Source organism: Desmodus rotundus, chromosome 3 (genome assembly GCF_022682495.2).
Source record: "Desmodus rotundus isolate HL8 chromosome 3, HLdesRot8A.1, whole genome shotgun sequence".
Classification (NCBI taxonomy): Eukaryota; Metazoa; Chordata; class Mammalia; order Chiroptera; family Phyllostomidae; genus Desmodus; species Desmodus rotundus.
In genome coordinates, this window is record NC_071389.1 from 166,523,531 (window position 1) to 166,595,619 (window position 72,089).

At 41.6% G+C, this 72,089-nt stretch overlaps 2 protein-coding genes and 1 non-coding gene across 10 annotated transcripts in view; 1 reads left to right on the forward strand and 2 right to left on the reverse strand.

Annotated features, from left to right (window-relative positions):
* PPFIBP1 (PPFIA binding protein 1) overlaps window positions 1-18,610 on the reverse strand; it is a 153,423-nt gene extending 134,813 nt beyond the window's left edge. For all 8 annotated transcript variants that reach the window (XM_053921700.1, XM_053921698.1, XM_053921697.1 and 5 more), the window contains exon 1: window positions 18,388-18,610. The gene's annotated coding sequence lies outside the window, so the exon portion shown is untranslated. The remainder of the gene's footprint in view (window positions 1-18,387) is intronic.
* A 24,591-nt stretch (window positions 18,611-43,201) lies between these two features.
* On the reverse strand, window positions 43,202-59,254 carry SMCO2 (single-pass membrane protein with coiled-coil domains 2). Its single transcript, XM_053919918.1, has 6 exons — window positions 59,121-59,254; window positions 58,368-58,517; window positions 52,770-52,860; window positions 48,287-48,343; window positions 47,027-47,202; window positions 43,202-43,400 (listed from the first exon to the last, which is right to left on the reverse strand). Exons 1-6 carry the CDS (start codon window positions 59,252-59,254, stop codon window positions 43,202-43,204), a joined length of 807 nt encoding a protein of 268 aa, XP_053775893.1.
* LOC112318714 (U6 spliceosomal RNA) lies at window positions 51,981-52,090 on the forward strand. Its single transcript, XR_002976242.2, has one exon. It is a non-coding gene; the product is annotated as a U6 spliceosomal RNA (small nuclear RNA).
* Window positions 59,255-72,089: the final 12,835 nt, after the last annotated feature.

The following is a 72,089-nucleotide window of genomic DNA, read 5'->3' on the forward strand; positions in this document are numbered from 1 at the left end:
GAGGGACTTACGCATCACAATAGCATGTGGCTTGAAAAACTGACACCAACGCACAGGGCACCGTATCCGGAGTTTTCAGCCTTAACCATTAGAGCAGCGATTTTCAACCCGTGCTCCACAGTAATTTTTAAAACATGCAACACCTGACTATTCAGTCAGGGACACTGACCTTTTTCCCTTAGACTGTCAAAAATATATATATATATATAAAATATACATATATGGATTATATATAATATGTAATCTATATATACATCTATATATATAACAGCAACACAACCATAGCCGTCTGATGTGAAGGAATCAAATTATCCCCATGTTTTGGCCAGACTGGCAGAAATCTGTATTTTTTGGTGTGCTATAGCACTTGAGCCATTAGTTTATGAGCGCCATGAGACAAAAAGGACTGAAAATCACTTTATTGGAGTATGCCCCTCCCTACCCAAGACACACATGCTTTATAACCTCAAATCCTAGCAAATCTCCACTCTAACACTCATGGAAAAGAACAGCACAATATACAAGTATGAAAGTGAGTCCAGGACATTTATTCCCAGCATTTCAAACTTTTAATAAGAGGGAACCATTCCTGGAGCTGATAGATTATTGATGACTTTGTGGTATTCACTGCGCCCCCGAGAAAGCAGATGGCAGACAGGCCTGAGTGGGAATCAAGAGCGTCTGCCACCGCGTTGCCCGGGAGGCAGCAGCACCTTCCAGAAAATTTCAAGTAACTGCCCAGCAGTCATCCCGGCTCTAGTCCAATTTAGGGTCCAGGAACCAAGTCGGGGATATCACAGGAGTACAAGTGAAAGGAAAAGCAGGTCCTTGTATAGTGTCTGTAGTGTCTTACCAGAGGTGTTGGTTCAGGATGTTACAAGTGTAGATAATGTCTTCCACATGAAAAACTCAACTGAAAATCATACTACTGCTTAACATCTTACAGTGTTTTACACACGCTCTCCTTTGAGCATCTCAGCTGTCCCTGTGAGGACCGGGCTGGTGTCACTACCCCATCTGCATGGCTGATGAAGAGCCCCACCCAGGCTCACACTCCTGATCAGTGCTGGGGTCAGAATGCCAGAGTCTTGGTTCAGGGTTCTTTCCTACAAAATTCTGCCAATTTGCCATTGTTCTATTTACCTCTCCAGGCTTGTGTGCAAAGCCCCAAAACTTTGTCTCCCTCCTTCTCCTTTTCTGGCCCCCACTTTCATGCTGCAGATTGCTATTTCATAAGTACAAGGGCCATCAATAGCAGGCGGTCCTGAAAGGGCCACAGACCCCCATCAATGATCTCCACCTCTCTCTCTCTCTCTCTCTCTCTCTCTCTCTGTTTCCCTCTCTCTCACTCACTCAAAACAATCCACCCTCTGTGGATACAGACCACGACTTCTGAAGTACAGCTGACAAGAAGCTAAGGGGATCAGGTTATAGGACCGCCCATATTCGATGTCTGCGACTAACCTAGTTCATGTCAGTCACATACACAAGAGGGGGAGAAAAAAGAAAAAAGCTTTAAACAGCTCACCGACTGTTTAGACACAGCCATTGTTCTAAGGAAAAAACCTTTCCACCCTGGTCAGTAGGTTCTGCTCCTGTTATTTGAAGCACTTGTTGGATTTCACTCCAGCCGAGCTGGCGTTCTATTTCTGCGATGCGAATGTGCTTGGACTGAAGAAATCAGAGGTGGGTTTTCGTGGTTTAAGAAACAGAAGTAAGCAGCTCTCTGCCTCAGGTGGATGCATTACAGCTTGTGGGAGTGCTAATGAGAGCTAATTACTCAATTTACTCCATTAGCCAACCACCCAGCAACAAGGAATGCCCAGTAAAACTTGCTGGGTTCTCAGACTGTTTCAAAGGGCTGTTGCCAAAATGATCTGGCCCAAGTGATTAGCACAGGGCTGCTCAGCTGGGTTGTTATCTCAGGATCACAAAGCATAGTCTCTAGTCCTTTGTACCTGGTAAGTCAAGAGTCAAGTCAGCACCAAGTTCATTCTTCCAGACTCTCTTTATCATTATCACTACTGCCACCTCTGCCACCAAATGTCCACTCTGGCTGCAAATTAAAAAAATTAAATGGTAGGACTGAAATTTCAGGAAAATAGGTGTCCACTGACCATTAAAACTGGGTGTGGCGTTTTACAGTGCCCTGCACTCAGTGTGCAGCAGTCACAAGATTTGGCCAACAGTTGACTCACTTTGATCCTTGAACTTGAGACATAAGAGGGAACTCAGAACCATGTAAATTTCATTTAATCACTGAAACTTAACTGTATCCATGTTTTATGCAAAGCATACAAACATATGGCATGCATTATTTTAAAATGCAGCTAATTCATGAATTTATATAAATTATATTTTAAAAGGTGTTGTCATCCTTATCTCCCTATTGCTACCAAGGGGAGTGGAGGGGTGGAAAAACCGTAGGGCAACAGATCTTAATTTCCCAGAATAGGAACTAGAAAGTTAGTTATTAACCCAGTGGGGACCCATCCATGTTAACCTTCCCCATATTCCAATATACTAGGGTGATGTATTGTTGAAAATGCAACCCTGGCTTCAGGGACCAAAAAATAAGAAGGTCCAAGATATATTTTAAAGAAGATTCCCAAAGGGTGTTATCTTTAACTCCATAGAAACAAGACTGCAGTGGATTATAATTCTAAGAAAAGAATATTTATAATTACTTGGCTCAATTTATTAAAATGGAAAAGTCTGAGTAAACATACAGTTCTTTTTATGTGGTTAACAAGATTTAGCATAAAACCGATTGAATCTGACCCAACTTATATGCAGTATAAAATATGAAGATTTAACCCTGGCTGGGTGGCTCAATCGGTTGGAGCATCATCCTATACACCAAAAGGTTGCAGGACCTCTGGTGAGGACTTTAAAAAAAAAATATATATATATATATACACACACACACACACACACACATACACACACACACACATGCCCATACATATATATGAAGATTTAGTCAACAACTTCTCTGTTGAGTTATTCAACAATGCTGTCTTTTCTCATAGTTTTCTACAACCTTGTTTTTTTGTTTAAAGACTGATCAGTTCCCTGAATTTTTATTATACATGGCCAAGTAACAACTCCATGAATGATGTCAAAAATCTCAAGTACATGTAAAAGAATGGCTGGGTTGCTGCCCTTCCAAAGAGCTGTCTCTGATTTTTACATGAACACACAGACAATATATGTTTTATTTTGGCCGTGAGAACAGTCCTAAGCTGGGGATTCATCATGAAATTCTCCAAGCAGAAGGATTTTCAGAGAATCAGCTGATATCCTTAACAGGAAAGAAAAACTACTTAACAGGAAAATAAGTAGGTCAGATTTTAAAAAAATGTTTCTTGCACTAAATATCCGTATTTACTAAAAGTTCACAGGGCTGAGCAGGTTTACCAGTTATCCTAAAATTTTTTAAACAGAAAAGAACAGCAGCATTTTCAACTTTGAGGCTAGGAAACAATCGTTGCTGAGCTCCCACAGTGAAGGAGCCAGGTACTGCGCTAGGCAGCTTGAATGTATTATCTTAATTTAATCTTTCTAGTATCCCTACAACAGGGTGTCAAACTCATTTTCACTGGGGGCTACATCAGCCTCATGGTTGCCTTCAAAGGGCCGAATGTTAATTTTAGGACTGTATAAATGTAACTACTCCTTAACAGTTAAGCAAGAGTTGGGCGCTGCTGCCGGGTTAGAAACAAGGTGGAGGGCCGGATTCAGCTGGAAGGCCAGATTCGGCCCTCTGGCCTTGTGTTTGCCACCTGTGCCCTACAAGGTACACACTGTTACCATCTCACTAGTGGGAAAAGTGAGGCTCAGGCTGGATGAGTATTATAATAATGTCACAATGTTATGACATGGCTATGCTGCAACTCTAATCTGACTCCAAAACTTAAAATAGTTGCTGCTACCCTCTAGCCCCAGAGCACCACCAAAAAATCACAATGATAGAATTGTTTCATAAGTAGAGAGGATCCGTGCTGGAGTCAGAAGCTCTAGATTTTAATTATGCCTCTACTGAGTAGTAGTTTCCTCCAAATTAATGGGGATTAAAATGGTACTTAACCTCATAAGGTTGAGGGGAGAAGCACATAAAAAGGCCCCCGTGACCAGGCTGTGCAAAACAGATAAACATCAGTTGTTATTGTTACTTCGCTATTCTTGGCTAATGCAGCTGGGGAGCTGCAGCAAGGCTGCGGGTTCCTGTGAATCCGCCCACAGGGCAGGGGTTTGCCTGTAGGAGGCTGAGGCGCACAGAGCCCGGAGCCTGAAAGAACAAACCTTAGGAAGTGAGGAGTAGAGGGGACTTTGCCAGTGTCTGCTTAGTTTACCTTCTCGTACACTAAACAAAAAATTGTTGTGGGGTCAACTACGTGCCAGACACAGCCTCAGTCCGCCCCATCTGCTGGTCCCCGCACTCTGCCCCTTTGGGAATCTATGGAAGCCCCCTGCCTACAAGAAGCTGACTTCCACCCTGAGTGAAGGTAAATTCAAAGCACAGTCAAAGGAGCCATGACCCACATCAATTTTCCTTCCTCTCTCTCTCTCTCTCTGGCTCACACACACACACATATGCACGCACACAGGTGCACGCGTGTGACGGTTCCCATGGTATACAGTGGGTGGCCATATTACAGTAGAATAAGCACTTGAGGCCCATTTACCCCTTTTAGGAAACTCTGCCGTGGGCATTTCGGGGTAGAGCTTTAGACACTGAAGACACAGTATAGTAACTTCCAGCAGAAAGGGTTCACTTCCATGTGGACAATGGTCAAAAACCCCAGGTGGGAAAGATAACCAACAGACTTGACTACATAAAAATTTTAAACTTCTATATGATTAAGAACAAAATTAAAAGACAAAACAAATAATTAGAAAAAACTAAGTGAAAACATTTGCAGTAACTATGAGCGAGGGTTAATAAGTGAAATACATAAACTAGAGTTTATGACAAAAAAACTCCTAATACCCAAGAGATAAAATGGGCAAGGTACATGAATAGTTTGTTAAAAACAGGAAACAGAGCCAATAGTCACGTTTGATCTCATTAACAGCAAATAAAAAAGAAAAACAAAATACTCCTAGAAATTATCAAATATTATTAAAATGAAAGTATCACTCTGCTAATGGCAACAACAGTTAGTAGAAACTTTTGGCAACTAACAGAAAAATCCACTGAGATATCCACGCACGGCCACACCCTTTGGCTCCACTGTGGATCATCCACTGTAAAGTCGAGAACAATCTGAAATACTGAGAATGCGCCCTGCAGAAAGGTGCCCACCGAGCACTGAAAACAGGCGGCACGCTCTGCCACGAGACCAGATAAACCAGGACACAAATACAGACGGACTATTCCGCAGTTCTTAGAAATAGCATGTAAGTTATCATAATAGTGTGGGGAAAGGCAAGTACAATGTGTTAAGTAAAAAAAAAAAAGTGGAACACAAAAATCATATACTCAGAATATTTCAAATACAGAAAAATATCTGAGTGAAAAAGAATGAAAGGAAACACACCAACAGTAGTTGTACCTTTGTGTGGTCGGCTTACTGATGACTTTTTGTTGTTGTTTTTATAGTCTTTCCTCTACTACTCAAATCTTCTAGGTGGTACACATATTACTTTTATAATTACAAAAATGTAAATACCAATCTCAACTGCAAAGCTACAGTAAACAATTGAGGGAAATCCAACAGCTCTCCACGCCACGCCCACCAGCGCCGCCGCACTGTGCAATAGGCAAGTGCGGCAGCAAAGGGAAGGCGCCTTTGTCTCAAATCTAGGGCCAGAGAAACATTAGGTGTCTTGATGTGAAAACAAAACCTTTTCATGCCCCACTTATCCAAACATATTTTGGGAATTCACAAACCAAAACATTCTCCATCGGAAGAAGATTTAAACAAGCACATACCAAAATTATCTCCACAGTACAAACTAGTTAAGCAAGCAGGAAGTTTACCAGAAACACCCTAAAAATTAATAATTGTTTTTACAGCTCTGATAAATCCATGCCAGCTCATGTTAGTACACAGTGTAACACACACAAACAATCTCCAGTGAGTCTGTCACCACTGAACAGGAGAGCATGAAGTCCTCAGTATAAGGCTTTTCCTTGGCAGGTATCACAAGTGCCGCTGAAATTAAGCCTTTTGGAGTCCACTCTCTCAACAGCTCATTTTGTAATCTTCGAGATGGTTTTCTGAGAGTGACAGTTAACTAGGCCAAACTCATTGCATTCATTATCTCGTCCCATCTTCACAACCCTATAAGGCAGGGCTTCTCAACTTGGGCACAGCCAACATTTGAGGCTGGGTAATTCTTTGCTATGGGGGGGGGCTGGCCAGGCATTACAACATGTTCAGCAGCACCCCTGGACCCAACTGGCTGAATGTCAGTCCCCCTCCACCCCTAGTTGTGACACACACAAACATATTTCCTGACATTGCCAAATGACTCCTCCAGGGCAAAATCCACCCTGTTGAAAACCGCGCTACAAAGTATGTACTCTTATTGGCCCCATTTCACAAATGAGGAAACTTGGACACAGCTACAGGCCCATCTAACTCCGAAGCCCAAGATTGAAAACTCTATATTGCAAAAAAAATGTGTAGAGTAGGAGGCATACCTTAGGGTATGATACACCCCCACCATTTCTGCTTGAGTGTCCTTTGCACCCCCATGAGCCTCATCCAGGCCTCAACACGTACTGGTCAAGTGACCCTTACTCCATGGCATGAACAGTACCGAATCCCTCTGCTGGATGACAGGGCCTAGCAGCAAAGGCAGTCATGGCTTTCGTCACGTATATACGGAGTCTATTTGAAGAAATAAGACATAAGCAGAGATAATCCATTTGGAGCGTCAGTTTTGGAAAAAACTCTTAACTGAGACAGTGCAAGCGAAGTTCTTTTCACAAAGTACAATGTCAAAAGGCAACTAAATACCAAATGTGTGGCAATGAAGAGGCACAGGCATTAGAAGAATCACAGCATCTGAGAATCACTGGGCTGGAAGGAACCTTAGAAAACAACCTGAACTCAGCGTCTACTTGGTCCTTGAGTATATAAAAATCTAAAAATTCAATCACCTGCTCCCAGCAGAATTCATGGGCTGAGCTCTGACTGAGGCTCTTAACAAAGGTTTCCTGAACAGCTATAAGTGGGCCTAGAGAAAACAGAAGGGTTTAAGCAAAGAGAAGAGCAATAGGAAAAGCAGAAAGATTGAGAGGATTTACAGAACTTGGGGGGAGGGCTGAACTCACATCACAGAACTTCAGGGTGCAGAGCCTGGTGTGAGCCCACAGGATAGGGGAAGACAAACTTAGAGAAAGAGGTCAAGATCAAAAGAGGTCACAAAGTGACCTTACAGTGACCAGTAGTGATGCTGGCCAGGTGAGACCTAGGAAATGTTTCTCCTATAAAAAAGCAACCCAGGGCTGCTCAAAGCATGCATCAATTTACGTTATGAAGGTGGAGACCTTAATTTCTCAGCTAAAAGATCAGCGTTCCTAACTGCTTCGCAGCATTCCCTCAGATACTTGCTTTGAATTTACATAAGTGAAAGTGATGATTTTGCCAGAACAAAGAATCTGTCCTAAAAGCAAACCCACATGACCTTTCTTCCCAAGTCCACAGGTATTCCTGTTCTATAGGGCACCAGTCCAGCAAAGAAAGAGCCCAGAGCAGCCAGATCTTCTCTTTGTAAAATCTGAGTTTCAATTGGTAAAATCTCCCAAATGTTAAGCATTGGCTTAAATTTCTTAAAATACATACTGTGTAGGTCAAACCAAATCAGTCTCCATGCAGCCTCCACCGGAGCCATCAGTATGAGGCCTCCACTACTACAAGCCACGGCCCAGAGGAGATCAAAAAGAGCAGGCACGGTAGCCTCATACCACAGCTTTATTTGAAAGACTTGTCTGGCCATGACGTGTAGAATAAGAGGAAAAAATTAAGTGCAAGGGTGAATATCAGAGATGACAGGGATCTGAACCAAGACAATGGGAGAGGCAACAGGGAGTTATTAGAAATATACTTGAAAGCCCAAAATGACAGTGCTGATGGTCAGGAGAGGGTCCCTAAGATAACAGGCACAAAGCTGCAAACTTTGATAAAGCAGGTCAGTCTTTAAGACCCCAGGAAAACTCAGGCTTAAAAGTGACCTCTTGGACTTCCTAGAACAGGGCCGCCTTCCTGGGTTTGTGACCTCTGTAGTCACACAGAACCCTATGCTCAGAAAGGCTCCACAGGTGGTTTAATGCTCTGCTGTCATCATCCTGAGATTCTTGATACCTGTAGCTTTGAACTTATGTTTGTGAGTGAGGTCTGATGGGACAATGGAGCGTGGGTGTGAGCAGAGGAGACCCCATTCAAAATGCATGTGGCCACACCGTTCCTTGCCACCCCGTTCCTACATGGTGTTTGCAGGGCCCCGTGAGCACAGAATTTCTGTGGATTCATGATGCATGGGAGTTCAGCAAGACTAGTTGAAAGTGTGTTACAAAAATTGAGTAAGCAGCTCCAAGAAGCCATGCTTCCCATTCGAACCAATGTCTTTCTAAGAAACACAAATGACCAAGGATTCCTATCCCATCCTCTCTTACTCCGGTTACCTCCGTGTGTTAGCCGCCCACTTACGCTGAAAATGACGGCACGGAAGGAAGCGGAAAGATAGAGAAACCCATAGTTCTTTTTCCTGTTGGTCCTTGCTTACGCCAGTCCTTCCTTCTGTAAATCAAAGACTGATAAAATGCACAGGTCAAGAAGCGAAATAAAAGTAGCGAGCGAGTTTTGTGCAGCATTTCTACTGTTTTGGTAAGAACAATATACACATACACAGGCAAATTACAAAATAAGAATTGTGTGATTTCGCTAATTCTGCATACACATTTAAAGCTCTTATATTTGCATTTAAAACTGGCATTGCACAATACAAGGATGAACAGTAAAATTCATGCTAATAATTTTAATTTTTTCTTCACTTACAATGGCATTCAATAGCAAATAAAGTCACGCTGAGTCAAGAAGAAGACTGTGACAGAGAGGAAAAGCTTTTTACATGTTAGTACCTTTAACAGCACTTATTTTCCTGCTTTTTAAACAAGGAGCCACACATTTTCATTTTACACCGGGCTCCGCAATTACGTAGCTGTTCCCACAGAGAATCATTTACCTCAAGAATATGATGCCTATCTAAATACGCTCCACACACTTAGTTAAGTTTTTACTGATGTCTTTCAAAGCAACCCCCAAGAGACCCATCTGTGGACGGATGGGAATGGCGCTGATTTTTAGTACCACGCTGGTAATTACTGAATTGCTTCAGTCCTTTTCTCCCACCCGCCTCATGTCATTACAACAGCAAATCTGCTGAAACATCGGAACCCAGAGTCTTTCCAACTACAGATCTCTCCTGAAATAATTAGTGAAACTGAAGACCAAAGAAAGCATTACCAGGAACAGCATCTAATGCAGAGGCCTCCCTGCTGACAACTCTGTTCCTTGAAGTGTTCTGGGTGCTTTGACGGGTTCGGTTTTCACCAGACCCAGGGTGTGGTTCCAGAACCAGGCTGCTTCTCAGAAGTGCTCAGGTTTTTGCTGGCCAGTTGTTCTGCAAGCCATTATGTCTGGTTGTCTAAAAATTCCTCCTTTAAATACAGTCAAGTTTTCCTTTGTCTCATTTCATTCTCCTTTTTTTGTGCCACGACTTTCCACTTCAGTTCACTGATTTCCCGCCTGGAGACACATCCTGGCAAACGTGTCAGTTTGTGTTGTTTAGATGAGACGCTTCTGTCATTCTTTCACATTTTTCCTCTTCACCAACAACCCAGAGAGCCAGCCTCTCAGGAGCCTGAGTTACTTGTCTATAAATTTTGTTTCACTGCCTCCCGTTAGACTGAAAAAATGCAGACTGCCCGAGGTGAAATTACTCAACGTATGTCTCCCGATGGCATTTTTTTCTATTTCCCCCATCCTTTCTTCCCTGCCGTGTAAAGAAGGTGCTTGTGGATTTCAAGGCTAATCTGCCCCGCTCCACTTGGTTTTGAATCTATCCCTGTCCTTCTCACCCAGACTCTACCCATTCCCAGACTCTACCCATACTTGTCCTCTGCTTCTTTCGCATCACCCTCTCCACCTGTACCTTCCTGGAAACTAGGCTATCCCAGCACGTCTCTCCTTGTTCAGTTCCTTGACAAGCTGGGCTAACAGGGCCACCTGCAATTCATCACCTCCCATGAATTTCTCACATTTTTGCACTCTGGGTTTGACGTCTACTGTGCTAGTGAAACTGCTCTCCAAGCTCCCGAAGGAGCTGGCAGCCGGACTGGGGCCGTTTCTCAGAGTCCATCCTGTGATGGGTTGGCAACACTGGATGGCAGGGACCATCCGCTTCAGTTGGGCGCACTTCTTCCCCTTGCCACCATGGTCTTCTGTTTCTCTGGTGCTCCTGTCCTAACTCCCCTAGTAACTTCTCTTCAGGCTGACCGTGTCTAAATGTCCAGGGTTCCCTGAAGGGTACAGTAAGCCCTCACTTATCGTCATCAACAGGTTCTTGGAAACTGCGACTTTAGGCATATGATGTACAAGGAAACCAGTTTTACCATAGGCTAATTGATGCAAGTAAGAATTAAGTTCCTCTGGCTTCTTTCTGGTCACAAAAACATCACTCAACTGAATAAAAGCACAGAACACTTCTAAAATAAATGCTGAAATAAGTGTGAGCTATACATACATTTTTAAAAGATTAATAAAAATTAAGATGATGATTTTCCAATCCACTTATTCTAGTTCAGGGCCACTGGTGGCTGGAGCCTCTTGAAGCAGCTTGGGGCACCAGGCAGGCACCCACCCTGGACAGGACGGCCTTCCATCGCAGGGTGCGCTCACACCCACACCCACACCCACCAAGACTAGGACATCCTCGGGATGAGGGAGGAAACCAGAAAACTGGAGAAAACCCATGCAGACATGGGGAAAATGTGCAAACTCCACACAGACAGTGGCCCCAGATGGGAATGAAATTTTTTCCTTCATCAAAGTGAGTACGAAATTACGTTATTCGAGGACCTGCTATACAATGCTATAGCTATACCCACACGTCAATGCTTCTCTCCCTCTCTCTCCCTCCCTTCCTCTCTCTCTAAAAATAAATAAACTTTTTTTAAAAGCCCCCTTCATCCTCCCTACCACCCTAATCCCATCCCCCCACAAATCACTCCATTTAGCAATTTTTCATACATTGACAAATATGTTACATATGTTATGTATATGACAAATGTTATATATATGTGCTTGGTTGCTTTTTTCTTAAAATATTTATCACAAACATCTGTATAAGTCAGTATATTTTTTTCAACTTTTTAACAGCTAAATAGTATTTTAAATGTTTTTTATTACAATTATGTATAAGAAGGGTCATCTCCTTCACCCCATCTCCTGCACATGAATATTCTTAAGGGTAAAAAGCATCTTTTATTTGTCCTTACATATCCAAGAGGACCTCATACCAAGGCCAAGAATTGCCTAACAAGTGTTTAATGAAATAGTAACAATATCTGTCATCAATCCAGTGCTCATTCTGTGCCAGGAAAACAGCTGTTAGTGCTTCACATATAAGCATATTTATTCCTCATAACCACCCAATTATTCCCATCTCACAGAAGATAAAATCGCACAGCTAGTAAGGCCAAGGGATTCTAATCTACATGTGTCTGACTCTGGAGCCCACTTCATTCTGGAGCTCCCTTCATTCCTGTGCTATAGTTCACAAATTTTTCATAAGGACATCCTTTGCTTTTTCAACCAAAGTTGGAGAACAGAAGAGCTCCAGGTATTCTGGTTTAGGCAAGTAAGGCTGAGGATAAGAGATGGGTGTTAAAACAAACAGCAAGTAGATGGAGGCAAGAGGTTGCAACTATAAATCTAATTCACCAGTCAGCCATTCCATCTACGCTTACTGAGAACCTACTTGAAGTTGAGTTACTTGCCTCCCCCTCTACGATTACTTGGCTCCCCACTACACTCTCCTTCAGTAACAACTGCCACCATTTGCTGAGAATCCATGTGCCAAATGTGCCATTATTACTTTTATCAATAATTTCTAATTATTTCTGATAGCAACAAAAATTCTATGAGACAAACATCAGTACCACCATTTTACAGATGGGAGAACTGAGACCCAAAGAAGTTGAATTACTTGCCAATATCTGACTGTAATAAATAGCAAAGCCAGGGTTCAAGCAGAGAGTCCATAGGGCAAAGTCCAACCCCTTTTTTTGTCATACAGAATGATAACATTTAATTCTTAGAGAAAAGATTAACTATGAGTTTTTCAAAATTTAAACTCAGTTAAGATCACATTAGGCTGCAAGTAGCAAAATCTAACTTCTGTGGTTTAACCAAAGTTTCTTTCTGTCACAGAAAGTCAAGAGATGGGCAGGAGAGGGCTGGTAGAACAGTTCCAGAATGTCATCAGCTTCCCAGCCTGCTTACCCCTCCAGTTTTCTGTCTGTGGTCTCGAGATGGCTTCTCCACTTAGAAAACAGCATCCATGTTGCAGGGAGAAAGAAGGACAAAGAGCAAAAGGCCTAACAAGGGGGCGCATAAGAGTCCATCCTCTTATATGAGCTTTATAAGGGAGCTCAACCCACCTACTTACATCTCATTGGCCAGGGCTATATCCCTTAGACACCCCCAACTGCAAGGGGTTCTGGGAAAGCAAGCTTTTTTTTTTAACTGGCCATGGTGGGCAATTAAAAAAGAGGGGTTCAGCTATGGGGAAGAAGTGGGTGGAATAGCTACTGGTTGGGCATCTAGCTGTGTCTGCCCCACAGGGCGATGTAGAGCACAAGTCATCCTAGAGAATCAAGATACCCTGAGAATAGAAGAGCAATAAAAGAACCTTGAATCTGTGTTTAAAAGCCCTCTTGGTTGTGCAACGTCACACACCCATGGGAGCGGAGGCCGGAAGAATGTGAAAGTTTTACAAAAGCCTCCAAGCAGCTGATCCTGGGGAAAAACACTAAGTCCCAGGTGACTTCACACAAATCATCCCGGCAGACTCACAGGTTCAGAGTGTTTCCTCTGAGTTGTCGCTGTTTCCCTTCCTCCCCCTGCTCACTTCCAATGGTGAATTTCGATGAGAACCTACGAGCTCATTCAACTCTTCTAGCATTCATAAGAAAAAGTAGAACGTGTTCAAATTCCGATTCAAACAAAACAAAATTCTCCACTACATGTTGTTATGAGAAGCAACGTCTTTAGAAAAAGATAACGAATGCGAGGACATTATTTATGCAACTGTAGTCACACTATCGCGTTATATTAAGAAAGTAGGCCATAAAGTTTTAGCCTTGTGTTCATTTTCTTCCAAATAAAGTAAATTCAGTAAACTTTCCTCATAAAAACCTCATACAACTCTGGTGGCAAGATGACATTTGTATGAAATATTACAGATGAAGAGAAGGACGACAAAAGACCATTCAGTGTTTCATAAAATAAAAGACACATTTTTCATTTTCACCAATAACTTTATTGATTTGGACATTGATTTCGGCTAACTCCCAGTATTGGCTTCTATTGGGTAGAAGCCAGGGGTGCTGCTAAACATCTTCCAATGCATAAGACAGCCCCACAGCAAAGAATCATTTGGCCAAAATGTCAATAGTACTAAGAAATTTCGCAAACCACTTTTGACACATTTGGTCAGTCACAGCACCTTCTCCACACACTGCATAAATCTTTTTTTTCATTTCAGTTGCATTTTTACCTTTCTTGACATCATAAAGCATAATATGCCAAAAATGTTGCATATTTTCTTCCATCTTCGATATTAAAATGGCTACACAAAAATTCACCAGTTTTACTAAGTATTTTTAAATGCATGCTGATATGACAGCTGTCACAATACAATCTAACAAAATTGTTTCCAATGAAATTAAAGACAACTACTAGAGCCATCGTACGGAAAAAATTAATAAAAGAACTTTTTTGGCCAACCCAATATTACATTCACATCAAGGGACAAGTTAATACACTTCCCAACAAGCCTACCTACTTCTTGCTTGCCTAAAGAATTTGCTCACTTATTTATAATGGACTGGCCACTCAAAACAGCATCTTTAGTGTCTCCTTCACCAGGTAAAATTAAGTTTTCCCTTGTTAACAAAGACACACACACCCCATGAATCAGCACACCTGCTCCCCTGAACATGCATCTGTTTTTATGTCAAATGTTTGCATTCCCCAAACTAGAGGTGAAAATACCTAGCTTTACTGTGGGGTTCACAGGGAGTCCATAAAACCTACTGCAGGCCCAAACATTACAGTGCTAGATCTTCTTCCTCCACAATACATATTTGAGACACGAGCCTTTGCCAGAATGACTATTATTCGGTGCAGTTAGAGTTTGGACAATTCCTTCAAGTCATGAATATTTTTAGGTGCACCACCATACAGAAACCACTAAATGATCTTTCTATTCTGAACTCATTCCACTTGCCAACAAAAACAGGGATGTGCGTGTTGGCCAGTCAAAATGTGAGTCACACCGAGTTCCTGGGACACATATGACCGAAGTTCAGTCACAAACGGTAACAACCCACCCACCTGGACCACTGACTCCAAACCCACATTTCAGAAATAGAAGCTCTTCAACGGGTCCAGGCTGTTACACGTCCCCCCAAAACTGCCTGGCAAGTGTGCGTGTGAACTTAAAACTCCTGGAAAGGCTCATTTTTTAAATCTAAAATCCAGTTGTTTGTTGTTCTAGATCCTTCAACTTGGAAAAAAATATTGAAGTAAAAGAAACTCTCACTACTTGGCTTTTTGAAACATAATCAACTAGTGCTAAACTGGCATCAATAATGACTATTTAAAATGAAGAGTGTAAAAGAAATAGAGGAGTCTGTCTTTGGTAGAGTGAGTTAATTCAGTTTAGTTTTTTTAATCCATTAGCTCCACTTCATGAAGCATCAGTCTTTGTGGTGGTGGCATCTGTGACAAAAGTTGGCGGCTTTTCGACAAGGGAAAAGGTTCTGACATGCCCTGCAATGAATTTGAGAACAAATGACATAATATACCACAGATGCAAGGGACTGCACAAGCCCAGAGCAGTTTTTGGATAGTGTCAACTTTCTGACAGTTTGATGCCTGATTTAATCATGACATTATCAACATTTCAGCTAAAGAGCAGACACTCTGTTCCCTTTATCCCCAAACACCACCCAGTGTCCTTAACAGCTTCGACTCTCTTACTTAAACTCAGCTGTTTGGCCATGGGTAAATCAATAATCATAACCATGGCTCCCTGAAAGATTTCACAATTGGCTGCCCCACTGTGACATTTTTTCTCTCAATTTCAGAACTAATACGGCTTTCTAGGGAAGTCTCTGGGATAAAAAAGCCATCATTATGCAATATCTCTTGCCTACATTTTCACCGTGAAGCAACATTTCTTTAATAAAGAATCAAGACACAGACCCAAAGGTGAAGGCATAGTCATTCATTCATTCACTCATTCACTCATTGTTTTTAAAAGGTAATTAACATCAGGTCAGAAACACGTAATGTCTTTGAAAGGGTGCAGTGATGAATGGGGTCTTTGGTTAACACTTTGAAAAATATGCTATTTGGATTTGGTACTTATGAAAATGGGAGCTAAAAAAATCAAAAAGTTAATTTTAACGTAACAAATTGCCAACATAATTAACTTTAATCAACTATAAAATGCAAACATTTCATGAATATGAAAGGGAGGGTTTTTTAAAAAAAACACTTTATTTATTCATTTTTAGAGAGAGGGGAAGGGAGGAAGAGAGGGAGAGAAACATCATTGTGTTGGTACCTCTCACGCAACCCCTACTGGGGACCTGGCCCACAACCCAGGTAATGTGCCCTGACTGGGAATCGAACTGGCAACCTTTTAGTTCACAGGCCAGTACTCAATCCACTGAGCCACACCAGTCAGGGCTGAAAGGTAGGTTTTAAAAAGAAGTCAACTAGTCAGTAACTGAGGGGAAAAAAATGACCTTGTTCTGATTTATCTCATGCCGGTACTGAGTCACAAAGAGACTACAGAAACAGCACTCTCCCTCACTGAACTTGTTTCCAAAACTGGTCCATGATGCCCTTGAAATTAGGCACTATTGATCTGGAACTACAGTGTGCCCTAGATTTCAAGTCAACCTTTGTCCACAAAGGCCATTATCCAATTTTTTTTTTAAGGAGATACCAGAACTAGTGACAATTGCTGGTCACATAATTTGATCAGAATCTGAACCTACCTTTCTCAGTAACGAACATCTTTGAAGTTTTGTCCTTTCAAAGTACCACGTTTTGCTACACCACATCTTCATAAACAAGGACCAAGAAAGAGGAATACTGGGTAAAAGTAAGTATGTAAAATGACTTACTCAAAAAACTGTTAATAAACTTAAAGCTTTGGCATATTCAAGTCTTTAAGCCAGGACGGAGTTTCTTGGGGGGAAAGCATAAATCTGAATTTGGCACATCGAACACCCTTCACTTGACTGTTTTTTACAGCTCCAGCTGTGGGCATTACAAACTCCAGTTTGAGCACTGTATCAGCCAGGGCTCCAGTGAGCTCACATCAGCCCACAGGAATTCCACATCACCTCCTTTCCTCCTGGGAAATACAGTGTGTTTTACTTGCTTCCTATAGAACATAAATAGAAAAGACTTGTCCACCACTATTTCAGAGCCATTAGGAAATTTCTGTTCTGAGTCTAACACACAAACTAAAATTAAAATGCTCTGGACTTTCCAGTAAAGCACCCTTTCCCTTTGCAAAATTGTGCTCTTTCTCTACCCTGTGCTAATTAATTTTTTCAGAATCTGAGAACAATATAAACCCAGGTTGTTTTATAAACAATGGCAAACAAAATACTTATATCTAGCTCTGAAATTTAATTGTTACCTGGCTAGAAAGATAGAGAACCCCATCTATACAGTCCTGTATCTCCACACTTCCTGACTGAGTTTATTGGATGTAACGTGGTGGCTTCTTTCCTCATCCCCTGGAAATGCCCTTTTCGTCCAGGCACTGGGGATGCAGCTTTTGACTCACAATGAAGCCCACGCCTGTTTCCTCCCAGACCTGGCAACAAGAGGGATCCTCACTGTGAGGAACAGTGGTGAATGAAAAGGGAAACTTGACTCAGGAGCCATAGCCCGTATTTTTTTTTTTCTCAAAAAAAAGCCTTTAAGCACTGATAATTGAGAGTTCTGAATCAGTTTGTAGACTTAAGTTTTTTCCCCAGAAAAATCAATCACACCCAGTTAGTGACCTGGGCACACAAATCTCCAGAAAAAAGAAAATGTTTGAAACAGGAAATAACAAAAATCAGAATTCTATACTTCCATTTCCAAATGTCTCTTCTTCCCGGCAGGCAACTGCTTTCCTTAACTACCAAACTTGAACACTAAATCAAATCCTCATTCTATTGCTCCCTGCACTTCTTATTGAAAGGAAGGATTTGTTTTGGTCCCACATGTTGAAAAATGCATGTTCCTATAATTAAGAGTTTGTATGCCACGCCTTCTGCCACATTTCCCTGTTAAAACTCCCTTCTCTAAAAATGATCCCTGAGAAGACAACTGCCAGCCCTCATCCTTTTCTCAGCCACAGAACACAAATCTGAAGATTCTCAGCAACCTTCCTAACCAAGCCCTCCAGATCACAAAGTTGGGAACGAAAGGGATTCTCGGTTAAAATGTGAGAGTGAAAAAGAGTTAGAGTTTTAGAAGTGTGGCCTCAAGAGACTATTTTTCCCCGCAAGCTCATAATGAATACATCCCAAGTGAATTTCTCACATCCTGACTGGACTACATAAAAAGATTTTTTATGTTGCTATACAAGAATAACAATTATATTCTTTCATTTAAATCACTATGTAATAGGCCACACGGGAACTAAAAATATATATACAAAATTTCTGTTCTCTCTCAAAGAGAACCATTTTTGAGTCAATATTTCATAAACTTTTTGTGACATTTTTTAGTAACACTCTCCACACACTCACCTCCACCCCCTCATTTCTCTGATTGGGGTTCTCAAGTATTAGTGGGAGACCAGAGTGTATGTGTGGGGGGGGGGGTCTTAGGATACAGACAAGACATTACAAGTCCAATCCTGGAGGTATTTTCACACAGGGTACTTGGGTGCCCCAGGAGTTAAACCCTACCACCACCACCCCGCAAAAGCGCTCGTTCCCATTGGAAAACAGGAGTGAGTGGGAAAAGGAAATCCACCCGGGGAGGAGGAGGCGCAGCTGCTACTCCCAGCTGCAACCACACAACGGTGCCACTCCTCTCGGGTCCGAGAGGAGTCAAACGCCCTTACCTGGGGGTGGAAGCGGCCGGCACTAGTTCCAAAAGTTCTGGTTCGCCTTCCCTTGGAGTTCAAAGTTCCAGTTCTCGGGTCCCGCCGCAGGCTAGTAAACCCGAATCCCCTCCCGTCCCGCTCCCGGCGTCCCCACCCTCCGGGCCCTACACCATATCAGGAATCCAGGCAGACACGGAGCTGGGAGCTGGGAGCTGACATCACTCCCCGTTCCAGGTACCTCCCCCTCCCACTGCCGCGCTCTCTCCTCCCCGCCTGCGGGAATTAGCCAAAGAGAGATCGCAAGGGGGCGGGGCCGGCGGCGCCCCCGCGCCCACTGATTGGGCCCGGGGACCGTCACTCAAAGGAGTCAACTAATTTTATACATTCCTTGCTGAGCCAGACTAGGGCTGGAAGTGGGTGTTGATGGAAAAAAGAATGCTGCTTTTCCTGCTATCTCTAAGGAAAGGAGATGTATGGGGAAGAACCCTGTGGGTCGTGGTTTAAACTTTTCTTGGCGTATTTCCTACATCCCAGAACAGAAATGAAAGTAACCCACCCAAGCCCCCTTTTTAAGGAAAAACAATTGCTTCTATGTCACGGGCAAGTACGAGTCCGGCTGTGCGTGGAGCAGAAAATGGCTAGCTTGAAGTCAGGCGAATAAAGGAAAACGCCAGCTCACTTTGCTACCCTTTCATCTTGGGACTCCTGGGTGTTCCCGTAAAAGGGAAATTTAGAACTTCAAAGACACTTCGGAAAAATTTGGAAAGCGAATGCTAGAAAAGGCGACCCAGCTCTGAATTGCTAACTTGCAGCGTTGTCCGACCATGTGGCTGCTTTTGCTGTTAGCGATGAAAATGAATCACACCACACGAGCTTCCAGGCAAATGAAATTGAACCTTTGAAATAAGAAAAATTGCTATTAACCTTTTTCAGAACCTTTAACGCTGCTGTTTTCGCGCACAATTGAAAAGGAGGCGCGGGGGTGGGGGGGGCTCACAATTGGGTTGAACAAGCCACAGGAGAATAATTACTGTTGAATGGAACCAATTGCAGAGACTGAGCTATCAATTAAGAATTAACTAACATTTACTCTCAACAGATATCATGCTGTATAATCCCCTTGGCTAACAGAAGAGAAAGATTCTCCGGAGATGGTTTATTCAGTGTGCCCATCTGCTCCAAGGCAGAACTGAATGGCGCAAAGTGGCTCTATTTATACGAGACATAGGTAGCATACTATGCATCATCTTCTGGAAGTACAATGAGTTAATTACTGACTTTCTGTGGGTTTTTATTATTTGTTTTTGACAGATGACAACATCATACATTTCACCACCATGCCCAGAATTTAGAGAGATGCAGAGCCCAACATTGTGCCTCACTTAATCCTCAACCATCTGGTAAAGTGTCATTAGTCCCATTTTAACATAAAAATCAAAGGCTGGGCAAGGTTACCTGCTAAGTAAATTTCCCCAGAACATCCAGAACTGGAGTTGAAACCAAGGTCCATTTGTCCCCAAAGCCACTTTTTTTCTTTACTTTAAAGTAGTGATGGCCCACAATCTACACTCATCTGAACACTATGATGCTTAAAAAAAAAATCCACAGACCCCGGCCAGTGCTGTCACAGACCCCTGTTACGTCATTACCATTGTCGGGCCCACACTGTTCCAAGCTCCTATGGTATACTTCTGCCTCCATTTTCCCCCAGCTCTGTGCCCGCCTACTAGATGAGATTTTGAAAACGCTGCTTTTGCCCTCAACACCTTCCCCTCTAAATCAGGGCCCCTTTTCTCTGCAATTCTTGGCTAGCCAGTTAAAAGTCTCCCAAATCTGGCATCTGTTTACCTCTCCCACCTTATCTCCCACTTCATTTCTGGGAATCACTTTGCTTGATTCTCATCTCCTGGCCAAACTAGAACCCCCATTCTTCTGTGTGTAGGAGTTAGTGGTGGTTGTTGTTTGAAAAGAATTTTAACTCTCAGCAACTTTCAAATATATAATACAGTATTATTAATTATAGTCACCATGCTGTACTTTATACCCACATGACTACTTTATAACTGGAAGTTTATACCTTCTGAACCCCTTCTGCGTGTTAAGTCCTACCCTTCTCTCAAAGCCTAGTTAGAGTCCTTGTCCTCACCATGCACCACAGTGAACAGAAAAAGGGCTTGGCGTCCATTGCCCAGTTCTGCTACTTACTTGCTGTGTAACTTGGCCAACTCACTAAAACCTCCATCAGTTACCTATTTTTTTTTTAGAGAGAGAAAGAGAGAGGGGAAGGGAAGGAAAATGAGAGGGAAACATCAATGTGTGGTTGCCTCTTGCGCACCCCTTACTGGGGACCTGGCCCACAACCCAGGCATGTGCCCTGACTGGGAATTGAACTCGTGAACCCTTGATTCACAGGCCAGCACTCAACCACTGAGCCACACCTTATGAAATGGAGCTGATAGATAATACATCAAAGGTTATTGTAAGCTTTATTGAGATTGTACAAATGTGTGAACATATATTATATATGTCTAGCTATATACAATTTCTAACTTCCCAAACTCTGAAAAGCAAGATCCATGCTTAATACCTCTTCGTATTCCTTATACCCAATTCAAAGAAAAAACTCAAAGATACTCAATTCAAAGATAAAAATACAGGACAGAAAATGGATCATTATGTCACTTCTAATGCCCCTCCATTCCTTAAATAAACCAAACCCCAGATACCCCACATAATCTTAGGGGCAGAAAACATAATTATCTCTCTCTCTCTCTCCACTTTGGCCAGAGTCCTTCCCTTTTCCCACTCTCCCAGCATTTATGCAACAACCCTTCACCCCGTCAGATATTTCACGCACCAACCACTTAACCTGCCTCTTAGCCACTCATCCTTCCCTCCCCTCAGCCAGGGACACACTTGTCTGTCATGCCTGTTGACTGCCTTGCCCTCCCCAGTGTCTTCTAACAGAGGCTGGGTGGCTGGCTACCAGTCATTCTTCCAGCCCCAGTCATAGGATGCCTACCCACAGGCTCACACTGTACAGTCAGCAGCAGAAGATGGGGGAGGGAATGTCCCACCCCCATAGGGATGGCAGGATAGAATAACAGGAAGTTGCCTCCCATCCCCTCCACAGCTGGAGTGATAACAGCTGCCATCGGGAGTCCGGACAAACAAAAGACTCAAGAGGAAAGCTGAAAACTGGCCAGGGCTGGAGCAGTGGTGTTCAAACCAGGGGTTCGAAAGTGGGTAAGAGAGGAATCAGTGGGCCAGATTTCAGCTCCTTCTCCCCCGCTTCTCCCTTAATCTTTGACTGCAAGCCATTTTCCTTTATATATATCTATACTTTAAATCTCTCTCCATGTATATATATATAAACATACACATAGTGTTGATTATTCACAATCTACTTCTCTTTCAGTTCTGCCCTGTGGAGTAACAGATTGCAGATTGACTCTTTTATCTACCCCCACCCCCAAGCCGGTACTTGGGTGAGGATACTTTCCATACTTTGTTTAGATGCAGATACCAGGAAAGGCTCACCCAGCTCATCAAGGTCCAGTCATTTGCCTGCTTCCAGATGCAGTTCTCCAAAGCACACTCCCGATTACTCTAGACTCCTTTCAAAACACTTGAATGTCTCCCTTTTTCCAAGGAACAAAGTCCCACACAGGCTCTCACATCCGGGCCCAACTGACCTTTCTGAACTCATCATCACTCTGCTTCATACGTTTGCACTGGGCAAACTGAGCGAGTCTGCAACTACATTCCCACTTTTGCCCATTTCTACTAAAATCCATCTCCCAGGGTTGTTGCAAAGAGCTGACTAGGTGTCATGCAAGATGACAGGGCATGTTGCTTGACACATAGCGAGTCACTGGTAAACACATTTCCCTTGTTCTAATGACATAAAACAATTATAGTATTATTTTTACATATGGCTTATGTCCCACACTGACTGTAAGTTTCATACGGTCCTTGAGGGCAGGGTGCCAATTTGTGTCATCCCCTTTATGGGATTTAGAACCATGTGGTGTCCTACAGACAGCCAATAACAATTTACTGAATTAATGAATATCATCTTTTGCTTAAAACTTCTAACCTGCTATGGGCCAGGTCTTTAGAAATTCAGAAAGAACTTGACCAGGTAGTCTTAAAGTGAGGCACGCCAGTAAGGTGCTAGGAACATTCTTTGGCAAGAGGAATGGGGAAACAGCCTGATAGCTGAAGAAATGGGCCACAGAGTGTATAGCCAGATACAGAAGGTCACCAAAGGCTGAAAGCCCCAGATGTCCAGCAATGGGCAAAACCGGTGCTAGGCTTTGCCCCCAGGGGGGCCTTCCTCCCCTGGCATAGGGCTGGTTATGCAGTTTACACCCCTGCTCTTCCCTTCCTAAAAATAACATCTAGGCCTCAGTTGTATTGTAGCTCCAGGCCCAGAACAGCAGCGAAACCAGGTGGGCAACACCAGGACCAGCTGCAGTGACTAATGACCCCCTGCCCTGGAGCTGACTAATCATTAGAGACCACAGCCCTGAAAAGGCATACCTGAAAAGCTGATGAATATTCTATGAGATTCTTCCCTAAGACCTCCCCTAAACTCCCAGCCTGTAAAACCCTCTAGACCAAGGACCCAGCCTGCTCTCTCCCTCCCCCTCCCAGTAGCATGCCTGTGCCTTTCCCTTCCCCCTCTTTTTCCCCTACAGGCATGCATCTCCTAAACTCTAAGGGTCCCCACAAGACTTGCAGCTGAGGAGTAATGAGCAACAGTGGCTTTTAACCCCCTGAACCTGTCCCCAAGGACCCCCTTTCTCTGAATCTCCAGTGAGCCGACAGCAGCCCAACCTTGGCTCACTTCTTTCCTACATCATTTTTAGAAAACCGAAACAGCCCAGACTAGTCTCTCTACTGTTGCTTCTCCTATCCTAGGCCCTTCCTTGTTTCACTGCCCCCAAGTTTAATAAACATACTCTCAAAATCACCTGGACTCCTGTCGTGAAATCTTTCCTGTGCAGTCAAGAACCCACACACCACAGGCGGGCCCAATGCAGAGCTGCTCCGGGCCCAGCCACTTACCCGTAATAGGGAGATCTGGGTGCCTCAGATTTTTCTCATCCCAGTCACATCGCCCAACACAGGGGAGGATGAACACATGGTATAAATCATGAACCCAAATTCAAATGAAACAAGCCTAGCTTTAGAATTCCTTCTAAAAGGAAATTGCTGCTTATTCTGTCTGATTCTAAGTATGGCATTGCTGATAACTGAGAAACTCTTTTAATATCCTTTTGCTGGATACTAAGTCACTACTCAGCTATCAGCCCTGATATCATATATGAATCCATCCCTCCTCCTTTGGCCCATGGAGACAGGTTAGAAATCTCCCCAATATCTCACTCCAAGCAAAGTTTTATTTTAATCACTTTTTCCTTGTAACCAAGATTGTGCTGGTTATTCTCTGAGTACCTGTCAGATAAATCCAAAAATTTAGTTACAGCCAGTCAACTCCCCCAATTTATTATTCTATTTAAAATGGAAAAATTAATTAAAAATAGAAACTATGTCTTTTTCATGGTCTTTGATTAATGTTCAGTTAGTGACTAAACTAAACAAATTAAATTCCCTTAAACAATTAACCTCATTCACAAACATAGTTCATTGAATTTCCTAAAGAGTATGTCTGATTCTCATACTCTGAAAGAGGCCAAGAAGGAGGGGAGTCGGCCTTTTCAATACATAGCAGCAATTCCTATTTTCCATTCCATGCAGATGATCTGCAGAGCATTCTTCCCGAGCAGGCCAAACCCTTCCCCATGCTGTCAGGCCTTTTCAGAACTGACAAGTCACTGCCATTCCTTCCTACCAACGTGCACCGTGTACCGACAGACCTCTTTAAAGGTCCTGGGAACATGCTCAGTCAACAAGAAAAAATTACTCATGACCAGTAACTCCCACCTTGTCTTTCACCTGCCACAATACTAAGAAAAACTCATTTTTCAAATATTGGGTTGGCCAAAAGTCCATATGGGTTTTCCATAAAATAAAAGACACATTTTTCATTTTCACCAATAACGTTATTGACCTGGATAGTTTGAGGATGTCACCTATCTGCCACATGGTATAACATTGATTGTTCTACCCGACCATGAAGCATCATCCAGCAAGAAATCTCCAGCGCAAAACTTCGCAAACCACTTTTGACACGTTTCATCAGTCACAGCACCTTCTCCATCCGCTGCACAAATCTTTTTTTTTGCATGTGAGTTGCATTTTTACCTTTCTTGAAATAATAAAGCATATTATACCGGAAATGGTGCATATTTTCTTCTAGCTTCAATATTAAAATGGCTACCCAAAAATTCACCAATATTGATAAATTTTTAAAAATGCATGCTGATACGACAGCTGTCACAATACAATCTCACAAAACTGTTTTGAATAACGTTGAAGACAATACGTATTATTAGAGTCATCTTACAGAAAAACCCAAACGAACTTTTTGGCCAACCCTATGACATATCATGGCTCATTATTAATGAGAATTTACCCAGTTTCACACGTGGTGCATGCCATTCTCTGGACCAGCTCCATGTATGATTCCCAGGCCTTTAACCGATCCATTAATTCCTAGTCCACTCACCTTTTCAGCTAGACAATCATTAATTTACTGTGGCTTTATTTAGTTTCTCCGAATCCTTAACCAGAATTCTTTTGCTTAACTAGAATTTACATTTAAAAATGACACATTAAACGTCAATGCAGAAACTTCTAAGAGGACTAAAATGAATGAGTGTTAGCTGTAAACAGATGTAAGATAAGCATGGGACAACTGGTTTAAATAAATACTTTCATTAAAGGAACTTTCCTGACAAGTTGAAACAAGTTGCTGATTAACAAATATTCAAGCTAGAGCATCTTACCTCCCAAAGCCTACAAAAAAAGTTCTCTGCTGCTTTCCCTTGCTCCTCCCAATCCTATCTCCAGAAAAGCCTTTCCTCTGAAAGACGCTGACTGTGTAGCATTTGAATTGCCAGATAATTAGTACTGTGATCTGTTAAACTGGCCAGGGAATTAAGGAAGCAAAGAGAAAGCTATAACCATCCCTTTAGCATGTCCTTTAAATGTTCTAAACCTCTTTCCTCTTATGCCACCTTAGGTAATTTCCTTTTGATTCTGTATTGCTGGAATTCTGAAGTAGGCATAATGTAGACAAGATGCCATTTCTGTAGAAGATCATCACCCATTCCTTAATAAAGGGAAGTACAAGAAATAGCACCTCTTGTCCGAGCCAGGTGGCTTACTTGGTTGGGGCCTCATCCCGTGCACCAAAAAGATTTAGGGTTTGATCACTGGTCAGGGCACATGCATAGGTTGCCGGTGTGATCCCCAGTCAGGCATGTACAGGAGGCAACTGATTGATGTTTCTCTCACATCGATGTCTCGCTCTCTCTTCCTCTCTCTAAAATAAATAAATAAGCATAATAAAAAAATAAAAAAGCACCTCTTCTTTGGTAAAATTAAATAAGGCACTGCATGTACTCTGAGTTATAAGACTTAGGATCACTTGATATTTTTGAGCTCCAGTATCTCCATGCAGCAAAGGGATGGAAAGGATGCTAAAGAAAGAGTGAAGTGCAGTGGAGTCATGAAGCCCTAGACACTGTACCCCCAGAGGCTCCTTCTGACAGAGTCCAAGACTGTTCTCTACACACAGGATTCTCAGTTAATATTCTGAGACCCTTGCTATTTTGAACAGTACTTGGTTGGACCACGGATTCCCCCTGAATCAATGTATAGTACAGTTGAGTACAAATTTGCCAACAGCCTGAAACAAATAAACATAGGAACTTCAGCAGAGCTGTATACTGAGGAGTCACGAAGTGGTCCTATCACATCCTCTCTGAAGACAGTGAATGTGAGATACATAGAAAACCAGAAAACATAGTAGCAAAGAGGCATATATAAATAAAAGCAATAAACAGAAGAATGGGTAAATAGAAACATGAACTATAGAAAAAGAGATAAGGAGGAAGTCAGTAACTCCGGTAAAATATAAAGCAGAGAAGGAGGGATGCTGAGAGTCACAAATAGAAAAGGTGGTAATTGGAACCACGAGGCAGTAGGCACCATGAGGGTACTGGAGGGTAGTGGAAAATGTAACAACAGTAATAAAAAATGGTGATGATAATAATAATAGGAAACACCAATTTCTGTGTGTGTAGTACTATTTTAAATGTTGTAAATATATTCAACCCTGTGAGTCTGTTTTCATTTCACAGATGAGGAAACTAAGCCACAGAGAGCTTAAATAACTTGCCCAAGGTCACCTGCTAGGAAGTAGCATGACTGAACCCAGTTTGGCACTAGGGTCTGTGTGGACAGAGAAGCTGAGTCACCATACTAGTAGAGCTAATGTTGAATTCTTAACCTTATTCCAGTTCTCGTGAGGCTTAATGGTTCAGTGGTTTCCTGCATTTCCTTCATTCCCCAGGTCGCCTCACACTAACTCTCTGTCACCTGAAGTAACCTAAACACTCACAGGGGCGTCCAACCTGCGGCCCGCAGCATGGCTGTGAACACGACCCAACACAAAATCGGAAATCTATTTAAAACATTATGAGATATGTTTGTGATTACATGTCACAATATATTTAATGTGTGGCCCAAGACAACTCTTCTTCCAGTGTGGCCCAGAGATGCCAAAAGGTTGGACACCCCTGCATGCCTCTTGAAAGAGCCTAACATTATGACTTCAAGTGAAATAACAAATGGGACAAAGTGTTGTTTTTATTCTGAAGTGAGGTGAAAGTTCTGAAAATATGTCCTAGTGATCAAGCTTCAGTTTGGTCCTTGCCGGTGGGGCCCAGTTGGTTGGAGCATCATCCCATAGACCGAAAGGTTGCAGGTTCAATTTCCAGCCGGGACACATACCCAGGTTGTGGATTTGATCCTCAGTTGGGGTGCACACAAGATGGCAACCAATCGATGTTTTTCTCTCTCAGCAATGAAAAAATATCCTTGGGAGTGGATAAAAATAAAGATTGAGTTTGTCTCTAAGTCATGTTCCTCTGTGACATTGCCTTGACCCAGCCTCCGTCTGTCTTGATGGTAGTATATTGTGTCACACACTGTGGGAATTTTAGAATGTATTAGTTTGCAACATGTAATTATCATTCCTTATTAATTAAATATAATTATATTAATTACATGACCCTGTGCTACCTCATTTTTTCCCCTAAGCAACTAGAAGGAAGAGGCTATGATTATAGGGGCACTGAACAGAGACCAAAAGAAAAGGAGCCTGAATATTATTTTATCTTTCTACCACCTCTCACAATAGCAGCCAGACCACTAGGCTCTCCAAGGAGTTTAGATTTGTTCTAATTGTAATGAGAACAAAGGGAATATTTTACTACCATTTTCTTGTTTCACTAAAAAAAAACCCCTTCCCTCAATCAGCCTCACCTTGCTTTAATTGAGTACATTTGTGAGAGAGACCACTGGTATGCGGACAGGTGCCACTCCCTTGTAGGACTTGTTGGAAAGGTCTGAGCTTTGCTACCAAAAGGGCAATCCATGGAAATTGCAAATCGGCGATTCCATAGTCATGTGATGAAGGAAAAGAGCTGGACCCTAGACGCAACCCTGCCTTAGAAGAGGCTGAATGACAAAAAATTGAAATCTGCTGAAAAACTAGTAGAAGATTTAGAACTATGTCTTGTAATAAAAATTATTTCCATATATTATTGCGTGGAGAGTATTGGGCATTTTATTCTAATCCTTTTAACCCACTGGCTTCTAAATTCTTTTTGAAGATAATAAATATGGCAAAGAAAATAACCACCCTCTTCCAAAACACCATGCAAAATCCCTGTACTTTATCTTCTAATGAGGATGACTCTTATAAGGCTCAGCCTTATTTGTCCTGTTCTATTTTAGACATCAGGGTTGTATTCAGTTGCCTTCTAGAGCTTTTTATTTATAGAATAAAAGAGTCATATGTGTGGAAATAATAACACTTTTGTCGGAAAGTCAAGCAGCATTGTGGAAGCTCTGGGGTTCAAACGCCAATTTCAGGGGTCCACACTTCCTTGGGAACAAGCAAGGAGGCAGAGAAGGGGGGAGAAAGTACATGCACTGCAGCCGAGACCCTGAAACTGTAAATACCAAATGATCGGTTTGCAGTGTTCTTCCCAGTGGAGTGTCTCACCTCTGAGATGTTTCCGTCCAACCACCCACCCTGTCTACACACTCCCCGCCCACTGACTAATGGAATCATTGACTATAAATTGAGGAAAAGAAAAACTATTTTTTCTTGCAATTGTGAGACTTAACCTGGGCAAGACATTTAATGTTAAAAAATGTTGAACACCTTTCTCGGTCACCTTTTCATGTTCTTTGAGAACCTAGTCCTAGAATCTGACTTAATTTTCCCACCAAACATAAAGGTAAGTGCAATTATTGTCACCACTTTCCAAGGAAAAAAACCTGAAATCTGGAAGCAAAACTGGCTTCATGGGTGGGAGAGGCAAGCAATTGCACAGGGCCCATGTTTAGAGGGCTCACACCTGTTTTAATCCTCTGCTGCCACTACCTTGAAATTATTAACAACTTTTTAATTTATTGATTTTTTAGAGAGAGGGAAAGAGAGAGGAGAGAGAAACATTGATTTGTTGTTTCACTTATTTATGCATTCATTGACTGCTTCTTGTACGTGTCCTGACAGGGGATCGAACTTGCCACCTTGGTGTGTTGGGATGACACTCTAACCAACTGAGCTACCTGGCCGGGCTCAATAATTTTTTTTAAACAAGGGGTCCCACATTTTCATTTTGCACTGGGTCCCAGAAATTATGCAGTTTATCCTTCCTAGAAGAGCTCTACCTAACTAACTTTCCCAAGGTCTCATGTTCGTTTGCTTGGGCTGCCATAACAAAGTACCACAGACTGGGTGCCTTAAGTACCACTGTGAGAAAATGTATTTTCTCACAATTCTGGAGGCTAGATTTCCAAAATCAATGTGTCGGCAGGACTGGTTTCTTCTGAAGCCCCTCTCCTTGGCTTGTAAGTGGCTGCCTTCTGTCTTCACATGGTCTTCCGGATTAGGGCCCACCCTAATGAGCTCATTTCAATTTACCTCCTTAGAGACCCTATCTCCAAACACAGTCACATTCTGAGACCAGGGATTAGGACTCCAACATACAAATTCAGTGGGCAGAGACATAATTCAGCCCATAGGACTCCCATTAACAGCCAGGAAGTGGAAGAGCCACTAGATTCGTCTCATTTCACTTTTGTCTTCAGAGATCCCCCTGGTGAGCTTGTGACAGCAGCTCCCGTTACCACCAGCAGGAGAAGCGAAGGCATTCAAAGTTCAGGACTTGCTATCGAGAAACAAAATGGCAATCAGGAAATATATTAGTACAATGAGAGCACTGGGCCCAAACCTCAGCTCTCCCGGCACTGAAGCTCCTGCTGGACTTGTACGGCCTTTGACAGCCTAACACACGGACACTGCTGCCAGAAAAGACTCTCCCTCTCCACAATTATAGGTTCTTGGATTGTCTGTCTTTGGTCATTTTCAAAATAGCACAGTTGACTCTGTTTCTATCTGTGGGGGGAGAAATCCTTACTCTTCTACTCACAAGTTTTACAAAGGCACCTCTGTGGAATGCATCCAACCTACCTGTGGTGGAGCCTCTTATCTCACTCTCTGGCTGGCTCCACGCTGTGAGAGGGGAGCAGTGAGGAGTTTGCAGGAGATAACTGGGGAGTAAGGTAACTCATTTAAATGATAAAACAGGAACCCCCTGTCCAGTCTGGACAGGGATCGTGTTTTAATGTGAACAGCTCTGGAATCTGGACTGAGGAACTGGGGTATTATAATACGAAGCGGCAAGGAGGGGGTGAGGGCACCAGATTTCTTCTTTCGAAGAAAAGAGCTCTTTGGTGACAGCTGGGCAGGGAAAGCCTGAGTTGTGCTTTGGCTCAAAGGCACAGTGGCGAAGGCAGGCAGGTCAGGGAGAGAGTACTCTGGCCTTACTCCTGGCTCTGATACTAGCACTGGGCGGGTTACTTTGCCCCTCCAGACCTCAGTTTATCCTCTGCAACTTGATGCTTCCAAGCCCCACTCCACCCGTTAAAGTGGGTATCATTGCAGGGGTGTCTTAGTGCCGTTTGCGCAGACAAGAAAGCCTGCCGTACAATTTTTCAGTAAATTCACTTTCCAGTTATTGCAATGTGATCTTTGACGATTTGTTATTTTGTAAAATACATTTCCTTTATGATTAAAAAAAATCACACATCAGCGGGGAAATTAGACAACACCCTGACCGGGTGATTAATATTAACGTCCCTGACGAGGGGCAGATAAACTTGGTCTGCTCCAGGTACAATACTCTGAGAAGGGCACAGCACCACTTAGGTAGCCTTCTGTCCCAAACGCATAATCTGAATCTCATCACGAGGACGCAGCAAACAAGCCCAAACTGAGGAAAGTCTGTAAAAGGTATGGCCTACTCTTAAAAAAATGTCAGCGGCATGAAAAACACAGTTTGAGGGAGTTTTCCAGATGAAAGGATATTAAAGAGCCAAATATGACAAGTAAGACATGATCTTGGACTAGATCTTTTATGGAGAAAGTATTCCTGCAAAGATAGTATTGGTACAATTGACAAAATTAGATATGGGCTGTAAATTAATGTATTGATGTTAAATGTCCTAAATTTTACAACCATACTGCTGTGCTATAAGTAAATTATTATTGTTCTTAGGATATATACATTCCGGTACCATGGAGTAAAGGGAATGATATATGCAGACTTTCAAATCATCAGGAAAAAGGGAAATTAATAAGACAAATGGTGGCAAAATGTAAGATATTGGTAAATTGGGGTAAAGGATATATGGGAGTGCCTCATTACACTCTGGTAAATTTTCTGTGTTGGAAACTATTTTAAAATACAGTGTTTCTTTTTTTTTAAAAAAAAGGAACACTTATTTATTGCATAAAATTTTCTGAGGAAGAAAAATCACTTGTAATCCCTCCACCCAGAGACAACGGTTGACCTTCTGTGCACACGACCACACCACGGAGACACAGCGAGTTCAGTCCAGGCCCCACAGCAGAGCCAGCCTCTCAACCAAGTGAGCCGTAACCTTGCTGGCGGAGAGTCTTCCCTCCAGCCTGTGAAACACACACCTGTGAAGCGTTATAAAGTGAAGCAACATGAAACAAGGTGTGCCTGGTACCCAGTTTCTTTTGAAAAAGACAGCTCATTGGTGACAGCTGGGTGCTTGTTGTGCTTTCACTCGAAAGCACAGGGGCGCGGGAAAGGTGGCAGGTCACAGCTGGTAACTGGTTTGTTGGGGTCTATGATCTAGGCTGATCAGTGGTTCCCAAGAGGAAATCTGCTGCGACCTTGAGGAGAAGATCACCCCCAACCGCCATTCCTTTCTGTCGCATGTCAGGTCATGTGAAGGCGTTTGGAGGAAAAGACAGCCATCTTGGCATCATGAAGGGAAAGCCAAGAGCATGTAAGTGAAGGTTAAGGTGATTCAGGGCAATGATGTCATTGAGCTGTTTAATTAACCTACACTAGCACCACCCTAGCTGCAGAACATTCAGCACATGGGGCAATAAATGTCCTTTTCTCCAAGCCAATATTATTTTGATATACTCTTATGGACAAAAGTATCCCAACTGTTAAACCTCTACTTCTAAACATGATAATGCAACCATTTGCTTTGCTTGTTTATCAATCACATGTAGCAAAAGCTCTTCCAAATTGGAAAAAAAAAATCATGAGACCAAATCTGGTTTGGAACATGTAGTTAGTTAGTTCACCAGCCAGAAGCTAAAGAGAACACACATTTCCAGATAGGGATAGGCAATGTGGGCTGCATGCCCAGGAAGCGAGACAGGGAAAGCTAACCGCACACGCTGGTGCAGAAAAGCCCTCAGTACTAGAAAAGTCACAATGTTAGAATTGCTTGGGCTTCCAGCGGGGATTCAATCTGGTGAGTAGACAAAGTGGAGAAAGCAGAAAAGATTGTAGCCCCAGTAGTAGCTTGGTACCTGTGCCTCACATACAGGCTGGGTGAAGAATGGGCCATTGGCCGTTCCAATCCTATGTCAACGACCTGTGCATCAGCATGGCTCCTGGGAGTAGTGATCAATGCCAGAGAAGGACATGTGGCAGGTGGTATCTGAAGGCTTTAGCACCACTGGAAGCTGCACTTGACATTTAATAAATATTAGTTCGTTGATTCATTAATAAATACTTATCGAGTGTTTGCTATCTTCTAAGTAATGTACAAGATGCTAAATACAAGGGGGAGGTCCCCCCAAAGCAGAATTATCTTCTGGAGGATGGGCCCCTTGTAGTACAGGCTTCCCCTGCTAGGTGAGTGTTCTAGGAACCCATCTGTATCAGTGTACCAGCTGGTGGTGTTGTGAGAAGTTGCATTTGGCTTCAGTGAATTTTTTTTTAAGACTCTTTCAGTGGGGTTTGCCCATTTCGTGATGGGTAATTTACAAGCACACCTGCCCACACCGTGCTGCGTCCAGCAATTTTGGACCAAAAACGGCATGACCCCTGTGCCCCACCCTCCGTATTCACCTGATCTCACCCAGAGAGACTTTTTTTTGTTTCCCTGGATGAAAAAATGTCCTCAGAGGGAACCATTTTGCCAATGTGGGAGAGGTAAAACAAAAAATGGAAGAAGCACTAAAAGGCATCAAAATCAACAAGTTCAAAAACTGTTTTGAGCAGTGGAAAAAATGTCTTGATAGGTGTATTGCATCAAATGGAGAGTGATTTGACAGTGACTAAAGTTTAAATATGTAAGAACAAATACATCATTTTTATAAGTAAATTCTGGATTTTGGGTCCCCCCCTCATATAAAGGGCTTAATATGGCGTCTTTCTTGCTCTCACAGATAGTTCAATCCAATTTTGGGAGGCCGTGTGTCACACAGGTATTGCAGCCAGACAGACCTGGCCTCCAGACCTGACTTTACCATTTACAGTGGGGCCATGAACAAACTACTTATCCTCACTGTGCCTCAGTGACTCAGGTATGAAAATGGAGATAACAACAACACCTGGCTTATAAAGTAATCATGAGGATTAAGTAATAAAATATATATGAAGTGCTTAACATAGTGCATGGAACATAGGTTGCTCTGGCCAGGTGGCTCAGGTGATTGGACTGTTGTCCCATACACCAAAGGGTTGCAGGTTTGATCCCTGGTCAGGGCACATACCCAGGTTGCAGGTTCCAAACCCGGTCAGGGTGCATACAGGAGGCAACTGATGGATGTTTCTCTCTCTCCCTCTCTTCTCTCTCTAAAATCAATGGACATGTCCTCAAGTGAGGATTAAAAGAAAGAAAAAGAAAAAAATAAACATGACAGTTGTCACGGATTGGTATTTTTATATTGTGTATATCGTTATATTATTAGTGAATAACAATAATCATGACTGTTGTTAATGTTATTATTTATATTTGTGCTCTTTTGCGCTAAAGAGGATGGAGTTTTTCTGAACATGATCTGCACTAAAGCTAAGTGTAACCTTATCTGCAGAGCCACTGAAGGAGGCTGGGTGGGGTCGGTGTGTTCATAGTCTTAGAGTCAAAAAGCTTCATCACTCTCTTTTCCTCAACACCTTTCACATAAGCAGATGAAAGCTTGAGTGCCAGAGGGTGTGGAGGTCTCAGAAAGCCCAGGATGACTCTCCCCTCAAAGCAGCCGTACTCTCACCTGGAGAGATTACTTCAGTCTGAGAGGTAAGAATGCACCTTTCCAAATGCAAAGAAAACATCACCCACTTTTCAAAGGGGTTAGTGTCATTAAACAATCCCCCAAATCCAGGGGCATTTCAGTCACTTGATCTACTACAAAAGATTCTTTCCCCTCCCCGCCCCCCACTTCGTGCCTCTCTGATCAAATCTTGAGTGAAAAATGTGAAAATAAGAAACAAATTAAGCCTGTATCCACACAAAAGGGCATTACTGTGCCGTGTGGGCAAAATATCACATTTGGTATTGTTTTGAAAAGGCCTGGACCTCATCAAGTACCAGCAGTAGGACATCTGGCCACGTATGAGACTGATTATTAGCCGAGTGCTCTTCATTAGGTCAACGCAGATGTCGCAATAGTTACTACTGCTTGGTATTATTTTGGAAAGCAAAATGACCACGCAAACATCAGCATTTGGTAAAGCAGTAGTTTCACCACCAAAAGAACTCCCTTAATTCAAATATACATAGCTCCATCCTGGTCCTGGGCCCAATCTCACTCAAATACATTTAAGTATGGATTTGATGACAAACCCGTGAAAGCCTTTATTGGCTGCCATTTAAATTCAAGATGTCAGTTACCCATAAATAAAACTTAAGATTGCTCTGGATCCACTTAAAGAAAACAAAAAATCAATCAATTAAAAAAAAATCAAATGTACATATGACTTTCAAAAAGCAAACTAAATTTTGAAAAGTAATTGTCTCATTCACCCCTTCCTCAGCTACTCAGTTCCCCTTCTCAGATCTGCATCTGAGTCTTGCACAGTAAGAAGGTATGTGCAATAGAACTATGATTGGGTTAATTCAGTGGCTCATTGATGCCACGGAGCACCCCGCTGTTTCTGTCTCTCTGTGGTACCTGTCAGCCATGTCCTAATGGTTGCAAGCCCAAACTGGACTGCATGTTCCCTCCGGGATTGCAAGATGATCTAAGGAATTTCAAGCATCAAATCTGTGCACAGCAACACCCAAAAGTAAAAAAGGGATCCTTTGTCCCTACTGTCTCTTTTTAATAGAAAGAAAACTCTTGCCCAGAACAACATCCCTTCCCCCAGTAGATATACGTCCAAGTCTCATTGGTCAGAATTGAATGACATATTTACATCCAAACCAATCACTGGCAAGGGGATCAGGGCTACTATGGCCACTATGATTGGGGGTGTCAAACTCATTTTCACCAGGGGCCACATCAGCCTCGAGGTTGCCTTCAAAGGGCCGCATGTAATTTTAGGACTGTATAGATGTAACTACTCCTTAACAGTGAAGTGAGAGCTTGGTGCTGCTGCCGGGTTAGAAACAAGGTGTCAGGCCGGATGAAACAAGGAGAGTCCAGAATCGGCCCAAGAACCTTGTGTTTGCCACCTGTGGTAGACCAATGAGATCTGATCCAGAGTCATACGGGCCGAGTGCAGACACCTGGGCAGTGATGAGGGGAAGTGAGGAATGGCGGCCTGATAAGCACTGCTACATTACCTTGCACTTTGCCTTATTTGCTAAGCAAAATCACTTGGAGATTGGTCTATATTAGTAAAAATCAGTTTCAAATCAAGGAGAAATAGAGAAAAAGCAATTTTCCCAAGCTGTGAAGTTCAAACAAAAACCAGGTGTCACTTGGTTAGTATATAACTATTCTGTGACATTGGATATTAATGTCTCCTAAAATGCATGAAGAAAAAGAGATGCAAAAATTGAAATTATAATAAAGACTGAAATGGTTTCACATTTCATGAAGCATGCCAACATTCGAAACTGATAGGTTACTAACAAGCTCTCTGATGACGTAGGGGCTATCCTCCCTCAACACAGGCCCACCCTTACACACACCACCGCCACTGCAAGCTAAATGTCCCGTGGATGGTTTCTATTGTACTTCTGCTTGGCCAAGGCCTGGGGCTCTTAAAGATACTGTCTCATCCAGTCCCAGTCTGACGTGTGCAGCCTTAGGCTCCATTCCACCAGCTAGTGATTCAACTTCGCTTCCTTGGGACCCGGTAAGTCCTGCAATTGTTCCCACCAACCTGCTATCACTTCTGTAGCCTTGGGTGGTTACACCGTCCATATAAATGAATTTAGTCATAAGTGGAAACACACTTGCCATACATGGAACATGTTTTTCTCTTCTTCCTGTAATCCTTTTTTAGGTGCAAATGTCTCACAGATCCAGTCCTTTCTCTCCTTGGTGACTACCTACCTGTAGGGGAAGTGGAGGCAGTCTGGCTTCCTCGCCCAGGGGTCTGGGTAACTAAGAGCAGCAGCGTTCCATAGCCTTGGAGGGGCCTGATAACCAGTGTTCTCATAGCCTTGAGTCTGGGTCCGATAAACTGTTCCCATAACATGAAGCGGGCTCCCAGGCACAGAATTATGTTATGTTATGTAATGTCCTGGCAGTTTTCCAGCTTTGTTCCCCTCTAGTATTTTAACAGGTAGGGACTCCCTGCTGGGGGTGATGATGATGAGGGATGCAAGGGGACAGGTGCCACGATGGATTCCACACTGGGGAGCAAGGGCCATGACATGAGACGTGCAGATAGACACGCAGCTTGCAGTGTGGGTGGCTCGCCCACCCGTGAATGAAGGCGTGCCAGCCATCCCAACGGCTCCGTGAATATTCTTCCATCTGCATGAATCCCATGAACCTGCCTGGCCTTGAAGGGTGGCAACACACTACCCCTTTTAAATTTGACTCCCTCAACCTGGTTATTTCCCCTTCAGCCATTAGCACTCAGAGCAAAATAATCACTTTCAGGAAATGTTTCCTACTTTCAAATGGAAGTATTTTCTGATTTTACATATGTATATATAAAATAATGTTGTCTATAGAGTCCTAGGTTAGTATTTTTTCTTCTGGAGCTTACATTTCAGAGACAGATAAACAATAAATGTAATAAATAAGTAAATTATATGTTACATTAGAAGTTATGGCAAAATACAGAATGAAGAGAGTGATTAGGAAGATGGGGATGGGGATGGGAGGGTTGCAATTTTAACCATGATGTTCAGACGGGTCTCATTAAAACAGCGACATTTTTAAAAATTGAGATATAATTCACATACCATAAAATGTATCTTTTTAAAGTGTACAATTCAGTGATTTTTAGCATATTCACAAAGTTGCACAACTATCACCACTATCAAATTGCAGAACACTGTATTTTATCTTGCCTCTGTGGATTTGGCCATTCTGGACATTTCTTATAAATGGACTCATATAATATGTGGTCATTTGTGTCTGGCTTCTTTCACTTAGCATAATATTTTCAAGGGTCATTTCCATGGTAGATGCCTCAGTCCTTCATTTGTTTGTGGTTGAGTAACGCTCCATTGTATGGATGTTACCTGAAAGGGACCAGGCCAGAGCAGGTCAGCCTCTGGCACGCCTGTGGTGTGTGGGTTCTTGACCGCGCAGGAAAGATTTCACAACAGGAGTCCAGGTCATTTTGAGAGTATGTTTATTAAACCTGGGGGCAGTGAAACAAGGAAGGGCTTAGGATAGGAGAAGCGACGGTAGAGAGACTAGGCTGGGCTACTTTGGTTTTCTAAAAATGTTGTAGGAAAGAAGTGAGCCAAGGTGGGGCTGCTGTCTGATCACTGAAGAGTCAGACAAAAGGGGGTCCTTGGATATAGGACTGGGGGTTAGCCCAGGGCAAGCTGCCACTGCTCGTTGCCCTCCTAGCTGCAAGTTTTGGAGGTCTCGTGGGGACCCTTAGAGTCTACGAGATGCATGCCTGTGGGGGAAAAAGAGGGGGAAGGGAAAGGCACAGGCATGCTCCTGGGAGGGGGAGGGACAGAGCAGGCTGGGTCCTTGGTCTGGAGGGTTTTACAGGCTGGGGGTTCAGAGGAGGTCTTAGGGAAGGGTCTCAACAGAATATTCATCAGCTTTTCCAGGTGCACTCTTTTAGGGTCGTGGTATCACTGATTGGTCAGCTCCAGGGCAGGGGGTCATTAGTCACTGCAGCTGGTCCTGGTGATGCCCTCCTAGTTTTGCTGCTTTTCTGGGCCTGGAGCTAAAATACAACGGAGGCCTAGATGTTATTTCTAGGGAGGAAAAGTCAAGGGGTTTAAACCACATGGCCAGCGATGTGCCAGGGGAGGAAAGGCCACCCTGGGCGCAAGGTCCTGCACCAGGTTTGCCTGATGCTCTCCGCCCTGGTAACCTGAAACTGGCTATAAATTGTTCAGCCAGTTTGTTTTGCTATCTGTCTCAGTTTCCTCATTCTACTTGCCAAGGAATTTTCCTAGCTTCTCACGTCCTGTCTAGTGGATATACCATATTTTGTGTATCCATTCATCGGTTGATAGATACTTGAATTATTTCTGCTTTTACCTATTAGGACATGCCCCTACGAACATTCACGTTCAGGTGTTTGTGTGGACATAGGTTTGCAGTTCTCTGGGGCATATACCTAGGAGTGGAATTGCTGAGTCATGCGGCTCTGTCATTTTACATCACCAACAGCAATATGTCAAGGTTCCAATTTCTTCACATCCTCACCAACACTTGTTATTATCTGGCTTATTATGGCCAAGAAGATGACATTTAAGCTAAGATTTGAAGGCACTGTGGGAGTGAGCCATGTGGATATTCAGGGGGAGAGCCTGCCAGGCAGAGGGGTCAGCCAGGGCAAGGCCCTCGAGGTGAGAGTGTGCCTGATGTGCTCCAGGACCAGTAAGGTGGACAGCAAAACGGAGCGATAGGATCGAAGGAAGTGAGAGAGCTAATGGAGGGCCAACACAGGTAGTTCAAGGCCATTCTAAGGACCTCGGCTTTTATTCTAAAACAAATAAGTAGCCACTGAAGGTTTTTAGAGCAGAGAGGCGATGCGATTTGACAATAAAACAAACAGTATCACTCTGATGGCTGAATTATATGAGTATGTGGGCAAGGATGGAATCAGGGAGAATCAAAGAGAGAACTGGTAGATTTTTGCAATAATAGTGGCTCGTAGGGCAGTTGGCATCAGGGAGTGGTGAGAAGTCCTTGAATTCTGCATATGTTTTAAGGTAGAACCAACAAGATTTTCTGCCAGACTGTGAGTGGAACATGAGAAAGAAAGGAGTCAAACTGTGTGGTTCACTGATTTTTGCTTCAAGATATAATATATCAAGAAATATACTCAAATTCATTTCTTCCCTATTAGGTCAGAACCAAAGTTTTTAGTTAGGTGATTTCAAATGTTAAAAAAAAATTGTCCAAGGTAATCGATAATTATAATAATAATCATAATACCCAATCTATTAATCCAACTATCTCATGAGGCAGGTAATATTTTCCTCGATTTACACATGTGTAAACAACTGACAGCTTCCCTAATTTTTGTCCCCCTTCCAAGCTAGGAACAACCAGAAAAATCAAATATACCCGTAACCATTATACAGGACTCCCTGCTTCTCATTAGCCCATCTGTGTCTTCCCTATGCCACATCCTCCAATCAGGGCACACCTGGAGGCTTCCTCTTTTTCTGCTATAAAGCTTTCTCACTTCTCTGTGTTAAATCACAAGTGATGGTGGCTGACTCCCTTGCCACAGGGAGCTCAGAATGCAGAGCCTTTGCTTGTTCTCGTTTGGTTAATCTTCATACTAGGTCAAGTTTCCCAGGAAATGGACTTTGAAATGAAGACTTGAGTGTAGGTTTACAGGGACAGACTCTCAAGATCATCACATGTGAAGGGGATGATGGGAACAGGACTGGGTAGAGGGAGAAGTTGACTTGTGACACAATTGCACTAGTGGCTTTAACCGATCCCATGAGTAGCTCTGAGTCTGGGATGGCCCTTCAGAAATGTACCCTGATCTGGATCAGTCTTTGAATGCAAGGTACCATTGGGAAAGGAGGGGAGACATAGGCAAAGCAGGTCTCTTTAACCAAAGGCAAGTCTAAGGGAGGATCCTAACTGAACTCTCAGCGGCCAATGCTCTGACAGCTGGGGGAGGAGAGCTTGGATCCCCTGTGGGGAGGGGGGATTACTTGACAGCATTAGACTTGCAGTTGGCAGCAGATTAGCTCACCTTTGAATCTAAGTTTAAAGCTCTTTTCACTACATCATAGCTGTCTTCACCCCCCACCCCCAAAAAATGACAAATGGAGATTTTGTGACCACTCATTTTTCCCCTCCTTGTCCAAAACCAAGACCATATTTGCAAAGTGATTCTGACATTTTTAGTAAGTGATTTTGAAAATATCCACTGACTCAATTGAATATGGCATTTAAAAGATCTGAAATAAGATCCCACCAACCAAAGTAGTTAGCGGAATTACCACATGTAGACAGTTACACCAGCATAATATTACAGTGCCTCACTAACTGTTTCCCTCTCTGAGTGGAGTGGCGCATTGTTCCAGCTTTCCAGCTTGAGATGCTGACAAATTGAAAATAAATTGATGTGAAAATAGTATCATTCCCACTTTAAGAATATTTATTCCCCAGGGAAAATTATTCTGTATTAGTCAAAATCCTAATAAAATATATCTTGAAAGTTAATAAAATATTTATTCTTTTAAAGAGTCAGGTTTCCTACCTTACTTCATAGTGTTATGTGAGTATTGCAATACTTCTACCTTTATTTGAGCTACTTAAACTCAATGCCTCTTTTTGGCTTTTAAATTAGTTGATACTCTATCCGGCAATAGGAATTTATCTAAAGATTATAAAAAACATACACCAGCTTCTCTCTACAGATTGATCTGAATAGTCCCGTTATCTGTAAACAAGTCTAGCTGTGACTTTTTTATAAATCTGTCTGTCAGCATAGCCTCTCATCGTCACAAGACCTTCTGAATTCTTACTCACTGTTCCCAGAGCTCTGGCTCTTTCCCTTTCTGGGTGTCCTGGAAATCCCCTCAGCCCTCCCCCAGCCCTCCCTCTCCCCTCCAAAGTTTGGCACCTCTCAGTTAGCTGTGTGTGGGATCCCGGCCACATCGCAATCTCTTGCCTGTAGTGTAGCATGGTTGTTCTTAAACTTTGAGTCCTAAGAATTGTTAGGGGAAACAATTAAAATAGAAGATATAAGAGATTCATCCTTGATCTTAAGAATCAGAATTTCTGCTCAAATGTATAATCATAGTTAAATGTCTCTTTGGGGAATTCTGTTAAACATCCCATCTTGAGAATCACTCACAAGCAAATTTCACATTTCTAGCAACCGATATAGTTTCCTGGCTGTAGAAGATCAGGCTAAAAGTGGCATTTGGAGTTGATGCTTTTCTAAAGGTGTGTATATAGTAGTAGTCTGTGCAAGCTGATTTCCCTGGCAGCAATACGTTTGTGTGATAAGACCTATCAGAATGGAAACATTATAAATACAAAGAAAGGTCCCTGATCTTGGAAAAAGTGCTGTGGAAGAACTGGAAAGGCCTGGTGACTTCGGGAATGTTAAAAAGACAGTAAAGGAGTTGAAGGTTTACTTCAAGGGAGTGAGAAGATGGCAGTGGAAAAATAGCTATGATGAATTATCGAACAAATACTAAATGTACCACTGAAACACGTGTGGGAAGCTCACAAAGATAACACGTAATTTAATTTTATTCCTTGAGTACCTACTATGTGCCCTGCATTGTCCTAAAGTGTACCAAGACTTGGTTCCAAAATTCACATTTGTATTGGATTCTGCTTGGGAGATTATTAAAAATAAAATTCGTGGACCCCACATTAGCTCTATTAAATTTAAATAACTGGGGTTGGGATTGAAAATCTCTAACATATAATGCTTCCCGAGTAATTCTGATGCATGCGCTGAAAGCGCTAGAGTTTGGGAATCACTGTACCAGAGACCACAAAAATGAGTGAGGCATAGTATTTATTTTTAAGCAAAGTACAGACCAGTATACTGAGCAATATGCTGTGCCAACTTACTCGACCGCCTCGTATCCATGGCTTCTGTCTAATTTGTGATGTGTCTTTTCTCTGAAATGCCTTTTCTTCCTCTCTGCCGTGAAATATATTATCCATCCTTCAAGATCCATTCAAATGTGAAAATTGGAACCACGCTCTACACTGTCACCGCTCTTCCCACCCCACATGCATGACACAACCACACATAAAATCTACCGTTAGATTATCTACTACACCCATCACCACCTTTTCATCGCCAGCCATTCCCACCCCTGTAGCTCATCGGAGCCCCTGAGTGGCCTTGTAACTGACCTTTCACACTCCATCTGCCCTCTTACCCCAGTTTATTCTTACTGGTTCTGTTAATCTTGAACGATTCAATTATACTTATTTTTCATATTGATAATAAAGTTTACTATTTCCTCATTACCTACAAAGTTAGGGATGAAAGGCTCCAGTCTGGCATTCGACACTGTGGCATTACTTAGGCTTCCTTTGATTATAAGCAATAGAACCGACTCGGGCTAATACAAGCAGGAAAAGACACAAGCTAGCTTACAAAATTGAGGTTCCAATCATTTCCCTTTTTTGTATGATTCTCAAAATGCTCATCCTCAGAGACTGTCTGATTCAACATATTTCCAACTCTTATTAATAGGGTAAGAGGGGATATCGACTGAAAAAACACCTATAATTATACTTGGGGGAAAGAGAGTTATTTTAAAGCAAAATTAGTGTGCTATTACCAAAAACATAAATGAATGTTAGGGAGAAAAACTAAGAAATGTCCACTACACCCCAAATATGGCCCCAACCCAATTTAAGTAAAATTGGAAACAATGGAGAGGAATTCTGTGCTTTCTTTTCTGAGACATCAGAGGTCAAGTGGGTGAAATAACCAAGGAAACTCATACATGATAGTCTCAGGGAGCTCAGGGTTGGAGGAGAAGGGAGGGTAGTGGTTTGAAGTAAATGCTTGAGTCAGTGTGGAATGATTCCAGAAGTCATGTGCATTTAAGGGTCCACATAAGCTGTTTCCATTTTTTTCTGTTGGTGATCAATTTCCACATGACTACAATGTCCTTTGCCAAACACCCCACAGTATCGTATTTGTAAATAAGTTAACCGTCATAATAGAAGAACAGCCAGAATTTTATTAGGGAGAAGGTCAGTAGGGTAACAGCTACTTCAGCATCTTTAGGAGGGTAACAAGTCTTCCACTTCCAAATTTAAGAACGGCGCGATAATCTCCCGTAGTTCCCACATCTTGCGGCGCCCAAGCACGGTGGGGAGCACGCTTTCAAAGATAAAAGTAGCATCAAACAAGAGTATGTAACAGGAAAGTCCCGTGAAAGTGAGGACATAAAACATGATGAAAATCCTCAGTGCACGTTTCCTGCAAGGAAAGAAAACATCTGTGTAAGAACATTCTGGAAAAAAAAAAAATCCCACACGGAAGTGACTCCTGGCTCCTCTGCCCAGGTAGCTCTTCAAGTTAAGTAACTGAACTTCTCTTGACCTCAGCTGACATCTGCAAAAGGAACCTGGGGTTGATGAGCACTGACACTCATCTTAGATGGGCCCTGGTATTCTAAGATTCTATAGACGTGGAACAACGAGCGGCCTCCATACTGCGAGGCTCTTTCCTCTGCAATGCTCTTCTCACGGATGAGCGCCGTCTCCACCTCACCTATGAAGTATATGATGCCTATTGGGGAGAAAATAAGACACAGGGCAGTTAGATTATCCTCAGACACAAAATCAAATGTGACAAATGAAGTTCAGCCCTCTCTATCCCCCATGTGTCCTGGCATCAGATTTGCCCTTCTTAAGTAATACAAGTTTTTCCAGGTTTTTGAGGACTCCTCCTTCTGGGCTGGGCCTGTGATGGATTTTATTTATTTGCTTTTAAGTCCTTGCATTATTATTTTCTAATTATAAATGAATTACATGATGAGGGTAGAAGATCTGGAAAATCCAGAAAAACACCAGGGAGAAAAGAAATGTCACAGAGGATCCAGTTACCTGGAGATAATTACCATCTAGAGCACATTTCAGAAGAGAACATCTGGAGCACAGTTAAAGCTAAGAACAGATATATTTTGTGCCCCACTCGGTGAGTTCTATAAACCTCAGCCCTGTTTGTTGGCATTATTGCCACTGGCTACCTCTTGGTAGATACACAAATAATTGCTTCTACTTCACACATTCATTAAAGAGCCAGTGTTCTCAATGTACTCTGTTAGGAAGAGGCTGTGAGGGCCATTAACAGGAAGCAGAGATGTGCTGACCTCCAGCAGCACTAAATGCAGATCTGTTCTTTCTCACAAAAATAAAAACAGCTCACTACCAAAGCATATCTAGAAAATAAACATTTTATTCTTAAATTCTAAAACTAATCACTTCAGAGATACTAAAACTGGAACATTTACAAAGAAACACATTTCACATTCATTTTTAAGAGGAAAATACTTTTTTCTAAATTACAGATAGTTTAGAAAATGAATAAACTATAATCCCATCACTCCTATACATTTTTTTCCTTGTTCTTTCCTTCCTTTCTTCCTTCCATTCATTCTTTCTTTTTTCTTTTCTTTTTTTTTTTGCTTGGTTGTTTTTGTTGTTGTTGTTGTTGTTAGAGTGTATCCTTCAGTTTTTTTCTTTGCTACAGTGAACTCTCTAGGTTGCCCTGACCAGGGACTGAACTCACAACCCAGGCATGTGCCCTTACCGGGAATCAAACCAGCGATCATTTGCTTTGTGGGATGACACCCAACCAACTGAGCCACACCTGTCAGGACTCAAGCATTTTTCTTAGCAAAACATTATACCTGCTAAATAAAAATAAGTTTTTTTTTATGATATTACATGTACAGAACCAAAAATTAGTGTCATTAATAATTTTATTTTAAATTTATCTTCTGTAGAGAAAACATATTCTTTTGACATTTGAATACTGTATCTATCTATCCATCTATTTGTCAAGTCTTGACATGCATAAAATCTTTAACCTTTTCCAGAACGTTCGCATTACTGAGGTGAATACACAGGGGAGAACTATAAGGGAGCTGAGAGTTTGGGGGTAAAACAGTATTAGGAAGAGGCCACCCTCTGAAGCTAAAAACAGCAAAACTGATACATAATGATTGACTAAGCCTGCAAAATACACCTCCTGAAACAGATAACGTATAAATGTGCTCAGTGGAACTAGTATGTTTCCAGTTCTCTGCAAGAGATTGTACTAAATCTTGGGAAATCTTAGCTACGATGTAATGATGTGATAAAAGATGACCAATGCAACTGGGTAGTAATCTGCCCATATAACACAACTGAGTGATAATTGAAAAGTATTCACTTATTTGTCTATTTGTTTTTGAAGTATAACTCACATTCCATAAAGTATACGGTTCAGTGGATTTTAGTTTGTTCATCAGCCTATCCAGTCACCACCACCATCTAAATTCAGGAAGTTTTTATCACCCCAGAAAGAAAACCTGCACCCACGAAGAGTCCTCCCTGTTTCCCATTCCCCCAGGCCTGCCGACCACTAATCTCTTTTCTATCTATGTGGATTTTCCTGGTTTGAACATTTTATATGAATGGAATCACATAGTGTGTGGCCTTTTGTGTCTGACTTCTTTCACTTAGCATGATGCTTTCAGCAGTGATCTCTGTTACAGCATGTATCAGTAGTTTATTCTCTTTGTGGCTGAAAATACTGCGTTGTACTGATGTACCACATTTTGTTTACCTATTCATCAATTGATGGACATTTACATTGTTTCTACTTGTTAACTATTATGAATAATGCCACTGTGAACATTCATTGTCCAGGTGTCTTGTGGGCATATATTTTCAATTTGGGGGGCGTCCCTAGGAGTAGGTCATACGGTAGCTCCATATTTAACATTTTCAGGAACTGCCAAGCTGTCTCCAAAGTGGCTGCACCACTTTACAATGCCACTAGTAATATCTGAGGGTTTTAAGTGCTCCACATGCTTGTTATTGTCTGTCTTTTTATAGTTCTCTTAGTGGTGTAAAGTGGTATCTTGTGATTTTGATTTGCGTTTCCCTAATGGCCAATGATGTTGAACACCTTGTTATGTGCTGGCCGTTTGTATATCTCCTTTGAAGAAACATTTATTCAACTCCTTTGTTCATTTAAAAAATTAGGGTGTTTGTCTTTTTGTTGTTAAGTTGGAAGAGTTCTTTATATATTCTGGATACTGTAATCCTTAATTTACAGGGTTCTGAAAAAGTTGATTTTTCCAGCTCTCTCATTGATTTTATGGAATAGGACATTTTCTAGGGTTTTTACTCAAGCATTTTCATTGACATCACTCCTCACTTATTAATTTTTGTTGAACATGATTAACATCTTTTATATTTCAAGTCCCCAAATGACCAAGATTTCAGCCTTCAAGTAGCCCATGGAGTATTAGGAGACATATTTAAAACAATTTAATTGCAATAATATGCTGTGGGCTCTGTGTCAGGGTTACATGCAAGGTATAATGAGCACAAGGAAGAGGGAGCTGGAGATTCCCTCTGGGTTGATGGGTGGGGCTGATGAATCTGAATGGACTCGGATATATATAATTGTGTGGCATCTCTAGAAAGGAATTCAAAGAGTCAGAATCTGCCAGTATGTATGCCTTGAATACTGTAAAAGGGAGAGGCATCTTGCTCAGCAAACAAAGGTTTTTCGAAGCTGCTTAGCAGGTGTGTGTCTTTGTGGAGGTAGCTGCATCGCAGTTTGCGACACTGCCCTGTAAAATTTATGTACATATAGTTATCTACAGCAATAAGAAAGAAATACACATCCATATCTGTATATCTAATGCAAAATGCAATGGATCTATACCTAAAATAAGAAGAATACCATGGCTTTTAAAGAACACGCAAAATTTATAAAAGAAGATGAAACAAATATTTAGTTAACATGAAGCAATTTAATCTTACTATAGTTCATACATATTAGAACCTCTGTCCAGACCCCAAAAGCTTCTTTTTCCAACTTACCACATTGTAATGCTAGGAGGAGAGTTCCGCACTGAAGGGGGTGGTGGAGCCTGGAGAGGCAGGGGCCCCATTTCTTCCAGACCCATTTCTTCAGGACTCTGAGGGTCTGTGTTCCCTTCCTGCATTTGGTACGTCCCCAGCTTGGTATTCAGCACAGTCATGTCCTTGCAAAAGTTCTGGAAAAAAGAACATACTCACCTATTATTAACAGAAAGAGACACAGTGACAGAGTAAGTTAGCATCATGGTATAACATTATTCAAAACCCACATGCTAATCTTCACTGGGTTATTCATGTAGGAAGATAATTATCCTTGTACTGAATTTATCTATTAAATTGGTTCATTTATGTAGAACATATTTATTGAGCAACTCCTATCAGGCCCTGTTCTGGGATACAGTAGCTACCAGAATAAACAAGGAATGTGCATTCTATTGCATGTGCATTTTTTAACAAACTAGACGAGGAATTACATGTGTGTTTACAACACCTAAACACATATGTACATTAGATATTATGAATTAAGATACATGCTAGGCCTGAGCATGTAGGTCAGTTGATTAGAGCAACAACCCGATATGCCAAAGTTGTGGGTTCAACCCCTGGTCAGGGCACATACAAGAATCAACCAATGAATGCATGAATAAGTGGAACAACAAATCAAAGTTTCCCTCTCTCTTTTTTTTCTCTCTCTCCCCCCATCCCTGCCTCCCTTCTTTTTCTAAAAATCAATAAAAATGTTTTTTATTAAATGATACATGCTAAAGAGAAAATAAATAAGGTGATGAGACACAGTAGCTAAGGTTTGGTGGTGGACATCTACTATAGAAAGTGGGATGATTAGGCACCTCTGAGCAGGTGACAGATTAATTTATTTATTCATTATTTCATTCACCCATTTATTCACAGAAATTTAGTCATTTTTCTGACTAAGGGAGATTAGGGAAGGTCTGGAAGAGATGACATTTGAGCTGAGCCTTGAAGAATGGGTAGTATGTATATACGAAGGATAAGCTCCAGGAGGAGGAGACGTGGGAACAGCCCAGGGGTGTGGGGTCTTGGGACTACGCCAGACCTGTGAGACGTTCTGTGGCCCAAAGCAGAAAGCCAGGAGGGGGAGAAGACAGCAATAAGTTTGGAATGAAATCAGTATGTCGTATATTCTTAACTTCTTAGGAAAGATTTACCTCTATTTTTATGTGTATATTTAAATCATTTAATTTTATCATTATTTGAGCTTGTGTAACTGTGAAATCTTACCTCTATTCTTGCAACGAGTTTCTCCTTTAATTCGTGAGCTTCATTACAAGCGTCAGCCTGAAAAGATACCCACAATTTGGTGTAAAATAGAAATTCTATTTTTCTGGTTTACGATAAAATGTCACTCATTTTGACACCACTTAGTTGTAAAGTGGCTTTAATCACACTTGCTTTTACTCAGTAAAATCTTTGCTCTTAGAACAAATTCATAGTGTGATCATAATAAATTGTAAGAACTAAAAGATTAATGAAATTATTTTCAATGCTTTAAAAGTATAATTTGCACAACAGTTGCTTATTATAAATCATCTTTTTCTCTTTTTATTACTCTTTCCTTTCTCCTTAAAAACCACCTACCAGGACACTAATTACAGACACATAGTGTGCTTCTGAAAAAAATATATGATTATATATCTTTTAAAGATTTTAAAATTTATAATATATAAACCTAAGCCCTTATTATATTAGTCTGAATAGTTGGGCCTCATGGTTTAGCAAAAGAACCCTCCATCCACACTGCTTCCTCGTTCCTTCCCACTCTCCCACAGGCTGCCAGGCAGAGACGACAGATGGCTTTGGTTGGTTTCTATCAGGAAGATCAAGAAACAGGATCAAAGCAAACCTTCCCTTTCTAAGACGCAAATGCCAACTGCACGTATGTCAGGAGTAAAGCATTTTAAAGGTTTTAAATGATTAGAAATAAATAGATTTGCCACATAACTGGAGTTACAGCAGGCACAACGATGTTCTGGGGTTCAGGAAAGATGGGATCTAGAGAGAGGTGCCTTGTCTTGACACTGATTTTTAAAGAAGGATTTGCCAAGGCAGTGAAGGTAAAGGCTTCTGGGGCACAGTTCGCAATGGCAAACATGAATTATGAAGCCCCAAAGTTCCAACAAAATGAATTTAATAAATCTAAAAATCAAATCCTGCATTATATAAACTGTGAAAAGGTTAAATAACATCTAGCTGCACAGAATGTTTTTAAAGAAAAAATGCTAAGTGAAAAAAGGCAAGTTGCAAAATAATATATGTAACATAATCCCATTAAAATATAATATGTAAATATATGTATAGAAAGATTTAAAAGAATATGAGTATATTAAAATGTTCATTGTGCTTATCCTTGAGTGAATGGGATTATTTTTCATTTTTTAATATGAAAAAGTTTAAGATGAATAAGTATGTATTACTTTTATTAAAAGAAAAAAGATATACATGTATTTATATGTTTGAAATATATATTATTTATATGTTATATATACATATGTGTGTTTATATATATTTTAAAAGATTGTATTTATTTATTTTTAGAGACAGGGGAAGAGAGGGAGAGAGGGAGAGAAACATTAATGTGTGGTTGCCGCTCACATGCCCCCTACTGGAGACCAGGCCCACAACCCAGGCATGTGCCCTTACTGGGAATTGAACTGGCAACCCTTTGGTTCACAAGCCAGCACTCAATCCACTGAGCCTCACCAGCCAGGACTACACATGTGTTTATATTTTTAATGGGAGAGCAGGAACAAGACTGGTTCTTTTCATCTGGAAATATGGGTGACCCACTTCACATTTCTAAGTTATGCTTTTCTGACAATGAGGGTATAGATTAAAAGACAGCAAGTTCCATTTTAGGTCTAAAATTCTATCCTTCATCAAATTTTAGATTCCATTCACTAAAATTCTCTAAATATGAGCTTTCTTTGAAGTACTGTTTTTCTTCCTTAATTGTAAAGTCATTTTATCATTACCTGGACAAAGTTGTTATCCATTTCTCCTAATTGCTCTTTAATTTCCATGATCTTCTCCTTTAAAACAAAGGGTATAAAACAAAAGTCATAAAGAATAATGTATGGAATTAAAACAAAGCAAATGACGATTTTTAGAAGAAAGCTAATTCATGATCAAAAAGTTTGAGAAGCTTTTTTTCCTTTTTTTACTCTTCCAGGTGCTGATCTCCAAAAATCAATGTTAAATTAAACCAATTGGATATTACTAGCCATATCTGTGTAAGAGGCCATTGAGCTAGGCATTGTGCTGGTTGTATGCCAGTAATAAGGGTATTTGTCCTCAGACAGTTATATAGTGCACACCCTTCATTCATTACCAACCTCTGAATTATGAGATTCAATTATGTAAGAAAGAGCTGTGATATGGTAATCATAGTTTGCTGGTGCCCTGGCTTGTTTATATAGAAACTGTTTTTACACAGTACTTACCAAAGGTAGCTGAGACTGGGAGTCAGGCTCAGAATGAAAGTCTAGTTGTCCATATGGAGATTTCAGAAAGCTTCATGGACTAGGGGACTCCACAGCAGGCAACACCCAAAAGCCACCTGGAAGGCCTTTTCTTAGCTTAAAACTCTTGTTTCTGGTGTGTGTGCACGTGTTTAAAGGCTTTTACCAAATTTCCCTCTCGCTCCATTTACGGCTTGCTGAGTCATTCCACTTCTTCGCGAGAAATGAATGAGCCAATCCATGTGATATCTTAAAACTTCATTAACTTACGTCTCCTTTCATTTTCCTAAACTTTGTTTGCTGTTCTCATACCTGTTTCTAACAGTGTTCACTGTTCCCTTCACTGGAATAAACCTGCAGCCATTATTGACCTCGTATCTGTAACAATTATATTTAAAGTTTCTTATTCATTAAATTACTGCCTGTGTTTTTATGCAGGCTTTCCCGTCAGCCATTAAACCTATTGAGGACAGAACTTGTGCCGATTTTTTTTAAGTCATGTTTATTGAGGTTATAATGTATATACAGTAAAATTTACCTTAAAAAGTGGACAATTCTATGAATTTGGACAAATGTATACTGTCATATAATCACCACCACCACAAGGTAGGGGATATTCCCATCATGCCCCAAATTTCCTGTGCCCTCTGTCAATCTCCTCCTGCCTTTACCCACTGGACTCTTGCAACCACTACTCCACTTTCTGTTCCTACTGTTTGCCTTTTTCAGAATGTTACATAAGTGGAGTCATGAAGTGTGTAATCATCTAAGTCTGGCTTCTTTCCCTTAGCACCATGCCTTTGGGGTTCATTCATGCTGCTGGATGACTGAGAAGGCCATTCCTTGTTGTTGCTGCGCAGTATTCCATTATACAACCTTTGGTACAATTTATCCACGTATCAGTTGGTGGATATTCGGGATGCTTTTAATTTTTAAGTTTGTGTCTATTTTTTTTTAAGTACATACACAGCTGTGGAACTCCAGAGAGAATCTCCATACATATTTGTGATGTCTTTTCCTTTCATATTATCCCAAGACCTTATTGGTTTGTTTTTTAATCTCACTTTCATTTATTTTTGTGCTTTTCTATCTTTACCCTCACTGTTTTGATATCCATCCCTCCCTAGCCCTAACTCCTGTTGAAATCCTCATTCCTATATAGTACAGATGACTTTTGGAGGGAAGTTTCTAAGGCAGAATATCTCTTGACCTTTGTCCTCTTCCTTCTTTCCATGGTTTGCAATTTGCAAAGCCTAAGGATAGTGGAAAAAACTCTTGACTTTTCAACTAGCACAAAATGAGGTTGCCACTTTAAAATGTTTAACTGTGACTTTAAGAAGTCACAGTTGAAAGCAATTTTTTCCTTGTTAATAAATCTGTGCTGATCTGCAGATGGCTTTTAATATGTGATGGGTCTAAATAGCATTACTTTTCTACAATAAAAAAGATATTTCTCCATGCTCACTTCTTCAGCACTTATACTAAAATTGGAACAATACAGAGAAGATTATTAGCATGGTGCCTGAGCAAGGATGATAAGCAAAAAAGATATTTCTGCTTTACTTCTTCCAAAATCCACTTAATTTAAACTCTTTGGCTTAAGCTAAAGCAGAGGCTGGAAATTTCAATTAAAACGGGAAGCTAGATACAGGCTTTTTCCTTTTGTTAGAGGAAAAAGTATCAGTCAAGGCTCTAACATCTAATTTTTCCCAGCGTCGATCACTATGTTTTTAACAACATTCTATGACTCTTTATAAAGGAAAAAATTAAACCTGTCTCAGGAAAGAGGTTCTAAGAGATGTAAGAAGACTAAACAAGAGAACTTTGGCAATAGTGAAAACTAACACAAGAACTCTTCATGAAGAAAACAAAGACAGAGGCAAAAGTATCTTTTATATTCTTCACTAATATTTATTTCCTGACCGTCTTGTCTGTACTGTTAGGTGCTGGGATACAAAGATGAAGAGTGTTCCCTTAAGTAACTCATCATTATTGTAAGATGGGATCAAGATATAAACCTAACAAATTTGCCTGAATGATTTTCTAGGCAGCATTTAAAAGTCTAGCCTTTTTATGTCACTGGAGAATATCATGCAGGCGAAAGGTGCTCAGAACTGACCACCAGGTCACCTTCCTCCCTGTGAGCAAAAGTGGGTTTTAATCCTTGTTATGACCTGTTAAACAGCACAAGGCATGTCGGAGTCCCCACAACCTCCCAGACTGTCCCTTCCAAGCCTCCAGCTCACCTCGATGTTTGTCCCCTGATCAGGGTCAAGGTCCTGGTGTGACTCCAGATTTCCAATTTGGCCCTCCAAGGACATCACCTCATTTAATAAGCTGCAAGAGACCGAGAGAGGGGCTAAGTCTGGGGATTAAGAAAAATCACCTAATGGATAATTTTTTTGATCTTTTCAGAAAGATCCATTTTAATCTTTAAAAAAATGAAATCCAATTCCTATATCAGAAGACTCTTGGGTAGTGATTGTGTTGGGGTGGGAAGCCATAAATGCAATTCAAACAAGTTAAAAAAAAAACAAACTCTAAATAAAATATTTTTAATTTTTTCCTTTCTTTTATTGTTGTTCAAGTACACTTGTCTCTATTTCCCCCCCAACACTCCCCCTCACCCCAGCCATCCCCACTTCCTACCTTTGACCCTACCCCCCTTTGGTTTTGTTCTTGTGTCCTTTATACATGTTCCTGAAAACCCTTCCCCCTTTTCTCCCCATTGCCCCCTCCCACCTCCCTTCTGGTTACTGTCAGTTTGTTCTTAATTTCAATAATTTAGACAACAGTAAAGAAGTGTACAATCTAACTAGACATAGGAGCAGAAAATTTAAGTGATTGAAATGGCAGCTTAGTTAACTTTCTAGAAAAGAAACACAGAAAATCTTTGGGATTCAGGAGTAGGCAAAGAGATCTTAGGCCTGACACCAATAGCACTACCCATAAGAAAGAACACGGATGAACTGGACCTCATTAAAACGTAAAACTTCTCGTTGGCCAGTGACTGTTAAAGGGGTTTTCATGTCACATATCTGGCAAAGGTCTCATATCTTGTATACATGAAAACATTATAAAACTCAACGTTAAAAATCTCTCTAATTAGAAAATGAACAAAAGACATGCACAGAAATTTCTCGAAGAAAATATATAGATGGCAAATAAACATGTGACAGGATGTTCAACATCATTAGCCATTAGAGGCTTGCAAATTAAAACCACGAGATATCACTACACGTGTAACTTACCATATAGCTAAGGTGAAAAATAGTTATAACACCAAATGGTAGTGGGGTTGAGGATGTGGAGAAACTGGATCACTCTTACATTGGTGATAGGAATGTAAAATGATACAGCCACTCTGGAAAATAATTTGGAAGTTCCCATCAAAACTAAGCTAAAAACAGACTTATCATATGACCCAGTGATTTCACTCTTGCACACTGAGAAATTAAGACTTATTTTCACACAGGAAGTTGTACATGAATGTTCAAAGTGGCTTTTTCATCGTAGCCCCAAACTAGAAATGGCCTTAGCTGTCCTTTGGTGGGTGAGTGGTTAACCAAACTATGTGCATCCATACTGTGGACCACCACTCAGTAAAGGAAGGGACTACTGATACACGCAGCGACTTGGGGGAGCCTCAAGGAAATTATGCCAAGTGTGAAAACCAGTCTCAAAAGGATGCATATTGCAAGATTTGATTTATGTAATATGTATGGGAAAACATAATTATAGAAAGCAGATTTGTTGCTGTCAGGGGTTAGAGACAGGTGAGAGGGAATGAACGGTTGTGTCCACAAAGAGGCAGCACAAAGAAGATAAAAAGCTTACCACAGCGTTGGGGAGGAGCGACTGGGCCAAAGGAAAAAGGACTCATGAACGAGGACCACAGTGTGGGGATTGCTGGGGGGAGTGGGCTATAAGGGGACTAAAAGGTAATCCAATACCTTTTAGGGACTAAAAATATACAATAAAGATCAATTTTTTAAAAAAATCTTACCACAGTGAAATCTCTAGGCAATATGGATTCCTGGTGAGTTCAACAAAACTTTGAAGGAATAGCATATTTTTCACACTGTAAGACGCACCGGACCATAAGACACACCTAGGTTTTAGAGGAGGAAACTAGGAAAAAGAAACCCACTCCACCACCATCCCCCACCCCGCCCAGCAAGCCAGGTAAGCTACATTCAGACTATAAGATGCACCCCCATTTCCCTCCCAAATTTGGGGTGGTGTCTTATAGTCCAAAAAATACAGTAAATTATTCTATTTCTACACAAACTCATCCATAAAACAGGTGGGAAAACATCCCATTTTTTTCTATGAGGCAAGTATTATTTTTATACTAACACTACACATTACAAGAAAAAATAACATAGGCTAATATCTCTCACTAACCTACATAAAAAATTCTACTTTACTAAACTGAATCCAACAATATATAAAAAGGATAATATATTATGACCAAGTGGGGTTTATTCTGGAAATTCGAGGCTGGTTCAGCTTTCAAAAATTAGTCACATAATTTACTATGTCAACAGACTATATAAACAAATTTTAAAAATCGTTCATAAATACATCAAAGACTATTGAAAAAATTCAGATCATTCTGATATTAAAAACATCTCAGTAAACTAGGAATATAAGAAATGTTCTCAATATAAGAAAGGGCATCTTTTAAAAAAACAGTTAAGCCCTGGCTAGTGTAGCTCAGTGAATTGAGTGCAGGCCTGCAAACCAAAGGGTTGCTTGTTCGATTCCCAGTCAGGGCCCATGCCTGGGTGTGGGCTGGGTCCCCAGTGGGGGGTGTGCAAGAGGCAACCATACATTGATGTTTCTCTCCCTCTCTTTCTCCCTCCTTTCCCCTCTAAAAGTAAATAAATAAAAGCTTTAAAAAGAAACAGTTAGTACCACACTTGGTGCTTTTCCTTGCAGGACTGAGAATAAGGTACATATGCCCACTGTCTGTCATTCCACCTATTCAATACTGTACTAGAGATTCTAGCTGATACAATGAAAAAAGAAGTAAAAGGCAGGCAGATTGGAAAGGAAGATAAAAGCTGTTTCTATTTGCAGATGATAGAGTTATCTGTGTGGAAAACCCAAATCACCTATGAAAACTACTGGAGCTTACAAATAAGTTTTGTGAGGTCACAAGTGCAAGGTCAACATACAACAATCAACTTTATTTTTATATAATAGCAATTAATAATTAGAATTTAAAATTTTTAAGTACCATTTATAATAGTACCAAAAACATGAAACACATAGGCATAAATCTAACAAAATCTAAAACATTTGTACACTGGTTACTACACAACACTGATAGAAGGAATCAAAGATGTAAATAGAGATATTATACTCTATTCATGAATTAGAGGAGTCTATATTGCTAAAATACTGATTATTCCCAAATTTTTCTATAGATTAAAGGTAGTTCTAATAAAAAATCACAGCAGAGTTGACAAGCTGATTCTAAAATCTACATGGATGGCAAGAAAAGAAAAAGAAAAATGAAAGAAAGAAAAGAAAAAGAAAATTCAAATAATCAAAAATGGTGTGACTTTTTATAGTGTCTTTATTCATAATTGCCAAAGACCCTAAATCTGCAATTAGTAAATGGATAAACTGTGGTATATTTATATAATGGAGTACTAGCTAGCAACAAAAAGGAACAAACTACTGCTATACGTGACAACATGGGTGAATTGCAAATGCTTTAGGCTAAGTGAAAGAAGACAGACTTAAAAGGTTATGCACTGCATAATTCCATTTATGTGACAGACCAGAAAAGGCAAAACTGTAGGGACAGAGAGAAGCTCAGTGGTCACCAGCGCTTAGCCTGGGGAGAGTGGCTAACTATGGAAGGCATGGGGGACTTGGTGAGTGATGCACGCGTTCTTTGTCTTCGCTGTGGGGGCTGCCGACTGGATGCCTTTTTCAAAACTTGCAGAACTGTACAATGAAAAACAATTTTACTGTATGTAAACTACGCCTTGATTTTTAAAATGGGAAGAAAATTTAATGTATAGGATTTGAATGAAAACCACAGACTCCTCTAAAAAGCAAATGTTTTATGCTTTGGAAGAAAAAAAGATCTATTTTTGATAGGATGGTCAGGAGAAGGCCGCTGAGAAGAGACGTTTAACCGAAAGGCGTGGTGATGTTTAACTCCATGTGGAGGTACTGGACTGAAAGGTGAGAAAATGCCCGGGGGGAGAGGAGCCCTGCAGTAGGGAAGATTCGGAATGTGGCAGGATGGTTCACAAGGCGAGAAGTATTTATTTCTAAGAACACTTTGCATTTATTGTTTATTTTGTACCAGACATCGTATTACATTCTATACCTACAGTAGATTATTTAGTTCCCACAAGGCACCAGTGAGGTGGCTGTCATTAGTCCCTTTTATACAGAAGATAAAAGTCAAGATTTAGAAAAGGCTGATTAACTTAGCCAAGAAATGTCGGTGTCAGGATTTAAACCTGGGTCCCTCTGACTCCAAAGCCCTTTCTCTTTATACCAGTGATTGGATAAACAATTTTATTTTTGATTTTTTGGCTTCATCTTAAAATGTTGCATTTAAATTCAGATATACATTAAACAAATATGCTTTAATTTTCTTTGAGGTTAAACTGGTCAGATCCTTCTAAATAATACAGGATAAAACTCAAAGATCATTGGGGACCTGAAGACCTCCCACTGATATCTATCGAATGGCATCAAAGAAAGAACCTATAAGGGAAATCATTCCCTTAAGAGAGAGCAAAGATACTGGTAACTTTGATGTAAGCTTTGAGATTTTGTGATATTCTTCTCTTTTTCTTTTATGTTAGAGAAAGCAATACATTTTAATTTTTATGCTTATTGTTTTTTACTGAATTTATTGGGGCAACATTGGTTAATAAAATTGCATAGGTTTCAGGTGTACGATTCTACATCATCTGTATGTCATATTGTGTGCTCACCACCCAGAGTCAAGTCTCTTTCCATCACCATTGATCCCCTTTACCCTCTCCCGCTTCCCTCCTCACCCTCCTTTCCCTCTGCTAATCACCATACTGGGGTCTGTGTCTATGAGTTCTTTCTTTTTTTTTTTTTTTGCTTAATCCCTTCACCTTTTCCACCCAGCTACACACCACACTTCCACTCTGACAGCTATCAGTCTGTTCTCTGTACCTATGAGTCTGTTTCTATTTTGTTTGTTAGTTTATTTCCACATAGAAGTGAAATATGGTACTTGTTTTTCTCTGACTGGCTTATTTCACTTAGCATAATATTTTCCAGGTCTATGCATTCTGTTGAAAGAGGTAAGACTTCCTCTTTTCTTTTACATGGCCAAGTAATATTCCACTGTGTAAATGTACCACAGCTTTTTTATGCACTCATCTACTGATAGGCACTTGGGTTGCTTCCAAATCTTGGCTGTTGTAAATAACACTACAATGAGCACAGGGGTACATATGTTCTTTCAAATTGGTGTTTTGGGTTTCTTTGTATATGTTCCTAGATGTAAAATCATTGGGTGATAAGGCAGTTGAATTTTTAATTTTCTGAGGTATCTCCATACTGCTTTCCCCAGTGGCTGCCCCAGTCTGCATTCCCACCAACAGTGCACGAGGGTTCCCTTTCTCCGCACCCTCCCCCAAACTTGTCTGTCGGTTTATTGATGATAGCCATTCTGACAGGTGTGACACGAACTTCTCATCGTGAGACTTTATACTTCTCGACCTAAAGACTCTCCTAAAGACTTTACCACCTTAAACCCAGAGTTCTAAAGTTTGTGAGGCTATGAAAATTTCGATTATTTTCTGACCAACCCCAACACTCTACATTACCTCTTCACTGTGTTTTCTGTGAGGGTTATTTTCTGTATAATATTGTTAATTTTCTTCATCCAGCCCACGTGATCAGCTCCAAGCTCTTTCACTTGTAGACCCATCTGTGTGTTCCAGTGGTTTAGCTGGAGAAACACGTTCTCCTGACTCCTGCAGAAATATTATTATGATCAGTTTTAAGGTAGAAATGGCCCCAAACCCTGTTCCTTAGAATGGCAAATTGGTTTGCTTATTCATTTCCTGTCACCAAAATAGGACAGATAAGCAGTTAGGCCTCAAGAAAGAAGCTTGGGAATTTATTTGATATCCATTTTAACAGATCTTTGCAAGGCTAGAGAAAATAAAGCTCATTTTACATTTAGTAAAAAATAGATATCTTTTTCATTTTCCTGCATAGAGTGAATGTTAAGTATCGACTTCAGGGTAGTGGTGGCATTTTAGGGGGATGGAGAGGAATACAATAGGGAAAGGGTCTACAAGAGCCTAACAATATTTTTAATGATAATTACAATACTTATCATATCTAGACAATTATCTGGGAGTGGTACGGTTCTGCCTATATGCTCGGAAATGTCCTAACTCTGCCTTCTTGCTGGAACTTGTAGGAAGCTACTTGTGCACATGAGTGCTTCATGGTTCAATTCACGTGTGGGTTTTAAGTCTTCTGGGCTTTCCCTAAGTTCTCGGCTACATTTCATTTTCCCCTCCATGAAACATTATTACATGTTCCCTCTTGCATGAGTCAAGGCTTACAGTTCATGGGTGTTCTCCTCTGAAAACAGCAAAGACGTGGACACTTGAGGATGCTCACACTGAGCACGATGTGTTTCTTGCTCATCCTGTTCACTCTGCAAGTCCTGGTCATGCTCAGCCTCCAGTTCCAACATATCCTGATGCCGATCACGAGAGAAGCAAAGCAGAACAAACGGGCTATCACAAGAGGTGGTGGTGGTCCCTCTAGCCTACCTGTGCCCCTCTCTAGGGGACATAGCCCTCTCTGAGTCTGGAGCCTCCTGGTGCATTTGTAAGGTGAGGAGACATACTCTCCTGCTCCGTTGAGAGAGGAAGGCTGGGGCAGTGACAGGCAGAACTCCATGTCCACACACACAGCTCTTTTCAGTGCTGGGGAGAAACAGAATTCCATTTGTCCATGGAGTCCAGCACTCCACTCCAACAAGATGGCTGGTCTCTCCAAGAACATCGGTGTCAAGAGAAAGAAAAATGGGATGGGACTGTTCTATGTTAATGGTCTAAAGGGCTATAACAACCAAATGGTGGATTGCATAGGCATTGTTTGGATGCTGGTTAAAAAAATATAGCCAGGCCCTGGCCAGTGTGGTTCAGTTGGTTAGAGCATCGTCCCCATACAGCAAAAGGTGGGAGGTGTGATTCCTGGTCAGGGCACATACCTAGGTTGCAGTCTCAGTCCCTGGTCTGGGCACATACAGGAGGCAACAAATCAATGTTCAACCCCCCCATCCCTTCTTCTCCCTCTAAAATCAATAAACATATTTAAAATTTTTTCAAAAAAAATACAGCCAGAAAAGATATTTGGAAGTTCATTGAGAAAATTAGAAAATTGAGAGAATTAAGGATGTTAGATTATTGCATAGAATTATTGCTAATTTTTCTAATGTGATAATGATATTTTGGTTATGGAGAAGAAAGATTTTTAGTGATGTTGTGTGAAGTGAACAGGGATGAAGTGCTGTGCTGTCTTCAACCCACTTTTAAATGGTTTAAAATATTCCACATATTTACAGAGATAAAGCCAATGTGACTGATGGCAACAATTTTAAATATAAATGTAAGAATATGAGTAATTGTTATATAATTCTTTTAAGTTTCTATTTATAATAAAGAGTTAAGAGGGAAAAGCCTTCTCTGTAAGTTTGACCTACAAAATTTATTTCTTTGCTTTTTACCTTGTTCTAGAAAAACATTCAAGGCACTTTCTGGCATTTCAAGCCTGAGATTTATCTTTGAACACGGCTCATCTTTAGTAGCTACATTGTGAAATATTTCTCCTCCCCGTTGAATAAATTTGGTCTGAAGTCCTTGTGTTGCAGCAAAACTATTTTTAAATGGAAAGGAGGAAAAGTTGGAGTAGGGAGAACGGATCAATCTCTTACTGAAATCTCTGTATCAATTACTGGCCAAGTCAGTGGGAAAAACCAACATTCACATAACTCTTTACAAACTTATTTCATGGGCATTACTGCTCTTAATTCTCATGACAGACTTGAGGAAGGGAAAGGCAGTTATTGAGATCCCCTCAGCCATTCACATTTAGTGATTGGCCCAAGGTCATGTGGTGGAGCGGGTTAAGTACTGTAAGAGCCCACCTTTAACTGGAACATAATCAACAAAAGAAAAAAACAAACAAAATATAACCAGAGACATTAAAATTAAGAACAATCTAACAATAGCCAGAAGGGAGGGGACCTTGGGGGGAAGGGTTTTCAGGAACACATGGACAAAACCGAGGGGGAGGGTGGAAGCTGGGGAGGGAGGTGGGTTTGGCTGGGGTTGTGGGGGAGTGGTGGGGAAAAAATGCAGACAGCTGTAATTGAACAACAATAAAGTAATTTAAAAAAATATATATGTATTTCTCACTACAAAAAAAAAAAAGATATGTCTATGCCCTAATATTAAGACCCTGTGAATGTGACCTTAGTTGGAAAAAGAGTTTTTGTGATGTAATTAAGTTAAGGATCCTGAGATGAGATTAGTTTGATGACTTGGGTGGGCTCTAAATTCAATGACAAGTGTTCTAATGAGAGACAGACGGAACACACAAGCACAGAGGAGAAGGTCACAGGAGAACAGAGGCAACAGCCCGCCAAGGAATGCCCGGAGCCACCAAAAGCTGGAGAGGCAAGGAAGGGCTCGCCCCTGGAGCCTTCAGGGGGAGCGTGACTCTGCTGACCCCTTGGCTTCAGGATCCTGGACTCCAGAACTCGGAGAAAATACATTTTCTTGTTCTTTGTTGTGGTAAATTTGTTACAGCAACCAAGAAAAACCAATACACATGACCAGTAAGTGTATGGACTAGAAGAACTTGAATTCGTTTTTCGATCCATATCCAAGCCTTGGGTTCAGATTAAGAAATATCTAGACCTTACAAAGGTCACTTTCATAATCCCTGGTGCCTCACCAGTGATACAAGGATTATTATCCCACTTACAGATGAAGAAACCAAGACTAGATTTTCCAAGTGCTATATGACTCCACTATACTTAACTACCTCCTCATGAAAAAGAAAAGCATCTACAATTTCAATTTCTCCCCACCAAACCTTTTGACAAGATATTCCAAAGCAGCAGAAACACTGTGACATAGAGACAGTGACAGATCGGGAACTGGGGACCTTAATTCTAAGCCTTGTTTTACTGCCGCACACGCTGTACCCTTCTTCTAACCACTCGAACTCTGTTTCCAGTTCTAGAATAAGAAAACTGGGCCGGATCATCTCTAGGGTTCTATGTCCAATAATTTATGGTGGCATTTCTTATTTTCATCAATCAGTCCACTGGGATGGTTAATGTACCACAAAAGAGTCGAAGGACAGGAAATAGAAATAAAAGATTTTTAGCCCTGGCTGGTGTGGCTCAGCAGATGAGCGCCAGACTACCAAGCAGAGGGTTCGATTCCCAGTCAGGGCACATGCCTGGGTTGACAGCCAGGTCCCCAGTGTGGGGGGAACGCAGAAGGTAGCCACACATTGATGTTTGTCTCCCTTTCTTTCTTCCTCCCTCCCCCTCTCCCTGAGGATAAATGAATGAAATATTTTTTTAAAAGAAAGAAAAGATTTTTATAAATCTGCAGGATTGAACATGTAAAGAGCTGGATGTACATGTTTTTAATAACAAACGAAAAGTGTGCTGCATGGGTACATATCCTGAGGGCATTACTTTCTATTTATGTGCAGCTCTGTGAAGAGCTTGTTCAGTTTCTCCATTTAGACGTTCCATGGGCACCTCAAATTCTGCAAGCAAAAAACTGAACTCTTCCCATTGCCCCTCTACCTTGTCCAGGTTCCCCATCCTTGCATATTGTCTCCCTATCCATCCAGACACCTCTGCCAGAACCCTGGAAGTGGTCCTTGAGTTTTCAGGCCAGCTATTCTTTTCCCTCTTTATTACCCGTCATATCCACTTGGTGCCTAAGAGTACCTGTCTTTTGAATGTGTCCCTTTCCTCCCATCATCACGGCATCTCTGCTGCGAGTCAGTACCTTACATCCTTCTTCATCAACGCTCGGCTCCTGTTGGGTCCTGGCTTCCAGGTCGCACCCAGCATTATCATTACACCTTGGTGTCCCGCCTGCCTGCTCCCCCGTCATCACTTTTCTTTCACCCTTCCTCTCTCAGGACACAATTTCTCTCTGGCCCCTTTGTCTTTGCATACACTGTCCCATCTTTCTGGAATGCTCTACCCCCATGCAGTTTATCCTTCAAATCTCAGTTGTCCTAATTCCTGGCCATCTCCCTGTACGGCCACTGCCATCCATTCCTTTGGGACACATCTGCTACTCTCAGCATGAATTTGTCACACATGGTTTTTCCTTTTCTGAGTCCCTCCTAGTGTGAGTGCTCACTAAGGGCAAAGGAGATATATATATATATATATATATATATATATATATATATATATATCTCCATCCCCTCCTCAAAGGAGATATCTCTCTGAACACACACACACACTCACACACACACCCACACTCACACACACACACCCCCATCCATTCCCAGCACTTTACAGCGCTTAGCTGCAATGGATGCCCAATAAGAGGTTTTGGAGTAAACAGACTCCAGAAGTAGGCAAATACATTTTGCCTGTGAGAGATGGAGACAAAAGCAGGAAACAGGAAAGCCTGCTCACTCACCGGGCATCCCAACCCCACGCTGTACAGAACAGCACAGGGGGTCAGGAAACGTGAAACCAGAGCAAGGCATTCCCAAATATTCAGCGGGGCTTTGACGGTGAGATGAGACAGCTTCGGCATTCTGGCTAAAGTCAATTGTATGAATTAAACCAACAGCTGATTTTTTAAAATTTCTATTAACTTTGTTCATTTCCTGAATATTTCCTTTAAATCTTATGATCTTTCCTTATAAAAACAAAAATGTATATATTTTTAATCCTTGAGTGGAAATATTAGCAAGCAATACAAAATAGCCAGGCTAGGGAGATGGGAACCTTCCTTTTCATAGCCTCTTTCTGATGAATATCTATGCACATTGCAAAAGACAGAAAATGACAAAGAAGGAAATAAAAATCACTGGTGCTCCAGGGGTAACTAGAGATACCTCAGAGGCACACAAACAAAACCACTGTTGATATTTGGTGTCTATCTTTCCATTTTTAAATTTTATTTTTTTATTCTTTAACTATTGTTGATAATTAGATCTTTCCAATTGTTCACTATTATAAGTAATACAATACTAAATAGCTTTATTTAGTCATATTCGGTGCATCTCTATAATTTACTTAGGATGCTTCCTTGGAAGTGAAACTACTGACAACATAATATACAGATTTTGAAGGATTTCGAAAAATATCCCCCAAATAATATTTTTTTAGAAAAGTAATTTCTATATGCACCATCACCAGCTGGCAAAGAACAGGAACCTTCACTGCAGCCTGAGAGGCAAGCGTAGCTGGAGAGCCAAGGAGGGATGTTAGCGTCCTTCCGTAGTGAGAAAAATAAAGGTGAAAGGGAACAGGAAAGGAGGTAGAGAGATATGGGATGAATTCTAGGAAGTTCATATAAAAGGCTATAAAAAACAATATAAAACATAACTCCTAGTTTTTGATGGAAATCAGAAGGATTGTACCCAGCACTGACCAGGAAGAAACATCTGTGTACTCAAATGAGTGACAATAGTAAAATAGCATAGAACGGGAGAATAGCCGGGCACCCAGGACCCTGAGAGACAGAACCCTGAGGGACAGAGGGGCCTGTAGACTGATGGGAAAGGAAGTGACATTATGCAGGCGTTTTCCTGGAAAGGTAATTTATAGCTGGGATTAGGAACAGGAGGAAGGAGGAGAGAGGCACAGGGAACCACAGAGATATTGGAGCCATCTAGGTAACCAAGGGTCTATCACTCAGGCAAAACTGAGCTTTGCCCTTGACCAATGTGGGGATCCACAGTGGCTGAGGTGCAGAGGGGGCCTCTGTGAAGTAGAAGCAAAGGGGAAAGCCTAGAACCTTTGACAGGAGATAGCTGCATCCTTCTTCACTGGCAGTTTGACAAAGAAGAATAAACTTTCGGTCTCTCAGGAAGGACCGTGAGACCTGCCCAGTGTCATCACAGCCCCTATCTGGACAGTTGCATCTGCTTCCTGAAGGTGGGAAGCATACTAAGGCAATCCTAAGCTCTGAAAGATGAATGGCCACTGAGATCTGCCTGGTTTCGTACCTCTTTCCTGTTCAAAAATTAGAATGCTGTACAAATAATAAGATTGCACAAATTCTGTCTCCATACATTTTCTCTCATTTCAATGAACAATTAGAGTCCTAATGATGGCTTGTGTTTGTGCAGCTCCTAATAGATTACAAAGGGCTTTCCACATATTTCCTTAGTCAGTTCCCACAGCACAAGGAGGAAGGCACTGTCCCCATTTTATGTGTGCATTAATCTAGGACGTGGTGTGATTTGCTTAGAGTCATATAGCTGGTGAGTGAGCAGAGCCAGGGCTCAGCACTCCCATGCCCTGACAGCCGCTTGTAAGAGATTTCTCCCCCACCCCCAAGGAAGATTGAGACCAGGGCTCTCCAATCACCCTTTCTGTGATGATGGAAATGGTCTCTGCACATTTCGGTGCGGGAGGCATAGCCACGTGTGTCTATTGAGCACTTGAGATGTGGTTAATGCAAGTGAGGAACTGAATGTTTAATTTGAGTTTAACTTCAGATACCCACCGTATTGGACACCTCAGAGTTTTCTAGATCAGGAATCAGCAAACTATAGCCCACAGGCCAAAACCATCCTGCCACCTGTTTCTGTAAATGACATTTTATTGGGACAGAGCCACACCCCTTCCTTTACAGATTGTACACTGCTGCTTTTGTGCTGCAGACACAAGGCTGGATAGTGGCAAAAGACCTAAATTTGGAATACAAAGCCTAAAATATTTAACATCTTGCTCTTTACAAAAACAGTCGGCCAACTCCTATTCTAAACCATCACCTTCTTCTGTGATGCTGGGTGTTCGTCACAATGAGTCAACCAAATATACTGAACTGGAGCTTGAGTTTCGGAGAGTCAAGCTTTTTTTTTTTTTTAATCCTCACCCATGGACATTTTTTCATTGCTTTTAGAGAGAGAAACATTGATCGGTTGCCTTCTGCACATGCCCTGACCAGGAATCGAACCCTCAAATGTTCAGTGTACAGGACAACACTCCAACCAACTGAGACCCCAGCCAGGGAGCACCTAAGCATAATCTTAATGTTCTAAGTCTCACATTCGTCATCTGTAACATGCGGCTAGCATTGTACTACTAATATTATTAGAGTTGTGAAGGGCAAACCAAATAGTCCTCACTGTGCTTAACACAGTGTCAGACGGATGCGAACACTTGGCAATGTTCTCTGGTAAAATAAAAACACTGGAAATGGAAGCTATTTGTAAGATTGCTTTAGCTTGAAATAGAATAATAATAATAATAATAATAATAATAATAATAATAATAATAAAATAGTCATACATGTACAGCATTTTCAGCTGATAAAGCACTTTTACTAGGTTGTTCCATTTGACCCTCACATCCACCCTGTGGGTCAGGCAACCTGACCGATCTTACTGGCCCCTTTCTTTCAAATGAGGAAACTGAGACTCAGAGATGATCCATGATTCGCCCAAAGTTTTCTTGCCAGGACATGGTAGGATCTGGATTTAAACCTGCAAATTCTGGCTGCCAGTTTTACAATCATCCTACTGTTACATGTACATTGAATGTCCAGTATGTTTTAATGGCTTGGTTACAGCCTTCTTAGCTCGAAAACAAGCCATGTTTTAAAGCTAACTTTGGAGCGGTTGTGCAGTGTAGGTCCTTGCACACAAAGTATGGCCTGCGGACCAGCAGCAGCAGCCTCGCCTGGGACCTGGCTAACACAGAGGATCGCGGCCCCCCCTCAGACTCACGGCATCAGCCTCAGCCCTTTTACAAGATCCCGGGTGATTCATGTACGTATTACAGTTCAGAAGTGCTCGCACTCTACACCTTATAAATCGGCACCTCTCTTCTCCCTACACCCTGTCTCCATTCCTGTATGTTTACACCACTGGCGGCTAGGACGACTTGGTAAAACAGGAGTGAATCCCTCCTCCTTCCCTCTACTCATCAAAACCTTTATGGTTACAAATTTGGAGAACATTAGTCGAAAGAACAGATTGATTATTTTTAAAAATGGCTGATGGAAATCTCTTTCATTTTGTGGGAGTTTTCTCCAGGCCAGAACACCGAGATCACCCCCTTTAATAGCTGCTGGCTAGACAATTGGGGAATCTCATAAATTTTAAAGCATGGTTCCACTGATCAAGGATATGATGTCAGCATAGGCTCCTGGCAGAGTTACACCGAGATGGTATGGCTGTGGCATAGTGTATACCTGCTAATATCCTCGCTCTTCCCAATTTGGTAATCACAAATACCTCTGAACTCAATAGGGTAGACTAGCAATAGTCAAGTTTCTCTGGAAAGTTCTGGTGATGCCAGATTCTTCTTTTCCCAGCACCAAAGGCAGAGAAGAGGCCATTTATGTGTGGTACACACCTAGGCAGGTAAGTTTGCAGTTGGACTTGCCCTCTCTGACATTCTACTTGGAATGTGCACATGCAACCCTTCAACCCCCTCTGGCAGGGTTCCAGGGAGGCAGTGTGCTCCTGCTTCCCCTTTAACTTGCATCTATCCCCAGCCTATCCCCCAGCTCTCTGCAAACTAAGTCCTTCCCACCACAGCCCTCTGCCCATCCATCTGTGAGCTTCAGACAGGATGCTCGGGGATGCTCTTCCAACCTCAGCGGCTTCTGCCATGCCTGTCCCTTTCATCTCCGTGCCTGAGCAAAGCCCCTGAGACTTTCTGCAATGGAGGGCGGGACTTCTCTCGCTCCTTCCCCACTGAGCAGGAACGAGAGGAAGCCATTGACCTGGCACACTAGGGCTGCTCCTACTTTACGGCTCTGTCACCTATTTGGCTCTGAAGTCCGCACTTCCTCTTACCGCCCTCCACAACCCACTCCTACTTGTCCCGGGATTTCAGGGACAAGGTCACGTTTCCCTCTGTACCTCAGCTTCTCTCATCATTCTCGGGGAGCTCAGCATCTGGCAGATCCTAAGCCCCTCAACCCTTAGGCTTTCCTCTTCACCAACATTATTCAGTAGCACAGAGATGAAAGGCAGAACAGTTTTAATAAGCATAAACTTTAAAATTAGGGCAGTGTTTCAAACCTGGTTTTGCCATTAATTAGCTATTTGGTTTGGGGCAAAGTTTAATCTCTTTGTCTGGAAAGTGGGTTTGAATTGGTTTGTTGAGGAGATAGAGACAATGACGAGGGGAAAGTGTGTAGGTCAAGCTCCCACAAGAATGCAGGCCCCGTGAGGACAGGGATGTTGGTGTGTTCTGTTGACTGCTGTATCCCCAGCACCGCAAGAGTGGCTGGCACATAGTAGGTGCTCAAAACAATTTTTTTGTCAGAGGAACTGAATGAATGTCTACATGGTAACCATGGTTTTTATGGCAACATTTTAGGCCTTGTCATGACCCTGAGTATTTCCTCAGCTAAGTGATCCAGCTCAGTGTCTGACGTTCGTCCTTCTGGGGGTTAGCACACTCCCTTCCTAGTTAGGAATGCAGACTCTGCCACTTCGGGACCGCTGTCAGTGCCTTCAGGGCCAGTCCTCAGCCGTGGGATCCGCCTCATATCATGACTGTGAACCTACCTTTGGTCATTTGAACTGGAGAGCATTATGCTAAGTGAAATAAGCCAGACGGTGAAGGACAAATACCATATGATCTCACCTTTAACTGGAACATAATAAATAGAAGAAAAAAGGAAACAAAATATAACCAGAGACATTGAAGTTAAGAACAATCTAACAATGGGCAGGGGGGAGTGGGGAGGGGACAGTGAGGAGAGGGGATTACAGGAACTACTATAAAGGACACTGGACAAAATCAAGGGGGAGGGTGGAGGTGGGGGAGGGAGGTGGATTCAGCTGGGGTGGGGTGGAGGGATGGGGAGAAAAGGCACACAACTGTAATTGAATAACAATAAAAAATTAAAATTAAAAAAAATCTCAAGAGTCCACCATAACAGCAACAACAAGGACAGCAACAACAGCTAACATGTACTGAGTGCTTACTAACGTGCCAGGCACCCTCTTAAGTACTTTACAAATGTTACCTAATTGAATTTCCACCGCCTTTCAGAAAGGGACGGACCTGGGATTCCAACCCAAACCTCATTAGTCTGACTCCAGGGACCACCACTGTACCAACTATTCTTCACGTTGGGCTCTCACTTTTGCTCATTATAACTTTATGCATCTCTTGTTGCATAGGAGCCCCAACAGCTGTTTTCTGTCTCGCTCAGTGCCTTTTCCATCTGCCCACTCCCGAATGCTGCCAGCTCCCTCTGGGAGCAGGGAGCGGGCCCCCATGTTACCAAACTGACCGAGGCCATCTGATGGCAGTTTTCCCCTGCCCAGCAGCTCCTTTACGCAGCCTCTTCTCCACTCAGAATACCCCTGTGTTTTCCTCCTCCCCTCCCACTCCCCTTCTAGCTCAGAGAGAGTGCTTTTCCACTCTCCTTCCTCAGCTCCATGATTCAGACCGTTGTTTAATTTTGGGGGTTGCATTCCATCAACTATGGCTCTTGCCATGCCAAAAACTTCTTTTGCCTGCCTCTTTTGGCTTTCCACGAAGGAACTCACAATTTCTTTGAGAAACAAAACATAAAAGTAAAATATATTTCTTCATCTTCAAGCTCTGCCTTTACATGGTCCCTTTGCCTGTGTGTGCAAACCTGCCCATTTCCCCTCTTGTACGAAAAAATAATTCCTTCACTTTGTGTATTTGAGCAACTATCTTACCTTTTTTTTTAACAAAAATTTCTCAAAATTTCAGAGAATGTAGATGCTATCTCTTTTGCTCATTACGTATGCCTATCTTAAATGCTTTCAGTATGACTTCTTGATTACTAGGATTTTTTTCTTTTTTTTTTTTTTTTTTTGCTTGTTTTTGTATTTCAGGAACCTTTAATGATCTCTCTGGTGGCACGGAAATAGCACACTTTGTTCCTCACACTTATCTGACCTGGAGCTATTTGTGTGCTCTCAACACTGTGTTTCATGGGCCACATTCTGGGAAACGCTGTGCTAAGATTGCAGGTAATATAAAGTTCCAGGCACAGAGGATGCTGGCAGAAACAGCGGCACCCGCAGTCACGGGCATCCCCATTGCCGCACTCTGGACTTTGTGACTCTGAGGGCTTTCCTGAACCACTTCTTCTCATCCAGTGTCCCAAGCTCTCGGCGCTCAGGCCTGCAGCTGGGTCTAGCCCCCAGCATCCACCCCACCCCAGAGGGAGGTTCTGGTTGTGGTCCCTGCTTGTCCTACCTGCCTGTCCCCTGCCCAATGAGTCCTGAGATGTGGCTTCTGGTATCAAGAAAGATATCAGATCCTTACAAAAACCCTAAGCCCTGAATATGTTTGCAAAGTCCTCACTAAGGGCGCAGCGATTTCAGAAATTAAAGCTAGGAAGGAGTAAATACATATCCACGTAGATTCTCAAAGGAATTGGAAGCTTTAATGAGCGCCTTTCCTTGGAGGGGTTTGTAATAGTTTAATTTAGTCTCTAGTATTGTTGTGAAGCTAGTAGTTATACCAGCTAACCTGCTTTGTGCCTCTTTTTAAACTTTGCCTGAAAGGAGAGATATCTGCAAGTGCCTCTGAGCTGCCCTTTACTCACCAACAAAACAGGGGAACATCCACCTTGCAGGCTTATTGTGAGTAGGAATTGGAATGACTGTGTACAAAACACCTGGTACAGTCCCAGGAACACTTAGGCACTGAAAATAGAAGTGACTGCCGAGAGGAACGGAATCCATAAAACCTCGGGTGCCAAAGGCCTTGGCCACCAGGAAAAGGAAAACATTCTTCCTTCCACATCTGGGAAGCTTCCAGTGTTCAGCCCTTTTAAGAAATGATTAGGTCACTGTTTTTAAGGATAATGAGTTGAAAGAAAGGAAAAGAAAGAGAGGAAGGGAATGAGAGGGAGAGGGAGGAAAACCATGTGTGTGCTACTGTATTAAGGAAACATCTTGGAAGCCGACACTCTCCCATTAGACCCTAAACAGGAATCATGCCAGGTTTGGAGCTATAGAAATTGACAGAAAGCACATACAGTGAGAAAGAACAGGGACAGGAGTGCCTACAGCTTCACCGATATTTAGGAATGAGACATCGATGTGAAGCCTCCTTATGTGGTGGTAACAGCATCCCCATCTTTATTATCAAATATTCATCAGCTGCTTGTTGAATCTAGGGCATTGCGCTAAATAAGGCCGAGGATGAAAGGATGTCTAAGACAGTTCTACCTTTGGTTCAGGAGAGAGATAATGCAGCAGTCGGTGTACATTGAACAGCAAATGCTGAGTGGCATTTACAGTGAGCTCTGCAACGGGATTGCAGAGCAAAGGGATTGTTGGGAGGATGCCTACGGGGGGAGGGGGTAGCTTTTCTAATACTTTGAAAGAATGTCACATAGTGTGACTGTAATCAAATATTGTTTGAATAAATGAAGAATCGGAAAGAAACTTTTCCAGGGAACGCAAACTGTCTCAAATACCAAAGTAAGGAGTTCGAACTTGAATTTGATGAGGAGAGAGTTTTTCAGATTGATTTCATTGTATTTTAGTCAATTGTCATCTAACTGATGTTTTACCATTAAACAGAAGAGAAGGCAATTGTGAAAGATACATTTATGTGAATAGTTATTTATAGCCATATCTATATTTTTCTTTACATAGATAATTTTGCAGGCTATTCACTCAAAAGTTGAAAGGGTTATTTCTGAGTGGTGGAAATTTTCATGAGTTTTCTGTACGGCACAGGTTTCAGAAAGGAAGGAAGAAAGGAAGACACTGGGGGAAGCAGACGAGCCTGCCTGCAATGGGGAGTTAGTGAGGATTCCTGTCTTGCTGCAAGAACGCAGTCTCAGGCAAGGATTTAGAAAGGAATACAAGGTTTCCAAGCAACCTGTCAGGAAAGGAAGCGGTGGTTTCTGGGCTGCTGGTGTGGGTTTTCCAAGACAAGCCCGTGAGATTCACTTCACTTTCGTGTGCGTGACAGAGAGGCAATTACTCTTCTCTGCACACAAAACCTGATTTCAACATTTAACAATTCAATTGACATAGAATGAGAAAACCAGAATCATTTTGGAAGCCTAAGTAAGTAAGCCATAGGGAAAAAATTTTTTTTAAGAGGTTGAATACAGATTTTCTCATATTCTTCTTCCACCTGAAACATCAGCCATCCTACTTCCTCTAGGGTGGGATAGCAAAATTTTACATTTCACTTCTAACCAAAAGTTCTGGTTAAAAAGTTGTGTTTATTACATCATATGCAGATTTTTCACTTAATGTGTACTCTTGGGGACTTTCCACAGAAATCAGGAAGACATTTGGGAAGATAATGCTGTGCAACGAAA

Bases quoted from the DNA above. Each gene is read 5' to 3' on its own strand.
- SMCO2 (XM_053919918.1), bottom strand. From the start codon at position 59,254: ATGTTGGAACTGGAGGCTGAGCATGACCAGGACTTGCAGAGTGAACAG. The intron at 58,518-59,120 runs GTAAGCCTTGAC...ATATTTCTGCAG, and splicing joins GAGGAGAACACCCATGAACT to GAGTCAGGAGAACGTGTTTC. The intron at 43,401-47,026 runs GTAAGTTGGAAA...CTTTCCTTGCAG, and splicing joins CCTCCTAGCATTACAATGTG to GAAACGTGCACTGAGGATTT.